At 37.8% G+C, this 71,472-nt stretch overlaps 6 protein-coding genes across 8 annotated transcripts; 2 read left to right on the forward strand and 4 right to left on the reverse strand.

Moving 5' to 3' along the window:
* Positions 1-3,927: 3,927 nt before the first annotated feature.
* On the reverse strand, positions 3,928-13,677 carry LOC149768506 (uncharacterized). Its single transcript, XM_089930447.1, has 2 exons — positions 9,162-13,677; positions 3,928-9,043 (listed from the first exon to the last, which is right to left on the reverse strand). The coding sequence occupies exon 2, from the start codon at positions 5,979-5,981 to the stop codon at positions 4,200-4,202; it is 1,782 nt and encodes a 593-aa protein (XP_089786573.1). The 5' UTR covers positions 5,982-9,043; positions 9,162-13,677; the 3' UTR covers positions 3,928-4,199.
* A 267-nt stretch (positions 13,678-13,944) lies between these two features.
* Positions 13,945-14,980, reverse strand: LOC108511921 (uncharacterized). The gene has a single exon (XM_017846928.3). The coding sequence runs from the start codon at positions 14,748-14,750 to the stop codon at positions 14,007-14,009; it is 744 nt and encodes a 247-aa protein (XP_017702417.1). The 5' UTR covers positions 14,751-14,980; the 3' UTR covers positions 13,945-14,006.
* Positions 14,981-17,861: 2,881 nt separating this feature from the next.
* LOC148714237 (uncharacterized) lies at positions 17,862-22,067 on the reverse strand. Of its 2 annotated transcripts, none has more exons than XR_016404579.1 (6): positions 19,361-22,067; positions 19,078-19,281; positions 18,883-18,975; positions 18,685-18,786; positions 18,243-18,593; positions 17,862-18,139 (listed from the first exon to the last, which is right to left on the reverse strand). XR_016404579.1 is itself a non-coding variant. In XM_089930448.1 (6 exons), the coding sequence occupies exons 2-6, from the start codon at positions 19,400-19,402 to the stop codon at positions 18,567-18,569; spliced, it is 468 nt and encodes a 155-aa protein (XP_089786574.1). In that variant the 5' UTR covers positions 19,403-19,605; positions 19,674-22,067; the 3' UTR covers positions 17,862-18,566. The 2 variants fall into 2 exon arrangements, 1 of the variants encoding a protein (XP_089786574.1); XM_089930448.1 differs by having other exon boundaries at positions 17,862-18,593; positions 19,361-19,605; positions 19,674-22,067.
* Positions 22,068-24,726: 2,659 nt separating this feature from the next.
* Positions 24,727-42,723, reverse strand: LOC103724297 (elongation factor P (EF-P) family protein). 2 transcript variants are annotated; one of them, XM_008815513.5, is made up of 11 exons: positions 42,411-42,723; positions 41,748-41,778; positions 41,629-41,642; positions 41,466-41,516; positions 40,149-40,218; positions 37,267-37,333; positions 37,079-37,146; positions 33,938-34,058; positions 31,695-31,734; positions 26,616-26,683; positions 24,727-25,062 (listed from the first exon to the last, which is right to left on the reverse strand). In XM_008815513.5, the coding sequence occupies exons 1-11, from the start codon at positions 42,609-42,611 to the stop codon at positions 25,056-25,058; spliced, it is 738 nt and encodes a 245-aa protein (XP_008813735.3). In that variant the 5' UTR covers positions 42,612-42,723; the 3' UTR covers positions 24,727-25,055. The 2 variants fall into 2 exon arrangements, with proteins under 2 accessions (XP_008813735.3, XP_008813733.3); XM_008815511.6 differs by having other exon boundaries at positions 33,938-34,061; positions 42,411-42,720.
* Positions 42,724-44,564: 1,841 nt separating this feature from the next.
* On the forward strand, positions 44,565-55,040 carry APRL5 (APR-like 5). Its single transcript, XM_008815510.6, has 4 exons — positions 44,565-45,011; positions 52,626-52,807; positions 52,919-53,043; positions 54,339-55,040. Exons 1-4 carry the CDS (start codon positions 44,838-44,840, stop codon positions 54,764-54,766), a joined length of 909 nt encoding a protein of 302 aa, XP_008813732.3. The 5' UTR covers positions 44,565-44,837; the 3' UTR covers positions 54,767-55,040.
* A 6,344-nt stretch (positions 55,041-61,384) lies between these two features.
* On the forward strand, positions 61,385-63,026 carry LOC103724295 (uncharacterized). The gene is made up of 2 exons (XM_008815509.6): positions 61,385-62,443; positions 62,566-63,026. Exons 1-2 carry the CDS (start codon positions 61,664-61,666, stop codon positions 62,692-62,694), a joined length of 909 nt encoding a protein of 302 aa, XP_008813731.1. The 5' UTR covers positions 61,385-61,663; the 3' UTR covers positions 62,695-63,026.
* The last annotated feature ends 8,446 nt before the right edge of the window (positions 63,027-71,472 follow it).

Consider the following 71,472-nt stretch of genomic DNA (forward strand, 5'->3'; position numbering starts at 1 on the left):
GAGGTGACTGGGGTGGATGTCCTAGAACGGCCGTAAGGGCCTCAACCCTATCCTCAGGGTGTGCGGGAGCCACCCCTGCTAATGGAAGGTGGAGGATGTGGGCAATAAGATCCTCCGTGACACGCAAAGGGACACCGGCTACTGTGCCCTCGATACCTCCATCTCCCCGATGGACGGTACCATAGAACTCTCTAATAAGGCCCGGGTATGTGGGGAGGTCCAGTGTAAGGAAGTACTCTAGGCCCTGGGCCCTAAGTCTATCACCTATGGTGAACCCTTCCCGGGAGAGGAAGTCGAAATCGACATACCTCCCGGTGGAGACGACCTTCCCGGCCAATGGCCTCGCGGGAACCGCCCTAGGCGGGGAACGAGCCGGAGGTGGTTGCCTCGCGGGATCGTGCCGCGCCTTGGAGCGCCGCTCGGGACCGGCCTCAGGTCGGGACCTCTTCCTAACTACGGTCTTACGCGGCATTTTGACCTAAACTGAGAGAAAAAACCTAGAGGACGGTGAAGGACCGACGGAAAAGACTCGGAACCGACCGGAAATGACCTAGGAAGGGAGGAGAACTCAATGTCCGGCGAAGAATCGACGGAAAAATGGCTTGGAGACGATCGGGGACGACCTAGGAGTCGGCTCTAGGGCTTTTTGAACAGTGGCGGCTTGAAAGAAAAGTGTTTTCGAAACGACAAATCTAGGGTTAAAAAGTCGGATCCCGACTGCAAGTCGACTCCACTGAGTCGTGAGTCGACTCGACCTCGAGTCGACTCCAGAATATGCGCGAGTCGACTCTCCTTATGCGCCTGTGGACCTCGAGTCGACTCCCGACAGTATGCGAGTCGACTCCCCCTCTGCTGCCATCTTTGCGAGTCGACTCCCGCCAATGCGCGAGTCGACTCCCCCTTAGGAGCCGGCTCTGAAACTTACTCGAGTCGTCTCTAACTTTGGCACGCACCTAAAACTCATGCTATAATCGTGCCGAATGACGGAAAATCACTTAATTAAGATCTGATTTGATGATCATTGGAAAGAAACTCTATTTTTAACCACATTGTAATCATCAAAATCAATGTATCTAGTGGAACCACTAGGATGGATCAATCACTCCAAATCCCCTCCTAAGCACACTAAACCTTTCTTCACTTAGGGGTTTTGTAAAAATATCTGCTAATTGATTATCAGTACAAACAAATTGGAGTGTCACATCACCATTCAATACATGATCTCTTATGAAGTGATGTCTTATCTCAATGTGTTTAGTTCTTGAATGTTGAATTGGATTTTTAGTTAGGTTTATGGCACTTGTATTATCACAATTAATGGAAATTTTATCTTGTTTAATGCCATAATCTTCTAATTGTTGTTTAATCCATAAGATTTGAGCACAACAACTCCCGGCTGCAACATATTCAGCTTCTGCAGTGGATAATGCAACCGAGTTTTGTTTCTTGCTAAACCATGAGATAAGGTTTTCTCCTAGAAATTGACACGACCCGCTGGTACTTTTTCTATCAAGCTTACATCCAGCGAAGTCTGAATCTGTGTATCCTATTAAGTTTAGGCTAGATTCTTTAGAGTACCATAGCCCTATGTTCTTAGTTCCTATTAGGTATTTAAAAATTCTCTTAACTGCAGCTAGGTGTGATTCTTTAGGATTAGCCTGATATCTAGCACACATGCACACACTAAACATAATATCAGGTCTACTTGCAGTAAGATACAGTAAAGATCCTATCATACCTCTATAAAGTTTTTGATCTACAGATTTACCTGATTCATCTTGGTCTAACTTGCATGATGAGCTCATGGGGGTGCTGATTGATTTGTTTCCCTCCATATCAAACTTCTTGAGCATCTCCCTGATATATTTGGCTTGATTGATGAAGATGCCTCCTTCTGACTGTTTGATTTGTAGCCCGAGGAAGTAATTCAGCTCTCCCATCATGCTCATCTCAAACTCACTCTGCATCAAATCAGCAAACTCTTCGCAGAGGCGATTGTTAGTAGCACCGAAAATGATATCATCAACATAAATCTGTACTAATAACATATCTTTATTTTGCTTTTTCAGAAATAATGTTGTGTCTACATTTTTCCTAGAGAATTCATGTTCTAATAGAAATTTGCTAAGCCTCTCATACCATGCTCTAGGTGCTTGTTTTAAGCCATAAAGTGCTTTGTTTAGTTTATATACATGATTAGGGTATTGATGATTTTCAAAACCAGGAGGTTGTTCTACATATACCTCCTCATTAATATACCCATTTAAAAATGCACTTTTTACATCCATTTGAAATAGTTTGAAGTCCTTAGAGCATGCATATGCTAATAGTAGTCTAATCGCCTCAAGTCTAGCTACGGGAGCAAAGGTTTCATCAAAATCTATACCTTCTTCTTGATTATACCCCTTTGCTACTAGTCTAGCCTTATTCCTTATAACAATTCCATTTTCATCAAGTTTATTTTTATAAATCCATTTAGTACCAATAATTGGATATTCAGAAAGTCTCTCTACTAGATTCCACACTTTGTTTCTAGTAAATTGGTTTAGTTCTTCTTGCATTGCATTTATCCAATTTACATCATTTTCGGCTTCTTCTATATGTTTGGGCTCAAAGTGTGAAACAAAAGCTAGATGGTTATTCAAATTTCTAAGGGATGCTCTAGTCCTAACGGGTTGAGATGGATCATCTAGAATTAGTTCCTTAGGATGCCCATGAGCATACCTCCAAGCTTTAGTTAGCCCATGATCCATAATAGCCTCTTGGCTTGATGATTCTCCTTCAATCAACTTTTGATTATCATCTTGTAATCCCATCTCATCTATCTTTTCTTCAAGTATTTCAACATCATCATCATCAAAATTAACCTTCTTACTAGACGAGATGTCACTAGAGTCATCAAAAACAACATGTATAGATTCTTCTATAACTAAGGTTCTTTTATTAAAGACTCTATAGGCTTTACTAGTTGTAGAATAACCTAAGAATATTCCTTCATCAGATTTAGGGTCAAATTTCCCTAGATTATCTTTCCCATTATTATGCACAAAACACCTATATCCAAAAACATGAAAATAATTAACCTTTGGTTTTCTGTTTTTCCACAGTTCATAAGGTGTTTTCTTTATAATGGGTCTCAATAGAACTCTATTTAGTATGTGACAAGAGGTATTAATGGCTTCTCCCCAAAAGTACTTAGGGAGGTTACTTTCACATAACATAGTTCTAGCCATTTCCTCTAGTGTTCTATTCTTCCTTTCCACCACTTCATTTTGTTGTGGTGTTCTAGGTGCTGAGAAATTATGGGTTATCCCCTTCTTACTACAAAATTCATTAAATGACTGATTTTCGAATTCGGTACCATGGTCACTTCTAATGGCTATGACTGAAGACTCTCTAGCATTTGTTACTTCCTTATGGAACTTCTTAAACATAGAAAATGCTTGATCCTTATGCACTAGGAACATGACCCATGTGTACCTAGAGTAATCATCTACTATAACTAGACCATATTTATTTCCACCTAGGCTTGTTGTTCTAGTTGGACCAAATAGGTCCATGTGTAATAATTCTAGAGGCCTAGAGGTAGAGACACATTTTATGGATTTAAAAGAGTTCCTAGATTGTTTGCCAAATTGACATGCCTCACATATTTTGTTCTTTTCAAATTTTAATTTTGGCAAACCTATCACGGAGTCTCTTTTAACTAGTTTAGTTATTGTGTCTATGCTTGCATGACCTAACTTACGGTGCCATAACCAACTAGCATCATTATCTTTAATTTCATTTACAACTAGACATTGGTTATGTTTTGCAAGATCTTCTAGGTCTACAACATATACATTTCCACGTCTAATCTCTTTAAAAACTAAACTATTATCATTAGGATTTGTTATAATGCATAGTGATGGTTTAAACATTCATATCCTTTATCACATAATTGACTAATGCTTAACAAGTTATGCTTAAGACCATCAACATATCTAACATTATCAATAAAAGTAGAAGGGGTGATTTGAACTTTACCAATACCAATGATGTGACCTTGGTTGTTGTCTCCAAAAGTCACAGCACCTCCCTTCTTAGCTTCAAGGGTGAAAAATTGATCTTTGTCACCCGTCATGTGCCTTGAGCAGCCACTATCCAAGTACCAGCAGTTTTTGTTGACCTTGGCTGCAAGACACTCCTACACAAGCAAATCATGTCATCTTAGGTACCCAAGTTTTCTTGGGTCCTTCATGGTTAGTCAAGTTGGTTCCTTTTGGAACCCATACCCTTTTAATTTTCCTTTTTGTTTTATTTTTCCTAAAATTACACATATTTGCTTTATGACCTATAGTACCACAGCAAAAGCAAGTTATTTTCTTAGTTTTAGTTTCTCCAGCTTTAACAAAGAAGTTACTAAGAAGTTTTTGTTTATTTCTTGGTTTATACCCTAAACCCGCTTTATTAAATACGGCTCGTTGACTATTAAGTATCATGTTTAATTTTTCAGAACTATATGTAAATTTTTCAACTAAGGGTTTGTATTTGTTAAGTTCTTTAGTTAGAGTTTGATTTTCTGCTTTTAGGTCATTAAGTTCTTTTGTGAGATCCTTATTTAAGATTTGTTTATGATTTTTAAGTTCTGAAAGTTCCTTAGTTAGTTTTTCATTATCTTTAGTTAAGGTACTATTCTTTTGAGTTAAAAGTTGGTTGCTTGTCTTAAGTTCTATATTTTCTTTGATGATTAAATCCTTATCCTTAACTAATTTATCGTATTTATGTAGGTATGATTGATTAGCTATTTTTAGTTCTTTATTCTTAAGATTTATGGCCTTATATTCTACCATTAATTCATTAAATGCATCATAAAGTTCATCAAAAGAAAAATCAAGATGCGTATCGGAAGTTACCTCGTTTTCGTTGGCCATGAAGCAGAAATTGGCCTTCTCTTCTTGTTCATCATCTGATGAGGAGGATGATGAGTCGGAGTCGGATAGTGTAGTGACAAGAGCCTTCTTCTTCTTGTACTTACTCCCCTTCTTCAGTAAGGGGCACTCTGCTCTTATGTGACCCGGCTTCTTGCACTCGTAACACCCAATCCCCTCATTTTCCCTTTCCTTACCTTTGTCCTTGCGGTAGGAATTTGAGGGGCCTCTCCTTTGATGATACGCCTTCTTGTGGTTGATAAATTTCTTGAACTTGCGCACAAGAAGTGCCTCACCATCATCTTCCTCATCTTCTTCTTTTTCACTGCTGCTGCTGCAAGATAAGTCCTTGTTAGATGAAGTAGATTTTAGTGCTAATACCTTTTTCTTATGAGAGGACTCTTCCTCGTTGTGTTGCTTCATGGTTAGCTCGTGCGTCATCAAGGATCCAAGGAGCTCCTCGAGTGGTAATTTGTTCAAGTCCTTGGCTTCTTGGATTGCCGTCACTTTAGCTTCCCAAGACCTTGGTAGACACCGAAGGATTTTCCTGACAAGCTCACTGTTAGTATAGTTCTTGCCAAGGCTTTTTAGGCCATTGACAATATCAGTAAACCTAGTGAATATGCATGTAATTGTTTCATTAGAATCCATTTTAAATAGTTCATATTTATGAACCAATATATTAATTTTGGATTCTTTAACTTGATTTGTGCCCTCATGAGTCACTTCAAGTCTATCCCAGATCTCTTTTGCAGAGTTGCAAGTAGAGACCCTATTAAATTTATTTCTATCTAAGGCACAATAAAGTACATTCATAGCTTTAGAATTAAGTTGTGCCTTCCTCATGTCATGTTCATCCCAATCCTTTTCTAGTTTGGGTACCTTGACACCCTCTACATATATGGATGGGATGTATGGGCCATTTACTACAATGGTCCACATCTCATAGTCTTGGGCTTGGATGAATGTTCTCATCCTAGCCTTCCAGTATGAGTAGTCGGATCCATTAAAGAAAGGGGGTCTTTGGGTGGACTGACCCTCAATGTGGGAAGATCCAAATGGGGTTGTCATTTTGATCTTTTAACTCTTGGGTGGAAGAGTTTTAGGCTCTGATACCACTTGTTGCCCAGATAGACAACCCAAGAGAGGGGGGGGGGGGTGAATTGGGTTTTAAAATAATTTGAGTAATTAAAACGATGTGGTTGACTAATTAAAAACTATTGCAAGTTATTTAATTAATGCTAAGTGCTGTGAGTGATGTAAGGGGAAGAAGAAGAGAGACAATCCAACACAAACACAAGGTTTTATAGTGGTTCGGAGCTAACCCTTGCTCCTACGTCCACTCCCCAAGTCTCACTTGGGAATTCACTATAACCCCCTTGGATTACAGCTGGTTGTTTTCCAAGCTCACAACCAAACTTGTTGTTTTACGAGCTCACAACGAACTCGGTCGGTTTTTCCAGGCTCACCGACTAGAACCGCCCCGATTGTTTTCCCGGGATCACAATCAAACCCTTACACACGTTGGTTTTAACTCGGCTCACCAACCAACCTCAATCCCCTTGATTCAATCCCCGATTGAACCAAGTAAATACAAGTTGTAGAAAGAAAACAGAAAATGAGCTTCTCAAAAAGCAGATGAAAACAATATGAACAATAAATGAAGTTAAGAAGCCTCAAACGCTTTTAGATTGGAGATGAGGAATGGCTTCTTAAACTTCTGGTCTCCTCTAGAAAGAGTAGTCGACTTGAATGCAGGAGAAGGAGGCTTTAATTGCTGGGAAGATGTAGTTGGAAGCAGTAAATGCAGATCTTCCTCTTTTTCGTTGAAGAGCACGTTGCAGAGCTTGAATGCTTGATTAGTTGGAGTGGAATGGTTGTTCTCTGCCTTGCTACAGTCCTCTGTGACTATTTAAGCCAACCCCCACGGAAACTAGCCGTTAGAGTGCTTTTTCTGCCCGTTCTGAACACTCTGCGCAGCCTGACAATATGACCGTTGGTGGGTTGGAGTCGACTCGCGCGATCAGGAGTCGACTCGGCTGTAGCGGGAGTCGACTCAAGCTTTTCCGGAGTCGACTCGGCAACTGTTCCAAATTTGAATTAAAGTTGCCTTCACGACTGGGAGTCGACTCGTCTTGACCTGGAGTCGACTCGTCAACTTCTGGAGCTGACTTGGCAATTTTGGAGTCGGCTCATCCACTGAAGTCCGTGGATCCAATTTTGAATTTTGTCCACTCGAGTCGACTCGACTGTCCTGGGAGTCGACTCGAATCTCAGAGCCCGAACTTCCGATCCTCTGTCTTTTAGCTCGTCCAGTCTTGGAGTCGACTCGAATTTCCTCGGAGTCGACTCGGCTCTCAGTTTCCGAAACTTGGTCTTCTGCCTTTTGATGTGAAGCTGTCTTGGAGTCGACTCGAGATGTCTGGAAGTCGACTCGAATCTCAGAGGCAGTAACTTGATCTTCTGTCTGTTGATGATCGCGGAGTCTCGGAGTCGACTCGCGTATTGCGGGAGTCGACTCGAATCTCAGAGTCCCAAAAATGCTCTCTGACTTTTTCTTTGTGTTCCGCTGAGAGTCGACTCATGCTTTCTTTGGAGTCGACTTGCCACCTATCGGAGTCGACTCGCGTTCCACTGGAGTCGACTCGAATCTCAGACCCGAAAACTGTTCTCTGACTTTTCTGCCTGTGACTGCTTGGAGTCGACTCTTACTTCCTTGGAGTCGACTCGCGCACTTCGGGAGTCGACTCGCTGACAGGTTCTGAGTTGAAGCTTTCTGTCCTTCTGTCTGTTCTCAGTTGGAGTCGACTCGTACTTATCTGGAGTCGACTCGAGCTCGTGTCAGTGAACTTGATACGCTTGGAGTCGACTCGTGATACTCGGGAGTCGACTCGAGTCTCAGACATTGGTTCAAACAGACTCCTTAACTTATCCAAAAATTATGAACCAAGTCTTGGGACACTTAGACAGGATTTTTACTGAAACACTCAATTGAATTCATTAGTAATCAAAAGATATACTCAAATGCTTTGAGCTCATCAAAATCAAATGGGGTTTTAATCAATCACTCCACACAATAGACATTTGACAAAGCCAGATGAACAGTCTAGTAGGCGACCCAAGCACTAGGGCAGTTTAAGGCCTCTTTTCAAAAGTCAACTCGAGTTCATTGGTCTGGTCGCAGGACCCAATTTTGGGTTTCTTAGATCTTCTAGAAAGAAAAAGTAAAGAGAAGAGAAAATAGGGAGGAAGAGAGAGAAACACTCTCTTTTCTCTTTACGAACGGGAAGTCATCTTCCCCTTCCCTTTCCCCACGCTTCCACCCACAATCCAAGAGGGGTGGTGGCCATGGCAGCCCGACTCCCACTCGATGGCAGTCATAGGCGATCGCAGCCTCGGTCAAACCGACGGCCGGTAGCGACAAGACTTAAAAGAACACGACCGAAATAGGGGTGCCCTGTTTCAGATGAAATTTCAGCGGTTGCTGACTAAAAACCGTGGGAACGAGAGCCCAAATTATAAAAGAATGAAGAGAAGAAGATGGAGAGCTCGTACCTCGGTCCGGCAGGGCTCTCTAGCAATCTTTCTGAGCAAAAAACAGAGGAAGACTCTCCGAAAGATGGCTTAAGATGGAGAGCAAAATAACCATTGGCTGAATCCCGTGAAACCATTTCATAGAAGTTCATTGATATCTTCTTTTTATAAAGCAAATCGACTGGATCTTAAAGGGGAAGGATAGGGAGTCTTAAATAGGCAAAGATTAAGCTTTTGGTGTTCGATTAGGCTTGGGATTCATCCTTTTCCAATCACGATCGGAAATGGGGAGGAATGGGGAGGAAGGAGACTTCCAGTTGGAGTCTTCGTCTCCTATTCATCGAGCCTAGGCTAGCCTCTTAGGCCTAGCCTATAGGCCCAATTTTGGTGCGGGCCGGTCAGTGGATTAGGCCCTCACACATGTAGCAGTCATTACCATGCGTGTCACACATTAAAAAAAGGCCTGTTAACTCAGTCATTAAATGCTTATATTTGATGCAAGCATACCAGATATATTAATGAACCTCCTTTAGAGGAGGCATACGAACCACCTCCCAGCCACATGATCCCAGAGGCAAAAAGCACATAAAATGTCTCACCTGCATCATGGGGCGGGCAAGTTGAGTGAAATACAACTTACCATTCAAAAACCAGTAAAGAGACAATTAGCAAAACCAATGAGCAGATATTACTGCTTCAAGTGAGAGATGCAGAGACCTTAAGCGAAGATGACAGCATTTTCTTTGACAGCAGCAACAACGAAACTCTTACTTCGTAAAAGGATGCCAGTACATGAAGTGGACTCTGTAATTATACATACCAATTCTCTGAGCTGATTGTACAGCATTTTCGAGTTTCAACAGGTTAATGATTCTTTCCTTATCAAAAAAGAAAAAAAAAAGGGGAAAGAAAAGGTTAATGATTCTAGCATGCTGATTGTGCAAGTCTTCTAGTTATTCATAAGTAAAAATGCAAAAGAAAGCTAAATCGCAATTTTAAACAACTTTGATATAAGGTGAAGAAAAATGCCAATTCTACTACCTGATTGTCACAGATGTTAACAGTAAGATTGCACCATAATTACTAGTATTTCAGTGATACACGCTTTACATTTGACCCAATAGAGGAGATAATTGGCATGCTTACACATCGTCGATACTTTCTATTTATAGTTGGTGAATAATGATACATGGTAATGCAAGACTTGCGACTCTAGTCCTAGCTCCTGTATATGCCAATGAATAATGTATGTAGGAAATCAAAGTGTGAAAATTGCACATGTACTTGATCAAGCAACCTAGTCAAGATAAAGTTCTACCAGAACTTGTACTGCATGGGTATTTAGAAAAGACCTAATTTATCTCAAAATTAAAAGAAGGATATACAAGTACAAGCACCTCAAGAATATTCATGCAGAAAGCATCCCAGGGACTTTTAAAGTTTTTCTACCTGCGAATTGATGGTTTCAGCTCCCACGTCTTGCTTGCAAATCCAGAAACACTTCAATTAATGCTAACAATTCTAGTTGCTTGCCCTGGTTCTTAAATGCTTGACACAAGGAGACAAATTTAACGAAAGATAGACATTGGTTATTGATATGCGGTCATAATAACTAAGTCATTTGCATACCTAATTCAATCAGTATTAAAAAATTCTAGGCAAATCGAACAAACTTAATATTAAAGTGTACTAAGATTATGGACATCAAACATGCTTCTGTCCACAAGTTCAATCGAGGTTTACTCCTCTTATCCTTTATTAGTGCCACCTCCTGAACTCCTCCAAGCGCTTTAGATAAGTACATATTTTTGCAAACCCATATCCTCCAAAAGCATGATACATACTTCTAGCTTTGCATTCAACCGTGCGTGCACAAGTATTTGTTGCACTGTTACAGTAAGTTCATTGATAATGAGTTCGAAGAGCCAAATAGACTATAATATATGATGTTACATGACATAACAAGATGAAACCTCCAACCATTAAAAATATCATCAGCACCCTACCCTCTAGAAGGCCCTGATATTTTGTTTTGGAAGAAACATTTAGCTGCAAATCGGTAATCAGGTTGCCCTCAAAAAGATTAGGAAGCACATAGGACAGAGATGCAAGTGCAAGATTTCGAAGAAATTGCCAAGCAGATTTTGCAACTGCTATTGTATTACAAGTGTTACCGCTCATGCTATTGTCACTAATATGATTGCTGCTCCTGTTGCTCCTGCTAGGGATGCTATCAGGTCAGGTTGGGTGTAGGTACCATCTAACCCAGACCCAGACCCATTAGGCGGTTCAACTCTAGGTTCTAATGCCGGATCTAAGTCTGGATAGCTAAATTGTAAACCCGTCAAGACTATGGGTCAGTTAAGGATCAAGTCCAGATCAGATCCAGAACCACATGCCAAACAGGATCAAGTACAACAAGGAAAAGGAAATAAGAAAGAAAGAGATTATAATGCCTAACGGCTGGAGGTTGGAGGAAAGTGATAGAGGCTTTAGGTGGGAGGTGGCACAAGGGGCCAAGGTCATAGCGGTGGGAGGCAAATTTAAAAGTCATAGATATACTTTACAAGAAAATCTAAAATAAAAGAATTAAAATATACAATTTATATTGCATAAAAAATCAGGTAAATTGTTGGGCCAGAGTCAGGTCTAGGTTGGATCCTATATGTTTCTACTAAACCCAAACCTCGATCCAAAATGTAAGGGGTCTTCCTTTGGAGCCATTCAAGATCCAAAAGCCTAAGGGTTTGGATTGGGTATGGATTAGGTCTAAGCGACAGAACTACCTCCTACTAAAACTGTTGCTGCTGTTAATGCCATTTCTAATGTCGCTAGTATTGTTGCTCGTACTACTACCACTCGTGCGGCTACTGCTGCCATTATGGATTCAAAAACTATCAGAATGGGATGGTATAATCAGTACTGTATTGTTTAAAGCGAAACCACTACTGCTATGGGTGTTGAGATGTCCAAATAGGGTGTACTAGTACGTACTGTCTGTACCTACATACCGATAGTAACATACGGGTGTGTAGTGGTCAATACCCACAGTTTTTTTTTTATTCTTTTTGATGTTTTAGTTTCATTATGTACCTATGGCATACTGATAGAAAATGGTGCGGGTTTTGGTGCCAGTGTTTGAAACCTTCACTACCATTACTATTGCTATTCCTACTACTCTTACTCTTCAATCCTGTTGTTTCTATTGCTACTCATGATATTTGGTCAAGGTTTTCATCTCAGCCGGTATCTCAGCTGAGATATCAATTTGTATCAGTATCAGGCAGTCTCAGATATGATAAAACCTATATTTCAGCCTATACAATATTGACTAATACCGACCAATAACCAATATATTTCAATGAAGCAGAAATTATATCAAAATATCTGTCAAGATTTCCTGATATGCCTTTTTAGAATCATAAACTAATAATTTTGAACTATTTATTAGTATTCAATCATTTTCATACAATAGAAGCTAATCAGGGTTTACTATGTTAACCAAGATCTTGAAAATCTGAATTCCTATAACCCTGACTGAGATACCAGAAGTCTTGCCATTTTCCTATTTTGCCAAATTTCCTGTCCTAGGCAAGGTAAACTAAGATCTCAGCCCATCTTAATATAGGAAACCCTCTAAGATAGTTGAGATCTTGGTAATAATAAACCTTGTTTTGGATTCAACTGACTGCTATCAGGGCCCCTACTGCATCCACTTATTGCTCCTGCTACAGCCATTGATGCTCCTATCACTAATGCTACTATCACCACACCTACTCCAGCAACTACTGTTATTGCTTGAATCATAATTACTATGGAGCTAAAATCTAATTGCAAATTCATTCACTATGGGCAGAGGACAGAACTAGTCCATACATTCATAAGCCAAAATTACTTAACTTGAGAAAATATAAGCAAAATTTCCTAAATGCTAGAAGTCTGCATCGAACATTCCAGCGACTACCACTTCCTATTAAGGGTTTTCCGTACTCCTTGCACATGTAATAACTAGAACCATCTTACCAAGTACTACAACTTCCTAGTAAGGGAATCTCTTTGTTGAGTTCAAAGGTTTCTTACATGTCACTTCAAAGAATACTTAACAAGTTCAGAATGAGAGAAAAATTCAGCTAGCAATAAATTCACTACCTGGACAATTATCCAGAAAATTCAGAAAGAACTTAAAAGATTAAAAACTAACAAAAGTATAACCAAAAGAAGTTATGTTGCATGAATATTTATCAATGTAGCAAAAGATGATGAAGAAGAAGAAGCACCAGCATGGGAGGAACAACAAGAATGTACAATAGCATTAACAACAACAACAACAACATTGACAGCAAACAACATTATTAGTTTTATAAATAATCATGAAGTATCTGTATACATGAAAAATTAATGAAACTAGGATAATGGATGAATGATCTGTTAGGAATTGGTTCAGAAAATCATTCAGTCATGAACTATTTGAAAAATGGCCATTCTCTGAAGCTGATATGGCAGTTTTCTAGGTGAAATTACCATTTCTGTTATTAGAGAAAAAGGTGATAATTGAACTTCTTTTATTCGCAGGAAATCTGAAGGAAACAAAAGAAAACATTGCCAAATATTATTCATTAAGAAACAAATTTGTCTAGAGATATGGATATGGAAGTTGAGTAAAATTATGCACTCAAGAATGGTCAACTACTTTGATGAAGTGGGAAAAATAAGCTTCAAAATGTTGAAGAATTTAGGCTCTCAATGCATCAAAGCATAAACCTCATGGAGTAAAGCATAAGCAATAAACAATTAGCATTATATTGAAAAAGATATAAAACAAGAACAAACATGATTTTGTATATGAGTGTTGCGTTTCCACTTGGGTTACATTGTCTAATTCTGATACAACAGTCCAAATGCAAATCAAGTTCAAGCATAGGAATAAGATGCCTAATTTAATTCCATATCATCATAATGCTTTTGTTAAGCTTTAAGTGAATGATGACAAGCAATCATATCTAAATATGGCAATTCTGTGTACAAACAGCATTATGTAAAATATACACAAGAAAATTTCTTCCACTCCATTAAAGAGTGGAAATCGCAAAGCCTGGAAGGATTAAAAATAAAACACAAGGCAGTACCACACACAAATCTTTCTGTGCAAAGTTATGCCACCCTTTATATAGCACACAATGAGCTTAAGATGCTTTATCGCAAAGCCTCACCTCACGACAAGGCGAGATGTGCCTCAAATAAACCATTTTAAATGATGGATTCCTTCCTCTTGAACATGAGCAAATTCACCAAATTCAGTAAGCACAACTTCTACGTGAACATATATTTTCTTTTTCTCGAGCTCGATGCAATGCTAAAATCATAACAAATGCATGCAAACAGAGCCTATTATCTCCAACACTAAATTGAGCTCAAACTATCCACAGCCAATTATTAACAATTCTACAAATACCAACGAAGAAAAGAAAAGAAAATTCTGTCTCTACCTATCTTGGAAAAATTTTCTCTTGAACAAGCCAAAACCCAAAGCCTACTGATCAACCAAAACCCCTGCCATCAGTATCACTCCAACCTCCCTTCATCAGCAGCATCCAACTGTCTCAGTTCCTCCTCTCCAGCGTCCAGCTGCCCGACCTCCTCGCTCGAATTTACCCTCACCTCCTCGCTCGGGTCCGACCTCAACCGCTCGTTGGCATCCCGGCTCTCCGCCGCCTCACCGGCATCCGCCCTCGCCTCCTCGCTGCCGGCATCCGGCCTGGCGAACTTCCCGTCGACCCGGGGCCTGAGGTCCGCGTACATCTTCCGGGTCTCGTACCTGACCGTCTTATCGAACTTGCGGCTCTTCCGCTTCTCCTTGTACCTCATCACGCTAGCCACCCGCCCGCCGGGCGCAGCCCCGCCCGCCGACCGCCGCCTCCGCTTCCCCCTGCCACCGGCGCCGTCATCAGGATCGACGGATGAAGGGGCCTCCTCGTCGGACGACAGCTGCACGACCTGGTTGGGGTCTCCGCCGGCGTTAGGGTTAGGGTTCAGGTTAGGGTTGGAGACGGGGTAAGGGTAGGCGTAGGTGTAGGGATAAGGGCTGGGATTAGGGCTAGGGTTAGGGTTAGGGTTTGGGGGGACGGCGACGATCCAGTTGTGGCCGTGGACAACGGCGGCGCAGCCGGTGCAGAGGAAGGACCATTCCACGCGGCAGAAGGGGATGCCGGGGGCGGCTCGGCAGGACTCGCACTCCCTCGCTGCGATCCCGCCGCCGAGCTCCGGCCGGATTCCTCCGCCGCCACTGCCGCTGCCGCTGGCCGCCATGAACTTCGCTCCACAGCGGTCTCTTCTTCCGGTTGGCGCAGTGGGATTTAGGCGACGGCAAATGGTAAACCGGGATAGCCCACACGCATACGTGGAGGCTTATTTGGCCACAGAAGGGGCGAGAGGGGAATCGGAGTTTCCTTTTGTGAGTGCAGTGCCTTTGGCCTCCGCAAGGGAGAGGAGACAGCCCTTCGTGGGGAGGAGGACCCACATGGGTTGGGTCATTTCGCTTGTTCGGGTCTAAAACTTTGTTCCCTTCATGGGTGTAATAAGATTTTGTTTTTGTTTTTTTTTAAGAAAGAGAATGCTTTATAGAGATAAAAAAACTAATACAAAAAAACAACCATAGAGAAGCAACCAAGATGCCCGAGCAGCGGTGGAGGGAGACGCATTTACTTCGAAATATTTGGTATGTAGTGAGTGATGACGTAGTTTTCCAGGTCAGACATGAGATCAGAGGGACTCGGTGTCGCTCCGGAGGTATCCTATGAGTCAGAGAGAGAGAGTTGTCCAGGACACTGTGAAATTTATTGTTTTCTGACTTTATTGAACATATCCATACTCGAATTATATGAAATGATTGTGATATAATGGGCATAACCAGATGCAGAGTAACACAGACATTCTTTCTTCAGCCCACCCGTATTGCAGCTAAAATGGCTTCGATGAACCAACAAACAACGCGAAGATATAATGCATGACAGGGATCTGCAATATGAAAGGCATAAGCAGTCAAGATATGAGCTAAATCTGGATGCATCCGGTCACCTGACCTGACACAAAAATCCCTTTTTCAGTGCCCGCACGGCAATATCTTGAAACCAAGGGGAATGCTGCAAACGACCTGCCGAAAAAAGAAGGAAGCCACATGACGACTACAGCAGAGTCTCCTTGCACCCACCCACACTTTCTTGGGGGTTAAAATGAGAGATAAGTGCATAAATCCCCAGCCAAGCACCTACAAGTTCTGCATATGGAATTACAGAAGCAGACAGCGTTTGACCTCCAGCAAATAGCATTGTCCCTTCATGATTTCTAATTATATACCCAGCTCCAGGAAATCATTGGCTTCGAAAGAAAACTCCCTGTTATGAATAAGGTTAACTATATCCTTAACCTTATTCATAACAGGTGTGATAAGGTTTGCTAATGCACCCATGCATTAGGTCGCAGAGATTGAAGACACCCCTATATGTATCTTCTCTACCGGTACACATGCTGCAACTTGTAAGACAATATCCATCTCTAACTTTCTCGAGATCAACTTTGATAGCAATGTAAAGAACTGCTGATCATCCTTGATTGCACTATTTGCTGGGTTGAGAGCTACATGAGAGGAACTGGCATTTGCCATCTCTGTTTTACAGGTGAACAATATAACTTTGGAAGAGGATTCCAAGATAGTAGATTGACTCAAGGAGCACCAGAGCTTTAATCTCCCCTTGCTGGCTGATGTTTAGAGGCTTATATCCAACTGCACCTCATGTATGGTGGTCCGATATATGCACAGGGATGCTAATAATGTGGCTTTTTGGGTAGCATCGATCCTATATGACTGAACACAGTGGTACTGTGGTATGGGAGCCTATCATTATTACCCTAGTGACTCCGAGATATAGTGGCGACTGATTCTAGTGGTTGTATTTACTCGACGACTTTTAAAGCAGCCGCTTCAGAGAAAGAGAGAGAGAGGGAGAGAGAGGCAATGTACGATGTCGCTATATAAGTTGCATGTAAGCTATTTTCTCCCTCCACCTATCATTGATTTACCAAAAGGAAGGCCACAACAACTGGGCCTGGCTCACTCAGTCCAAAAGGAAGCTATATAAGATTCCAACATCAATGAAGAGGGTCTCAAAATTTTCAATAACATTGGGTTGATTTTAAAAAAAATGTATAAAGAAGCACGTCCAAGATATAGAATAATATTTTTGTTCCATTTAGTGTTCCTAACTATGAGGAAAATGTAGTGTGATACAAAGGTAAACCTCCTTCGACTGAAATGCTTTGGAAGGAAATGATATGAATGAAATACAAAGCTTGCACGAACTCGATCCTTAACTGCAAGAGAGTAGATTATGTTAAGTAGATTGAACCACCACCCGCAAAGGATAATGTAAAGTAGTGCGATTGGTCACAAATTAAAAAACATGTCAAATCTCCACTCTCTAGGGTTTGGAAGGATCGGAATAAGCAGCACACCGAGGTTATATTGTTGAGGATGTGATCATTTGCCACCATGCACTTGGTGGTATTTATAGGCATTTTTGTTATATATTTTGCATTAAATGTGAAGTTCTCTTTCCTTGATTTAGAAGAAAATATAACATTTTGTTGTTGGCATGCCTAGCTAGTTTTGAGTTTTCGGTTTGGAGGAAGAATTTTTTCTTACTGAAATATTTTTGTTGAAAACTGATTCCTGAAAATATAATATCTGAAAAAATGGTTTTAGCAAATTTGATTGATATGAAAAAGTGTTACATTCCAAACTAGCCAATGTTTGGTTAACCATCTATTTTCTTAGAAAAGTTGTGTGAAATATCCATCGTATCTTTAATAAAGAAAAAAAAATCTTATTCATAGATTTTGATGGCTTAAAAGTAATTTTTTTAAAAAAAGAAATCTCAATATTCAACCAGTGAGGAAGTAGCTTTTCTTACGACTAATAGATAGCTGTGATGTTTGCTATGACTAATTGCTTACGATCACTACAGGAAAAATGATCTATCCCGGCGCTTTTTTGGACCTTTAGCGACGCTTTTTAGCGTCGGCTAAAGTACCGCCGACGCAACGACAAGCGTCGCCAAAGCGTCGGAGATACTTGAGTGGGAAAAGTTTTTGCCGACGCTAAGTAAAAGCGTCGGCAAAAGTCAACCTTTGCCGACGCTTAGTGAAGCATCGGTGTATGGTTTTTTCCGACGCAAAAAAGCGTCGGCATAAACTACAACAGTCGCTGCCGGTTAGTAGCTGTATTTTGTCCGACGCTTATCGCATGTTTTTACCGACGCTTATTTGCGTCGGTAATTACCGACGCGTTTTCGCGTCGGCGAAAGCGTGCCAGCCTGTACCAAAGGAGGTTTTTAACGACGCTTTAAAGCGTCGGGAGTGGTTTTTTTAATAAAAAAAATTAGAAAAACAAATACACATTAAGAAACATATTATAGCAATATGAACCTGCATTACATTTACATCAAAACAAACATTCAGATCATTCAAAAAATACATATTGTCATATATGATGAAATTTACATAATAAGTTTAGAATTACAATGTATTTTGAAAAATATAAGAAAAATACATATAAAACTTCTTAGATAACTGTCTCAAAAATATCAGGGACCGGATTCAGCACCATCATCATCTCTACGAGCTGTTGAAGTATCAGAAATCTACCAAAAAAAAAAAACTTTAGAAGTTAGGAATATGAAAATCATTAACTAATGAAAATAAGTGATAATTATGTAAAGTCATCAAATATATATAGTTATTTACCTGAGGAGGGAGAAATCGCTGCAACATAGATGAAATATGCTCAAGCTGAGACTGCAAAGTTTGTTGGTTCTGCTTCAGCTCCGCCAACTCTGCCTAATGGCGATCCTTCATATCTTTAATTGTTGCCCGAAGTCTACTAACTTCTGCATTGCTACTATCTTCTCCAGCATTTCTTGTATACATTCCCACTGCAGACAACTGAGTGGGGGTAACTCCAATGCCATAACCTCTCACTCGTCCATAACGCTCTAGGCCTAATAATTCGGCGAGCACCTGAGCTTCGACATGACTGGTCGCGTCGGATGATGATGACTCCCCGACACGCTATGAAATAAGAGTTGTTGCCCTGTCCTATAATGTACAAAAGAAAAAGTCATATTAATGTATGCCAATAATAGAACTAATAATAATATCGTTAAAAAATTCAAAGATTAATACATACAACTATATCTCTTGCCTCTTTCCGAACAAAACTGCCATCTCGGTGAGTGTGAGTCATCTTATAAAACTCCACCTTACCAGGCTCCCTCCCATTATCATCCATCTACAACAAAAAATATATTGACAAGCTAGTTATCGTGATACATGCTATATGATAGAACAATTTAAAATAGTTGTAAAGAGTTTGAAAAAAACTTACGAATTTAGCTCTACGCCTAGCATAACTCATCGAGCCTAAAGTATGAGGAACAGTCTGAGAGGCTCGTGCAGCTCTACCAATGTTGAAATATATCTTTCCAAAAAAAGAATAAACAATATAATATATTTAATGTATAAATTTGTAATCTATATTATTAGTAAATACAATCTAAGGTATTGAAAAAATATACACAACCTGAGCTTTCTCTGAAAACCAGTAGTAGACAAGCTCCCTCCATTGATGAGGGATTACATCAGGAGGACAAACACGAGCCACCTCCTCTTCAGTCATGCCCACGTGCTTCCAGTCCGCATTTAGTTTCGCCTTATATTCTTTCCATTTGCGGTTGACGGACTTCAACACCCAATCATGGCTATTTGCAGGAAGGATAAACTTTTTCTACACCAAAGTCAAGAATGTTATAACAATGATAAATCAAAAAATAAAATTATGATAGTAAGCAAATTCAGTTCTTTACCTCAATAACTTTAAGAAGCTCAACCTTATACGAAGGAAGCATTTCATTCCATTTCGTATAGTTGAGCGGACACAACTGACCCTTCCGTGCAACCGATCCTAGAAAAGTCGATAAAATGCTTGCAGCCCTCTTGATAGGCTGCCCCAGTTCATTGCATTGAACGACGATCTTCTCATCCTCACGTAGACTCCACACGTCCTGTGCTCGAGTGGGTCCTCGTGTCCTCCTCACTCTTCCCAGTCCATCTATAAAAATAAAATAAAATATCCATGGATTGTAAAAAAAATTAATATAAAAATGTAAATCAAATTACCCTAGATGTGCACGTCATCCATGTCTGAACAATCAGTAGGTGGCACGTGCTCAGACTGAGACTCATGCTGATGGGGCTCGTCGGGCTGCTGAGACCGTGGGGACTGATCGGAAGAAGATCCCACGGATGTGTGCTGAAACTCAACATCTCTGAATCGTTTTCCTCGCAGCATGTTGTTACTTAGTATGCACAAAAAGAAGTAATATTAGTTAAATAATAAATAAAATCTAAATAAATTGCTAATTAATTCAATGTATAGAAGTAATTTCTATACATTAAGCAAATGTATTGAAATGCCAGAAATGCTTAGAACCTGCCACCATTCTCCAACTGATGAACAAATAGCCCACGATTTCCTAATGCTCAGCACAGAACACATCTCAAAGGCAAGTTCCAGTTCCTCTTTGTTTGATTCTCCACTGTTAATAGCTTTTTAATCAACAACAGCCTCCCAATATCTCTAAGCTTCTTCAGAATTGCACTCCTCCAAGTAGCATAAAAAATAGGAGGAACAGATCCCTCCGCAGTGGGGAAAAAAAAAAGAATCATAGAAACCTTTCACAAGAAAGATCCCATATCCAAGTCACCCTATCTATGCCCTCATTCAGAAGCACATGCTGTTGGATGCTAACCAAATCAGCAGCCTCATCTTGCTCCTCCTCAACTTGTAGAAGCTTTAGGAAATCAACTGGTTACAGGATTATTCTTAAGCACTGAAAATGAAGGCATATCATTACAGGCTTTTGCTTTCAGAACATGGTTCCAAAACACTTAAATGGTTTCTAAGAGCTCTCAATTTTAAAGTAAGTATTTATAGAATTTTAAAAGTTACATAGTTTCTATAAGAAACAGTTATAAGTTTATAAACTATCAAATTAATGAAGAAATAAGAGAATTATACAACATATTCTATGTTATGTGGATTGCATTATGTTAGATTTAATCTTATGTATCTAATTATGCACTTAGTTTCTATTCCAGCGTTAAATCAACAATAAAATAATTAAAAAATTAAATAGTGATTTAGATGTTTGAGAGAATATTTGTACAGCTAAACATATTATGGCTTCCTAGTGTTTAAACCTTCATGCTTCAATCGAGTTCTGCTTTGGTGTTTAAGTGGCTGTTGTTGACAAATTTGATTGAGTAAATGATCAAGTTGCAGTGGCATGCTAATGTTTCAAGTCAGTCGTTCCTAAGATGAACAATCACTTTATTTATTTGTTGGCTGCTATAAGTCCACATTTCCTTTTGTTGATGAATTCATCTCATGAGTAGTCGTCAAGTTCATGGAACTGTAAAAGTTGAAGTAATCTTTGAAGTTCCTCTTTCCAATTCTTGTATTCATACTTTATAGGAATAGATTCATTTATCTACATAAACAAATAATGTATATTGTAAACAAACTGACAGCCTTACTCTTCTATACAAACTCTAACAATTTCTGATTCCATTCATAATCACAGAAAATAGATTTTAGACAATTAACTAATAATATCTCGTACCATCAAGCTCAACAAGCTGAATTTATGTATGCAATGGTTAAGTTAAAATTTGATAGTAAAAGAAAGAATGAAAAAAAATATCATTATTAAAGAGGCCAACGGTAACACTTCAGAAGTTATACATATTACCCTTGGTCAACCCACAAGCCAGCAATGCATCAACCATTGCAGTATATGCAGTTCTATCAATAACAAGATCAGGCAATGATTTCATCTCCACCACAATCTTCAGAACTAAAACCAGGTCTTTGTTGTTTCCTAAACCCTAAAGCACTTATCAAACACATGGGATACGCACCAAATGCGATGCCGATTAGGATTTTTGAGCCAGTGAACTGTTACACTCTGCTAAAAGTGAATCTAACACCACTCTTTGCAAATCCAAGCTCAAAAAAGAGGAGTCTAGGCATGGAAAAGGAAAGGAATGGAGGGAAAATAGAGAGAAGAAGGTACAAGAAATCTAGTCTAGAAATACTACTAGTCTACCATCCAATATCCTTTTGCTTTCTCATCTGCTGCTCAGCGCTCTCTCTTCCATTGTTCATTGTTTTGCCTAACCTCAATAATAGGAAAATGTGTATGAGGATCAAGATGGAGAGTATGAGGATCACTTACCTCAGACGACGGCGATGTCGATGGCGACGGAGTAGCTAGGGCTCGCTTGGGATGGAGGTGAGCTGTCGGCTCGCAGCTAGGGCATCGACCGGCAGAGGATGAGGAGACGGGGCCGGAAGAGAGTTAAAGACAAGAAGAAAACAAAGAGGAGGAGGAGGAGAAGGAGTAGGAGGCTTACCTCAGACGACGGCAAGGTCGACAGCGGCGGAGAAGCGGAATCTTCGATCGCCGATCGAGGCTAGGGATGGAGGTGAGATTAGTTTGAGGAGGAGGAGGAGGAAGCTTACCTCAGCCGAGGTCGACGGCAGCGGGGAAGTCGATGCGCAAGTAAGGCATCCACCGATAGAAAATGAACTCGAGAGGGGGCCGAGCGAGCGGTCGGAGGTTTTATGTTTTTTAATGACGCTTATAAACGTCGTCTTTTGTAAAAGTTTTAACAACGCTTAATAGCATCGTTGTTTTTTAAGATTTTCCGACGCTAAGTAAAAGCGTCGGCAAAGCTTGGCGCTGAGCCAAACTTTACCTATGCTTTTTCCTAGCGTCGGAAAAAGTGAGTCGGCAAAACCCACATTTGTTGTAGTGGATATACACAAGGAAGAGTTCATTCTCTGTGATACATCAACTTGATTAGCACCAACCAAATGTCCCAGTTAATGACCATGTTCCATCCACGTCGAGGTCACACGTTTTGCCATTTCGTCCACACGTGCCGATAAGATATTCACCCTTTTTTCTCTTAAGGTTCCGTTTAACATCTGCTGAAGTTGTTGGGAAAGAAAAAGAACGCCGAGCAAATTCGTGCGAGGAAAGCTTTTGCAGTGCAGCATCTCCAAGTTTTTAGGATGACTAATTTTGATAAAGCCTAAAATTTAGGGATCATAAATTCCTTAAGGGGCTATTTGGTTGGCGGAAATCTAATATTAAAAAATAAATCCTATATCATATTGTCAAGTTTGGTAGGAAAAGTTTATGAAAAGATATAATAAAATAAATGATGAGTCTCATATCTATTTTTCTATTTTCCTATGCTAGATTACCGGGTGGAGGCAATTTAATATTAATATATTAATTAATAATATGTACAAAATAATAATATATTAATATATTTATTAATAAATATTAATTTTTTTAATAAATAATTAATAAATATTTATTAATTATCAATAAATCTAAAATAATATTTATTAATAATTAATAATTTTTAATATCAAAATATACCAAAATTTATTTATAATAAGAAGTATATTTTCTAATATAAATTTTATTTAAAAATATTTATTGACTCTGTAAGTATGTTTTGATATTCGAAATAAACAACATTGATCGTGTTCATGTAAATGTGTCATAAATAGCCAATAAATAGACTTACTTATTATTTAAATAATTTATTCAAAGGTATCGTTGAAAATTCAACAATATTTTCGTATAAGATTATCTTTAGCCACACATAGTAATTTTTTTCCGATACTATTTTTTCTGGTAATTTTTCTACCAACCAAATATGGTAAAATTTGTTTTCTCCACAATCAATTTTTTAGATAGAAAATTCCTATGAATCGTTAGATTATCTCATAATCTAACATATCCCAGCCAAACGAATCCTAAGCTTCCAAGCATATGAGATGATCTTAAAAGTGGACTCTCTATCTCAGTCTTTATTGATAGTTGTTAGGAAATAATTTACACCTAGCCAAAGAAGTGTCTGGATACTTGAATAACCTGTTCTCTGGATATAGAATAACCTGTTCTCTGGATATAGACACCAAAGAGGGAACAATCATTGAGATAGAAAACTATCCTAAGCACATACTCCTAGAAGATTGGGATATCTTATTCCATCTAAAGAGTGATATCACATCCAACTCATTTAGTAATTATATGGTCCCATGCTTTCTCTATCATCCCGTCGTTACCATCTTCCTAGCACAAAGTATTCAAGGATTACTCATTAAAATAGCCTGAGAAGACCCTTTTTTTTTTTTTTTATGCTAAGGCGAAGAAGGCCTTTTTAGCCAGATGGTATCTTTTGACAAGTTTAATTTTGAAAATACAATAGAGAAGGGAGTGGTTGAAAAAAGGGATTGGGTTAGCCAATCAACACAAATAGTCCCTTACTTTTAGGAATCACTCTTTTCGAGGATGACTTGATTTATCCCTAAAAATTATGGATTAGTCATGTCACAAAGGAAACCAATCTCTACGTAAAACTCTCTCTTTTGGGGATGTGCCTCCAATTCCAGCTCTAGGAGGGGGCCTACACATGGGATCATATCCCAATACCCATTTCCAAGGGATCTCCAACTAATGAAGTGTTTGGTGCTGAATCCTTTGCGCTTTTTAAGTCTTGTAGCTAAAGAAAAATCCTTAGAGCATCATATTCTGGTGTCAACTACTCTTGTGCAAGATGAGGCCAATTAATTTCTGTGATTTTTACGTACCGTTTGAGAAATTGGGTAGACATATGAACTTCCAGATATATTAGACTTTTGGAAGAATCATGATCTACTACACAAATTTCAGATGTGCCTGCCTAGATGCTCGACCATTATATCGATACAATACCTCTCACCTGAAGCAAAGTAGCTATGCATGGATAGTTTATCACATAGGGATCCAACTAAAAGACAATGTCAAACTTCATCACAAATTTCAGGACAATAGAGTTACGCCTCCTGTCAGAAATTTCAGACGGAAAATTTTAGCTCGAGAATAAGTGACTGGTAAGAGCCTGAACAGCCCAGTAGCTGTAATAGTCCAAACTCAATCTATAGTATAAGACCAACCCTAAATATCATCTAGAACGATCACCCAAGGAAATCGACAATAAAGCCCTATAAATTATTAAAACCCAATTAGCTAATACCAACACATCCTAAAAAGCATAATGTTAAGACCATACCCTTTTAAATAAAGTTAGATAAACGTGTATAGCATTAAAGAAAATAAATACATATATATAAAAATATAACATCAATATATGTCCAGTTGAAATGCAATTCCAAAATTTTAACCTTTTAGCTCTTCCCGTAAAAGTCAATTATATGGAAAGCGAGCCTAATTATGAATATTGATACAATAGTATATACAGATTTTCAAAAACTAAAAGTTCATCTCTTGTGCAATAATTTATGGCATTAAAATTGCACAATCTCCTTCCATCTACATAAGATGGAAACTCTATTGGAAACTTGGATCCCCCTGCCGTGGAGTTGCAACAATAGTAAATTTGCAGTGCGGATCTACTATCTCATAGATACTACTTCTAAGCCCTGAAAATGAAAATAAGAAAACTATGTAAAAAAAAGTCACGCAATGATGTAATTAAAAAAAGTAGCATCAAATACTGCAAATAAATAGCTTAGCTTGTTTTAAAAAGAAAGTCGCTCTTATATTTTAACTGTTATGCAGGTTTTTTGCTTATAAAAGGAGCCTGCACGGCTCATCAAAGTTTGGACACGATGCATGCAGGATGTATCGTCAGCTAACAGATCCTTCACTTCTCTAGGATGCTAATCACTGAATACTTTCATAGGTTTATAACTCAGAAGAAGATGTGGGATCTAGGTCTTAGGTGTGAATTTGTCATTTTCTGATTCTAATCTAGTCTATAATAGCCTATATTAGAAAAGAATTTCCATAATATTGACTATTGTTTAGCCACTTAGATCAATCCTTAAATTGAATATATCTCTAGCCAATATAGAAAAGAAGTTAATGCTTGACACAATATGATGGCAAAGTAATCCACTCTTATCCTGCTTTCAACATTGCATAGCAACTGATTCTGTATTATTGTATATTTTTCATCTGTGGATATATATCTTTGCCACCAACAACCAAGAAATAAATGTAAATTAAGTCATTTGTGTTGAAGAAAATGATGTCATGGTATTTTATAGCATGAATATTATGTCAGAATATGTATGTTATAGAAACTAAAAAATTTCAAGGAAAGATAAAGTCAGTTAAACATTATTTCAGCAAAGATAAGAACAAACTTAGATAAGTCGGTGTAGTCTGATCCTAAGTGCCATCCTGCATATGGGGGAGAGGGTTTTGAATGACAGAATAGCAAGCCTGGAAAGTTTGAATCAAGCTTGAGTGGAATTTTGTATTCTTAGCTGTTTTCAAATGCTTTTCTCATTCTGCATATGTAAAGATCAAGATCATCTGTTATTCTAGGTCTGGGCATACCCCATCTAGAGTTTATTTCATCTTATTTCCCACCAACATCCTCGTTTGTCATGACACACACACATACATATACACGTATGCATGTATGTATGTGTGTGTGTATGTATTCATGTGGAAGTATGCATGTATGTATATAGTGCATGTCCCTTCAAGGCTTTCTTTCATCTTATTTGCACATAAAACATTCTAGATTTTATCACATGGTGACAACTAAATCATTTGAGATCATTTGATTTCTCTCTAGGTTTGCTCATCTACTTTCTAGCATCTCTTCTTGTGCGCAGAAAGATTATCAAGGTATGATATGTAAGAGACATGAAATGTGCTAACAACTAAGGAATACCACAATTTAACGAAAATACATCATGTTAAATCACATCTACACATAAAACTATAATATTATACTGCAATAAAGTTGTAATGTCCATAGCCGAACATAGCAGCTATTCTATGACCAGAACAAAATGGTAGTCAACCTATATGCCATATCAATGATAATGGCATGCATAAAAAGTTACTATTGCACTATATATCAAGATACAATAACTGAAAACTTGAGAAAGAGTCAAAGATTAGTGCAACATTGACAGTAACAAAAGAGAGGACTCAGTGATGCAGAATTACTAACCTAGTCATGTATGAGTCATCTGTAGTATTGATCACGATCTTATCACCAGCTTCAACAAATGGAGGTACCTAGGAATTTCAATAGCACATAAGAAAACTACAAAAAGATAATTTCCCCAACCTTTTCGCAACCGCATGAATAAAAATGTTTGTTGCTCTGCACCTACTATCAAGTATTCAAAACCAAAACTAACTCTAATTAACAGTAAGCAACAACCATACACATGATGCAATTTATTAGTATTCAGTAAATGAAGATAAATTGATAACACACAATTTGGAAACCTAAATGTTAGCCCTGCCACCTTACCCATAATGTACATAAGAAATCTGCAGACATGAAATTTTAAAACTCAAGGAACAAGTGTTGAATAAATATAAATAACTCATAATCCACCAATGGGGCAATAACCTAGTATACGCACTAACAGCTACAATCCTAACCATGCATCATATGTAGGACTAAAGTACTTCTAAATATTTTGTACAAGGTGTGTAACTAATTGTAAACCCCCAACCCATAATATGGATACTAGAGAAAGAAAGAAGAAAGATTTTAGATACTTCACAGACTCATAGTAAGAAAGCAAAGCGGTAGCTCATAGCTAGTCAAACAAGTTGGCGAAGTGATGATGTATGTTGATGCCACTATTTAGGTCGTAAAGCATGCTGTGGTTCACCAATGCTTGGCATGCATTGGCACTATATTGTCTCCTAAGCACTGGCATGCAGCTAGTGCCATGTTATTATCATCTGCCAGTCTGAGCCAACCAGCAGAGGCAACATTTTAACCCATGATAGGACTTTAGTCTTCCCATTTTATAACCCATTGGCAAAGGATCCAGCGGGCCTGTGATTGTGTTTGCCACAAGTCTTGCAACCATGGTTGGTCGTACCATCCTGAACTGTTCGATTCAAGGCATAGCAAATCTAACCGAAAGAGTACTAAGACGGTTCGCCCTATCATCTCGGAATATAGGCCGAACTGCTCAGTTTAATCCTGAACCAAGCGATTCAGGCCTAAATAGAGGCAAATCGAGTAGTTCATCTCGATTTGGACATTTTGACCCCATTTTGAGCCAGTTCAGGGCTTTAATAATCGAGGGGACACTGAGAAGGCCTCCCATGACTTCTCAGCATCTCCCTCTTCCTTTTTCTAATTATATGGAAAAAAAAGAGGCTGATTTTTATGGGTAAGGGCACTCTCCCCATTGTTCTTCCTTTTTTTTCTTTTGATGCCAAAAATCGACAAAAAATTAAGAAAGTTAGGAAAGATCATGCCAAAATTTTGAATTTTAATATGATTTTATGATGTGTTGTAGGTCTACAGATGATCTATACAATACAGCTGAAGTCATAATTTTTGGTTAACTGGATGATCTACGGATGATCTAATTTGTCAACTTGTGTAAATTATTGAAAATATCAAATTGACATCATATTCTGTCTTCTCCATAGACAAAATGTTTTGGGAGGGCTCCTACACTTTTGGCAATAAGCAAGCTATGGTGTAAGCAAAGACCGCATGAGTCTCGATATTTTGAGACGTCGACTATAACTGCTCCTTGGATGTTCTATAATTGGTAGTATTTGATAAGTAATTTTCTTGAATGCATATGCAGTCAAATGATAGTTGCACTTCGGCGGGTCATCCAAGAGCTTTAAGCAGCTAATGATTTAGATCCTCTCGTAGACGATCTCCTTCGGTGGTTGTGAGCGCAATTGGTCTACCTTTGCCCTCATCCACAGCGCAATTGGTCTCATGCAGAAGCACCGAAATAATCTTGTATACATCCATTAAAATTTGCGTCTAAGATAGAAGTGCACTGAGAGGAAGTGGAATTAAAGTACAATGATACACTTCACAACAACTTTGTATATGATGATAAGGATCCGATGATTGATTAGCTTGAGGGCTAGCAGAAGCAGTCAGAGCTAGATGAACTAGGATCGCCTCCTCGACCAGCCAGTTTTGTAGCAAGGGAGACTAAGATGGATGTAGAATAGTGGGCAGAGTAACACATGCTATAATTACATCGAGCCAACCAACGATATGAGACAGGGGGGAGCCGATCGTCCCAAGGCTCCATGGTCGAGACATCCTAACAACGATTAGATTAAAAGGTGCTAAGAGGTTATCACGATACTTGGGCTAGTTAGGATGGAGGGTGCAGTCGATCCTCCAAACAAAACCAAACAACGAGGGGTATCCAGAAAAAAAAGGCAGCTACTCAGGCCAGCAAAAAGGGAAAAGGAAAAGCAATTGCACAACCATTGGAGAGTGAAGGAAGAGTCTGTATACTCAGATTCCGAGACCAGATTATCCTACGATAGCAATGTGATGACAGCTCGAGCGATGATACATCTAGTGGCCAGGATGATACGACACTTTATGACTCATAGTCCCAGGATGATCTTTGATTCATCGGTCAGTGCTAGTTCACTCATGTCACATAGTATAGGGACCATAGTGCATAACCTCGTAGAGCCCATGAGGATACTATTGCGTACAAGAGATGGATCCTTTAAGATGGTTCGGGACATAATGATACTGCTGCAAATGACCTCGCACGTGGTGTAAGGTCCCTGGACATATCTAGATCCATGTGATATATCAGATCCTATTCCACATAGGCAAGCTATGGCTCATATGGATATAGTTCATCTAAGGTATTGCATTCAAGTGAGTATTATCCTTCACAAACTCAAGCATCTCATAGGTCGGATTTCACCATGGAGATCTTCGAATGGCTAGCCCAGTATCAAACAGATGATTCCTCTCAAGATACCTATCTAGGATGCATAAATTACTCTTCTCGGGATAACTATCCAACAGACAGATTATGAAAGGATATAGATGCAGGATTATGCCGTAATGCTCTTGAAGTCTTGGTTTTTTGTGTCAGACACGAACAACAATCGCAAGCGTAACAACTACGAGGGACATGGACACTCCACGAGATTTTAGATTCGTATATATTTTGTACTTAAATATAATAAATCAACTCCATTTGTTGTATTGTATGTATATTTACTTATAGGTACATTAACTAGTCTACTTTAATTCTAAAACTAACATCAAAATAAGGATAAAATTACAAATTAGACAACCATAATTATCAAAATTAGAAGTGAAAACAAAAAAATAAAAAATTTAAGAAAATGGCGTACCAATCGGTTGACTAGCATGCCAAGCAGTACTATGTGCCGGTGCAGTACCAAATTGATAATGCACCATACTAGTGGTTGACTAGTACGGGTATCGGTACCGATTCAATGAACATTGGTTGTAACTCCAACGGATACCTAGCTATATGTATCAATAGGATACGTGATGGGCATGCTCAACTTCAATCCTCCTAGGCGTATGGAATCATTGCCTCTTGAAACTACCAAGTTTTGACAACTTTAGTCAGTTTCAACCAAAGTCTTCATGTTTCAATCTAATTTCAGTAGTTTCAACTTGACAGATAAAAGCCTAAAATCGTATTTCTAGTTTTTTTTAATTTTAACTTGAGCTGGTAAATCTACAAAGCATTTTTTGAAGACTAAACTTTCATTTCACAAGCAAATGTGACATGTAGCATTAGCTCACTAAAAGTTTAAACTTTAAAAGGGAATATAAATTCTAATCTAAAGCTTATAGACCTTACATCTTATACACCCTTACAAAAAATTTGAAAATTTTCCAATGAGGATATATATGTTTGTATATAAAGTAAACATCAATGACTGCCAAACCAACTCGAACCGCTTGGTGCGAACCGATGTGGATCTGGGTTTGTTTGCAGGTTTAGTCTGAGACTTAGTGCAAACCGTCCCAAACCGTCCCAAACCGCTGTAAACCAAGCAGAAGCGGTCAATTCTGTTTTGTTCAACTAGCACTAGCTGAACTGATTAGGTTTTATAAAACTCTTATAGTTCCCCATTTAATCCCTGATTCCTAACTTCTCTCTCTTGCTCGCTCGCTTTCTCTCACCACCATGGGGGACTTCATCTTTATCTGCAACCTTTGAGACTGTCATCTCTATCTATCTCGCCCGCTTGTCGTCATGCAAGATCTCACCGATGCCTATGGTGGCCATGGGCTCCACCAGAGCCACCGCCACCACCATCTCCAAGACTAGCTGCCTTTGGTAAGAAGCCAGACCCCCTCTCCCTCTCTCTAAATCTAGGACAAAAACCTAGATTGAGTGAACCAGCATTGATCAACATTAGCATGCATACTACATATCGATATGATACAGTACGTTACCATACTTACCTGATACCTAACCAATACAGGTCACGGTACCGATTTGCGAACCTTGGTAAAAATGTTCTATTATATCAAGATGAATGCATATATTGGTGTTTAAATACTCATCCAATAATATTCATAAAATGATGTCTACTCTATATCTACAATTAGCAATACGTCTCACTTATGGCCTACCATCACCTATATGGTGGTATAAACCATGTCTATTATAAAAGTTGCAATCAAGGTTTGTCGTATTGGACGATACCGTAATATACTAATACCAGACCATACTGACACTCAGTAGCTCGACCTTACTATATACCGTGCCGCGTACCAAGACTGTAATAAGATGGTACTGATACATGGAGTCCGGTACTATGATTGCAAACCTTAGTTGCAAGCTTCCAGTTCTCATGATTTTTGTCTTTGTTGATTAGAAGTCATGAAGTTGCTTGGTTAAGTTATATTGTTCCAGCATCAACCTTGGACTAGAATTCAAGTGTTTTTTGGCAGGTGGAGGGAGTTAAAAGTTCAAGCAATTCTCACATGCATATAAACTAACAAAGCAAGCTCATTTGAAGTTCCTTGGCAATCTGCAGTGATGGATCTTCATCTTCCATATTATTGTAAGTTAAATTAATTCCGGTAAAAACTAAGTTGCTGTGTAGCATTAGTGAATTAGAGGATCCTCCATACAGAGCGATCTTGATAGTAGTACCAATACCTTCCTAGCAATTCTTATTATACATATAAATAAGAGGATCATATCAACATAGAAGCATATGCTTGAAGTACTGGTAGCACAAGTAAAACAGAAAAGTAAAATGATCCACTTACATGCACAGTGAGCCCATTATCTAGTACAACTCTTTTATACCTGCATTGCAAGAAAGGTGCAGTCAAGAAATTCCTCAACAGTCAGAAAAACTTCAACCAATTGAATGAAATGTGTCAACAATTCACATAATATGATTTATTAAATAAACAAAGAATTCAGTAAAACAGCAAAAATATGTCAACAGAAGCACCAGAAAAAGCCGCAGAAGAAAAATATCTTAGTCAAAGATCAACATACGGATACGCACATATTAGGAATCAAAACTTCGTTAAGCAAGCATTTGCCATTGAATTATAATGGACGACCCCTTATTCAATTGCTTATAGGTTCTCATAAGGAAAACTTGACAAGAGTTCGCTAATAGGATTCCTGGTCAGTACAATGCTTTCCTTGAGGACAATAGGACATTCTCGATGACCTCATAACCATGGAAAGCTTTAGCAAAAGGATGTAATATTATTGGAGGCATCTTAGTAGCAGATGAATGTGTATATTTATGACATTAGTCAAAAGAACCACCATAACAGTCTGGAAGTTAAACTTTGGAAAGGCACATGATAAGAGTGTGTTGGCACTTTCACTTTGATGAGAACAAAAATCTTGGTTTACTTGCTCTTTGTCTGAGGAAAAACACTGAATCATGTCGGGCCATATCTGCAACTCTCATCAAAAAAAACATGCCTTTATCGCTGCCACTAACTCAAAAAAGGCTTCACCTAAATAAATATAGCTTATGTAGTTACATGCATGTATAGATATAAAAAGGTTACATATGGTAGAAAACTTAGTAAGGATAAGTGCAAATAAAAAAAATGCATATAATGTACATGCCATAGGAGTTAAGTTGATCCAGAAAGAAAGAAAATCTGCAAACAGAACAGTATTCAAAATTCAATCTCTGTGATGCAATGTGTTTCTGAATTGTCATTCTACTATAAGATGTAGGGACAAAAGAACAGCTGTTGAATGTCCTGTTCTATACAATAGGCCTTGGAAACATAGAAGTAAGTTCCCCAAAACTAGAGCTGCAACAAAACGTGAACTGTGTCGAATAATGCTTAGTAAAGGTATGACTTGCTTAGACTAAATTGAAATTGATAGTTAAGACCATTGATGAAAGAATGTAAAGACAAAGTTCTGAAATGGACAGAACATGGGGCAAGACCTTGACAAAAATCAGTCTGTAAAACTTCAGGAACTAAGCTTGTCTCCCTAGTGAGTGGAAAAGGAGATTCAGTTTGTCCCAATTGACAACCAGAACTAATATAATACCATAAAGCTTTATTATAGGTTGCAGTCTTGTTGAGACACTAAATTTTTAAAACTGCCATAAGCATGTCTAAGACAAAAAAATGCTATATAAATTAATCTGATAATCAGAATTAGAGAGGTAATACAGATATTTTTAACCAAGATGACAGATGATTAGCCAGATATCCTAAACATAACATAGCACTAGAACTGTCAGAGAATTGGTCAGTTTGATTCATTCAAAAAATCAAAGCAGACATTTGATAAATATCAAATCTATATAGAAAAGGTTCTTTACTGAAAAAAATATAACGAGTCCTTATAAAAAATTAATGGTGACAGGTTCTGTATGTTGGAAATATGACTTATTACAACATCTATCATTCAATAAGTGATATATCATCGAGACCACAGACAATGCGCAACACAAAGTGCAATTAGCTTATTCTGTGCAAAGGCCTCCAACGGATCAATAATTACAGGAAAAAACAGTGACTATTTAATGAACTTATGCATCATGGTATTAGAAGCGTGATGAGAGATCTTTACTTGATATTGGAAGAAAACGGATCAAGCATGCTGCTTGAAAAAATCTCAGTGGTATAAGATAATGCAGTCTAGAAATTTCTAGCATGCACACATCTTGGAAGAATACATTCTACTTCACTTCCATAAAAATGCTTTTAGTCAATCAGCCGACTTCCATAAACATTCGAGAAAGATGCTTGACCAACCATGACGGCATGAAACAGTCAGATGCCTTACCAATGTTAGGCAGTTACTAGCACATCATCAATTAGCAATATATATAACTGTAGTGGAGAAAATAAACAGAAGTTCATGTTACCAGAATATATAGCCGCAATAGATCAAGGATTCAGGATAATAAGAAATCTACAAGGTATCTTTGAGAAACAAGTTTGCACTAATTGGTGCATATGACGGAAAAGGGAAAGTACAGTGAAATACTTCAACAAGACTCATAACTTACTGAGGAGCAGCCGTTAGCCCTTTGGTATAAGGCTGTGCTTCAACCACAGTGCATGTTACACGTTGAGGAACTGATGCAGACATTGGTTTACCATCATAATACTGTAATGTCACTGTCAAGTCTTCTGTTCATCATGATGAACAGAGCTTCAGCCTCAAAAGTGCTAAAAAATTATGCCACTGAATGAAACTTATATCATGTGGAAAAGATTGTAAATACTTAAACAGCTTGCATATTTGCTGCCAAAAAATTCAATAAATAATAGAAACCTATATGTATGGAGTACTAGAAGTAAACTGGTCAAAACAGTTCTTTTAAATGATAGAAAATTATGAGTTTCATGAGAAGAAAAAGTAAAGAACAAAGCCATAGTCTAAAGCTTCTGTGTTTAGCAAGAAATAAATCATAAACAAAGATATAATGAAACTAGCTGTCTCAAAATTTACAGCTGATTCCGAAGGTATAAACTTTCTTCATAGGATATATTGACTGAACTATGGGAGAAACTATGAAAAAGGAAACGAGTTTAAAGAACACCCTCCAGCTCTTTATGTTATACATTACATATCAACAAATTCTCATAGCTGGAAGTTAAAGGAGGGTTGCATCCTCATAACTGGATGTTGAAAGGTGCTACTTGACTAGATAAGGTATACATGAGCTTATTGAATTGTTGTGAGAAAAGAGTTGACAATGTTATGACAATCACATAGCAAGATGATGAAGGATTGCCAATTGTGCTCAATAACACGAACTTATTATTTTTCAATAATCAAAACACAGAGATCAAATCAGAAATCTAACTGGTAAGCTTCAGATTTTGTCAGATTCAACGCAATATCCCAGTCAGATTTATGTATTATATAATATTGTATATAAACCAGTACCACATTATATATCATTTTTAGTTTATTTCAGAATCTTTTAAAAATTAAGTGGATTTAATATTGTATATAAACCAGTAGCACGTTATATATCATTTTTATTTTATTTCAGAATCTTTTAAAAATTTAAGTGGATTTAGTGCAACACAGGTCTCAACTGTTGTCCAAAGTTTTAAATTCATGTTTGCAGGCTACCATTTCAAGCTTATTGACAAAATATCAAGCTGCACATACTAACATCACAGAATTACTAAATGCTTTTTACTCACATGAAAAGATAATGTCATTTCAAATAACATTTAAACTGTGCAAATATGTCAATTGTACATTCATACTTCTCAATTGATTATCTTATCTATGGTTAGGAATTCCATAATGTTGTACCTACACATCTCACAAACCATGGAATGCAAAAAACAGGGCCACAGCAAATTTTTTTCTAATCAAAGAAGGTAAATTGTTCTGTTTGTTTCCAGTGCATCTTCCTTGCCATATAAATAAATTAAAAGAATATCTCATTGCATCGGTTCATCTGCCTGGTGTGAAAATATGTGATCCGGTATCAATATTATGTTTATCAGGCTCCAGTCATAGTGCTAGAGTTGATGCCCTAATGAAAATGGTTTCGTATGTGAGAGAATTTCTGTTGTACCATATAAAAGTGTATTGTATCAGATAGTTTATTTCTAACACTTTCTGATTTATTATATAAAATAAGGTTTTAAATACCACAGGACAGGGCTATTCCAGTGTGGTTTGGGATGCCCCATGTCCCAACACTTGGGACGGTGAATGTCCCATCCATTTCTTGACATTCTGTCCCGACACTTAGGACAGTAGAACGCTCAGCCGTTCCACAGGTATATAAAACCTTGATATAAAAGTACACTATATGAGATAGTTTATTTCTTTATCCATGTGTTTTAGGTTTGTCTAGATATTAGCACGAGATTCTTGATGTGGTATAAAGTACCTAAGATCCATATGACATATTTCAAAAAAATGATTGTTAAGTGCAAATATGACAGAGCAAAAGCTCCAGCTCCTCTATAAAATCTGACAGCTAAGGGTAAGTTTGAGAAAGGCGCTCAAATGGCTGCTCATGGTATAAATGACCATAAAATGATAATGAGTGTTCAAAATTCAGAGACTCCACATGGACACATAGGTATATTGTTACACGTTAGCAGGCTGGCTTTAGAAAGGATTAGACTAAAACAACAATATAAAGATAGCATGCTCTCATATGATAAACGTATATCCCCAAAACTAAAGGACCACATACACTAATTTAAGTCATTAACAATTTTGATAGCCAGGCTGTGTTTCCAAGAAAGGATATTACCTCAGTGGTCAATCAGAGTTTCATGATTTTCACTAAGCAAATCAACTACAAATTACAAGAAAACATCTAGATTAAACTTAGAGAAATGGTTAGATTACAAAATTCGGCATTACCGGTATTATCAGAGCATGGACCAAGTGCCAGACGGCATACAAGGTACAGCATGATACACATGTGCTAGTTGCTTACCAGCTCCAGCATTGAAACAATATCAGTTGGATGCCACTACTTGGCATACTGCCATGCCAATGCCTACCAAGCATTAACATGGCACATCCTGGTACATACAATGCTAGTGCCAGAAAATGATGCAATACTTCAATTATTGTCTCAAATAACTTTGCACAAAACAATTCTAGAAGGAAAAAAAAAAGTTCATTATGGAAGTTTTTCCCGGAGGTTGAATTTCTCCAGTGTATAAGATCAAATTACAAGACCCAATGATAACAATACATATTGGTAATGAGTGAGGCAATCAATGCAGCATACTTTCCAATGACCAAAATGGGATATTGTTACAGTGGAAGGACTTGAATGCCAAGTGGAGAGAATATCTATCTCATAATATTCTGAATACTTTTATTGGATCCAAGGAGTTAATTGTGGAACCATTTTCCCTTGTCACAGTTTACGTACAAGTGATCAGACAAGAACTATCTACCATTTCATTGGATCATATATTGGTACTTGTAGCAAATTGGACAATTTTCGGTATATATCTGTATGATATATGAACCACAGAAAGTTGCTTATTGGACATATGTTACACAATTATGCATGATAGGAGTGCAATATTATGGAATACCACAAAAACCCTCTGCTGCAGTACATGCATGACAGGATCAACTTGATTTTGACTCAAAGCTGGTTTCAATGTGCAGCAGAATTTGCAATAATTTGCACAAGTATTACCTTTTAGATAACCAGCAGCCTTGCCAAACAATTCCTTGGGCACTTCCAGTTGTTCAAATGTGCTGGGCCTGATAAAACAAGAAACTACGATTAAATTCAGCCTAACATTTCTGTACATAAATAACATTAAGGATGACTATATTAATAAACTGTGATAAGTTTAAATAAATGCCACTGAGATTACTCACTCCATTAATGCTATGGAGTCACCTTCCTGGTACAGATATGTGAATGACTTCTCCTCAACAAAAACCCCTGTATGACATGGAAAAAGATTGAGTAACCCTATCGTCCTTTCCATCGCGCATCATGGATTTTTCTTTCATTTTTTTTAAACCTCTTCCAAAAAATGGTAAGCCTCTAAACAATTTTTCAAAGATCATGAATATTTAATTCATTCGGTCTTCCAGATATCAATAAACGTAGTCCTAAAAATCACTAGTGCAGCCTAACAATAAGCACATCTATGTTAGTTTATACCAATTTGTAAGAGGACCAGCTCCAACTGCAGCAGCCATCAAATTTGGAAAACTCTTGAAGTGGAACAATCCTAAACATCATAACGGTTAGAACATTGGAAGGTTCCAGTTCTGAGGTTTTTCTTCTTTTTTTCCCCGTCAATGAGGAGTTATCTACGACTCCTTTAACCAAGGATTTAATTCCGGTACCAAGGCTCATCTGCTCATGCCAGTGTAGGGTCAGGTAGATATACTATGGGGATAGTATGGGACCAGGATGGACAGGAATAATCATTAAAAAAAAAGAACGAAGAGAAATTAAAAGACAAAAAAATAAAGAAATTAGTGTCCCAAGATGCTAAGTTGTTCCAAGTATCAAGATAGAACTGCCCTAGCCCATTCTAACCAGGATGGGTCGGAAGAAGCCAATCTGCAAAGACCCAAGGTCTTGGATGCATCCCAGAACCAAGTCTTTCTCCTGCCTAGTACGTTACTGCCAAGGGTGACCATGTCCTTAGGCTGTGTTTATATGCTCAATAGCTAACCCACCCCTTAAATAGCTTTAACCATTGGTATTCACCCCCTAACCAGCTAACTAGCGAATAATTCTATTCATTATTTGGTTGGTACTTCCATGGTTAGTGGGATAAAGTTGTGCGGAAAGTAAAAAAGTAGAGGGGGAGTGAGAGCTTTGGATGGTCAAAGTTATTTCACCCTTCCACCTGAAATAAACTTACCTAGGTTAAGTACCTTTTTGCCTTGACCAAATAAGTTTATCCACCACTTTTTGAATGGAATTTGGATGATTAACTCGATAACTTTATGTTATCTACCCAATTTAGTTTAACTAAAGTAGGTAGGGCTGGGCGAGAAACAATCCCTTGTTGCCTATTAGTAAGCAAACCTTCGATTCCACCTAGGTTTTCTGGTCTCTAAGAGGGGGGAGAACTACCTAACAAAAGAAGAATAGCATTGTTTTGTTCTTCACAGTCATTTGAGCAGAATCAACCACCGCCGCTTTCAAAAGGACAACTGTTGCTATGGAGATTCTGTTCCATCTCTATGCATGATGTTTCGAGATACGAAAGACAACTTTTGAGAGTTGGATATACGATAAAAAAAGTCAGAAAAGACCTTCCAAACACAGCTTAAGGCTTGGTTTTAACTATTAAATAATAGGCTATAAGTGTAAAATCAATTGCAATGATATGTTGTAATAGTTGGCTAGGAGTTACACAACCAACTTTTTCTTTTTCTAAAGACCATAGAAGAATAATTAAAAGAACAAAGATCTATACTACCTTGCTGAACTTCCCCCACCAATAACAGAGCAACATGCCAATATGCCTTTTATAGGTTAGTTCTCACAAACAAAGATGGCATACTTGCTCCCATCATGAAGACCTCGAGTTGATTTATATGTAATACACCACACAATAGTTAAGCTTTCCAATAGATTAATAGCAAACATATTAAACATTTTAAGTCATGAATAGGGACATTACAATAGCCAGCTTTGCACTGAATTGACTGAACAAAGAATTTGCTTACTGTGCTGTTCCAATGTAATGAACAGACAGTGTATTAGAGCATTCAACAAAACCTTTCGAAAATCTATCTTGAGTCATTTTAAAACCAAGCTCATAAAAAAGGCAAGATTTAAGATCATCTTAATAACCATTCCAAACCTCATCTCCTTCACTAGGAGGGAAGTTAGATTTTACAGACCCTTAACAGCAAAGAACCAGAGGTGTGACTTGAATTGGGATCAGCAGAATACAGAAAGAGGAAGACTAGAAAGAGTCTTCAAGCTTAACTTATCCTTTGGCATATCTTTTAATAGTGCCATGTCTTACCATTCTAGTTCATAGTAAAAGTCAGCACAGTCATGTAAATGTTCAGCACAATTGCAATGCAGGATACTTTAGTCCTTGGCCAAAGTTACAAGTCCTAAATTCACAAGTCAAATTGAACTCCTCTGAAAAGCCACAGTTTGTGGTTAACTTATATGAAGAAAAAAGCAAGAAATCCAAGATAAGTTCGGACAGGTAGATAAAATAACCTCAACATCCTAAACTCCAGATAATAACAAATTATATCTAATATCGAAAAAAAGAAAGTAGAAGCTGCCAATTTACTAGAAATAGTCTTTGAGAAAACAACATTTACCATCACCAAGGATCACACAGCTCAAAAGGTCTAACCTTGCATCCAATCAACAGCTTTTGGACAGCAAATGTATTGGACAAACAAAATTTTCTTCTTGTTATGGTTTAGATGGTATTTATCTTGTTTTGTTCAATATCTATAAGCTTCTAGTCTAAGATGAGGGGAATTAAGTTGATTATTATGGTATAGCTAGCAATTGTAAACCACTTATCTTCTAGTGAATACAGTGGAACTCATTGTAATTGAAAAAGTATGAAATATTTATTCATCATACAGTAAACAGTTCAAGATTCTGCAGTACCATCAAGTAGACAGAACATCAAGAGTATGTAACCTCAACATCCACCACCAAGTAGATAGAACATTAACATAAGTATTTAACTAGTAATTAGATGGTAAATTGGAGATCTAGTATTCAGAAGAAGATTATCCTTGGTACATACTTTCAATAGCCTCATCGGTACGAAATCTTTCAGTTACTTTGTTACCATTATCAACATCCCGAAGTTCCACCTGTCACAGCCAATAAAATGAGGTTACAGGTTCAGTTGAATTAAAGTAATAACTAGTTCATAAAAATGTGGGATTTGGTTTAGAAAGTCAAATGAATTTCATGCTGAGAATGATGAAATAAGTTAAACCAATCTTTCCATGATGTATCGATTCAAAGAAGTAAATATTAGTCAACAATTTTACCATGTGATGCAATAACTCCTTGAGATACTACATATCCCAACCTTCAGAGCATCAATTATTACAAAAAACCAACTCAGTCTTCAATATATACTAAGGCTGTGAGGGCTAGGTCTACCTTGTCAGCCAAAAACCAGCGCCAAAGTTTGAGGATGAAGTTCTGCTTGCTAATGAACCAACATTAGCTCCTTTGGCTTTGCCATATAAAAGCAAAATAACAACTATCCCAGCACTTTATTACCACCATCATCCCTTATCATGTTTGATCTACTTGCATCATGAATTGACACTACTGCATTAATTACTAACAATTCATCTTCATAGCCAGTCAAACACTCACCAGATACCAACCCTTATCAATGGTGTGAATGCTGAAAAGCACGTTGAATGTGGAAATCTCTCACTTAAAGCAAATTAAAAAATCAAGTGGAACTACAATATGTATGTTGGACAAGTATTGGGGGCATATGATTATCTTTTATAGTATGACAAAGAAAATCATCCCAGGTGATAAAAATTAGTTGGGAGCATATTACACTTATTCACAAAACCTTCATTTGCCTCAAATAGTCAAGTCATTAAAGCTCATTAGAAGTCCACAAAAGTGTTATGTGAGAAAGGACAAGAAGATTTGAAGAATGGAACGATACCATCATCACTAGCATATAATTAATATAAGAAATAATGTTCCTATAATAGGGATGAATTACCTGAAAGATATTTAGGAACCAGGTCTTGATACCATTTACCAAATACTCAATTTGACCACAAAAATTAAAAAGAAACAAGTACATGAAATTTTTAAAAATACAATTATAAACAAATCAACTAGATTAAAGAACAAAGAGAACAGAAATTAGATACAGAAAAGCAATTGGCTAAGAAATTATTGCATCACTAAGCAAGAAAAACAATTAAATGACTTTAGAAAATGATGAAAACTACACGCACTACAAGAGTAACATCAGCATTTAAACAGTTTGCACAGCAAATACTGAATAAGTGGAAAACACGTTGTCAGCGGCATCAACTTTTAAAGATGATGAAGTAAATGGATGATGACTAACCTGTATGGTGGCTCCTCCCCTTCCATGCTGCGTGTGTTGTGCCTTAAGTACCTATACAAGTCAAAATAAACCAAAATGGAGGCAACAATCAATTGCAAGAGAAACAAACGAAACAGCTCCTACAAATTTATGATTGCACAAACTTAGCCTTTGATGATGATACCTGATAAATACGCCCTTTGTCAACAGAGTCCACCCAAACCGGTCAGTAACAAACTTTATTAGTGAATTCAAAACTGAAAATTTCGAAGCATGATAAAAGATGTGAATCTCATTGCAGACCTTTTCTTTGTATTACATTTCCAAGTCTCACCTACATCATGAGAAGCTAATGTTATAAAGCAGTACAGCTATAGTAAGGCACATTTAAAAATATACTAGTGTTTGCACGATATGTCAAAAATATTTTTATAAAAAACATATATACAGACATTTAAAATATTTTAATTTCCATACACAGAGAGAGAGAGAGAGAGATTTAGAAATACACTAACGTTTGCACGTTATATAAAAGAAAATAAGAATAATATATTAACTTATATTTTAAATCCAAGAATGTCTTTGATCATAGAAACTTAGTTCTAATCAAAAAGAGTTTTAGATAAGTGGAACTTCAAATTAAAGAAGGAATAGAAAACTTTTATTTCGATAGAGTTCTAGAAAAATATATTTTTCTGAAGAAGAGTGGCATGCTCGATTTTTTTACGATTTTTCTAGAGCTTGTGCTCTCGCATATCCGTTTAATATGTATATATAGAGACAGTATCCAGCACTGTTTTCATCCAGGAAAATAAAAAGAACAGAGTGATCATGAATTTAAAAAAGAACGCGAGATAGAGACCCTGACCAAGAATTCGTCAAGAATGAGGGCCCTTATCTCTATACTAATCATCAAGAACAAAAAAAAAAAAAAATCCATGGAAGAACTCAAGACGGAAGCATTACATCGGAACCGAGTACTTTAGCGCCTCGGGTTTGGATGGCCGCCCACGGCGCGCCGAGGGTGGCACGGGGAAGGGACCCATCAAGTGCTCGATTAAAAGGCTTCGAGGCTCCGCGAGCGAGGGTCGTTATCGGTGAAGAAGAGGAAGGAGGAGGGCGGGGGAAGAGGAGAGCCCGCAGCAGTCGCCTTCTTGCGGTCTGCATCGGAGCGTGGGCGGCGTCCGAACTCCAACACCCCCAGTCTTGGCCCCAGACCCCTCTCTTTTGCGCCTTTCGCCGCGGCTCTCTCCCAGGCCTCGCCTGGCTCGGAACCTGGCGTGGACGCGAGGTACCGTTGGATTGACGGTTGTGATCTTCCCATTTAGACAAGATTAGTCAAAGAAAACGGTTACCGTTGGATTTCACCTGTCAATGAGGTTTGGTAAAATGTCGGTACCTTTGGGTTTGGGAGTGTCAATTTTTTTAATGAACTTGTATTTTTTTATTTATATGACAATTAGACATGCAAGCAGTAATTATTATGAAGTATTTTGCCATGTGAGTATGGATTGTGTGCATCAGGGTAATGACTATGATGATCAGGATTGAGAAAGAGAAGCTTGAGAAAATAAGGTTATAAAAAATGTGATTTTAAACATACTCTTAGTAATTTTAGAGTTGTGAAATTTATCATTGATAATTTGATACAGTTTTAAAAAGAGAACCTAATACATGAATAAAAAGAAAAAAGTCATGCCGTTGATGTATTGTTCTTTTTTTTTGATACATTGTAGACGAAGCAATGGTAAAGATCTGCACGGATCAATTGCCATCTTACAAGATTTAGCATAATAGCACCATTTGACAAGGTTTCCATCACAAAAATGTATTTACTTGATTACATTCTATCTACATCAGTACATGATTAATTACTCCTTTTATCTTTTTTTATTAAATTTTTTTATCTAATATTACCATTTCATGTTAATAGACTTTCGAAATTAATGGAAATCAAATGTTGGTGATTTTTTTATATGGAGATGAATCTCCCAACAAAGGAGTCTTTTTTCTTCCTTATTGCCTTGCAACATAAGTAAAATGATATATATTTTGATATGCTCATTATTTTGCAAAATAAAATCTCATTATAACTACATTGCTAGTTAGAAATTTTAGTTGAATTAATATTTACTTGTTTTATTCCTATAAATTATACCAAATGTTAGCGCAAACAATTCAGAGTAACTCCTTTAGAAAAATAATTTTACCAAGGCTTTATGCCCTGGAAAGCTTGCTCATCAACACCCTCTTAATTATGTGACTTGTTGAATCTAGACACTAAGGGTTGTATCTATACAATAGATATGTAAGTTTGCTACCTTACTTAAAAATAAAAAATAAAAATAGTTTTATTTAATATTGCTCTATGCTTTTATAAATCCTAAATTAACTACTTACTTTCTCAGCAATTTCTTAATTTCCTTGTTGGGTTTGTTAGTAGTGCCTTTCCATAACATAGTTTTTGGTCAAGACTCACTTATAATATCGATATAAGTCCGAGATATACATTTTGCTTGATGTATTATTTCTTATTGCTTTAAAAGTCAATCTTATTGCATGTTTTCTTTCTTTCTAGAACCATTTATAGCCCTCTTATAAAATTTCGATGTCGTAATTAAAAGATTCCTGCTTTTGATTACTATGTATAGGGCTAAACCAACTATACTGCGAATTACAATTTTGTATTTACTCTGCATACGAGGGACGTCTTCGGTGTTCAACTACATCGGACTCTTAGGTATGCGTAGCAGGGCATTTGTTGCTGAGTAAAAAAATTAAAGAAATATAGTTGAAATAGGAAAATTATTGAAATTGAACAGTTTCATTATAATAGTAGAGTAGTAAATATTCTTTACTTATCGACCCTTCATTTTTCATCAATTGACAATGAGCGAAAAATAAGATGCACGATGAAAAAGAAACATCTAAAACATTTAAAAGTTATAGAAGAAAAAAAGCAAATGGCAAAGTATGAGTTGAAGGGATGCCAACTTAAGGCTGATGTGAAGAAGAATTATCTATAAAATATTTTATGCTCTTTCAGTGCCAAAGATACATATAAATTATTTCTGGCAAGATATAACACCATATTTATACCAAGAACTTGTATGTAATTATGAGAAAGTTAGGGGCTTATCTATGTACACTTGCCTGACCTACAACAAAAATGGCAGGAGGGCGTTTGGTGGGAGGTCCGGATTGGCGAAGTAGAGAGAGAATTAAACTGCGGTAGGAGAAGGGACGACCCATAATAAAACCGGAGCAATCCATCCGCGAAACGGAGGAGAGGCGAGGCCAGAGAAAAGAGAGAGAAAAAGATCCCACCTTTCCCCCACTTGGCCTCTTGTCTCCACCCCATCCCTTCGCCTTCTCCCTTGTTCCCTTCGTTCCATGGCCGTCTCCCCTCTCCCTCTCCTCCTCGTTCTATCCATCGCCTCCTTCTCCTTTTCCCGATCCTTCGCCGCCGCCGCGGCGACGCCTATCTGCCCTCGATCGGACATCGCCTTCCTCGATGTCGTCAAATCGCAATGCCCTCTCTGGATCGAGCCGTTGCCGCCTCTGGAGGTAGGGTTTTGTTTTCCTCCCTCGTACATGCTTCTATGGATGCGCATAATCCGTGTTGTTCGTGGATCTCTTTCGATTCTCTCTACGTGGGATTTCGTTTTGTCCTAAAAATCGCGTCTTGGTCGTGCTGTTTTGGTTTCATCGTTGGGAGCCGTTGCAAGGTGGGAGCTTTTTGAAGATTCTCTGGGTTTGCCCATATGGTTTTGGGGCTTCTAGTAATTTTTCGTTATGAGATTTCTTGGATTGAGGTTTTGATTTTCTCACGGTCAGATTCTATAGGTTCTAACTTTATTGGAGTGAAATGGTGAAAGAATCCGAATCCTGGCTTGTGCGTGCATGTGATTTTGTTGTCTTCACATTTTTCAGGGCTGAAAGTTTTGAATATGTGGAAAATTTTGGAGTCGTTCAGCGGGCAACGTGAAAACTTGCTTGTTTGCCTGAAAAATATGATAGGCATGCATTGCTTTAGGTATAGCTGTTAGAGAAGCGCCAAGATTGCTGGTGGACTCATGAAGGCCTTTTTAATTCCCATCACTATAAAAGAGTTTATCTGATTTCTCTTTGAGTTGCTTTTTTTGGGGAAATAACTCTCTCAATAACCCTTGTTTTATGGATTATCTGACTGAATTCTGATTGTCTTTTTGCACCCGTATTCTTTAGTACGTGTTATTCCCATGCATGCAAAGAAAAAAATTGAACATCTTGCATGCAGTGTCATGCTTGATGCTGTCCTTTGAAGAATGTGTGGTTAAGAAATTTAAGGGGTTTGGATGCCAGTACTTGATATAAGGATAAGTGCTAAAACATTTAATATTAAAGTGGAAAATAACTGGCAACATGTTCTAGTACAATTGAGAAACGAAGACCGAGGAAGGAAAATAAAAAGTCCTGGAGATGAAAATAGCAATCTAGATTTCATGTCTCACAATTATTGAGGTACAAGCAACCAGAGATGTCTTAGCATCTAACTGGAACATACTGTAGTGCCGTCCTTTTAAAACTATCCTTATATAGCAAGTCGCAATGCCCGAACTCCTCCAAATAGTCAAGATGCATATGCTGCTGCTAAATTGATTGAAAGTTTCTTAGAGCTTTTCCAAAACGTATGCTGATATATATATATATATATATATATATATATATATATATATATATATATATTATTTTTTTTGCTGTTGTAATTAAGCTGCTCATGCACCACGTGCATGTGTAGTTTGCCACTAGCCGACCAAATTCAAATTCATCATTATTAATAGTGATATCCTACTTTCATACATGCATGACTTTATTTCTTTTCAGTTTTTCTGGAAAACATCTCTCAGTAAATGAAAGCCCTGAGGAGGATTCAAGTACAGGGCTTAAGCCTCATACGATATGATTCTAAGGAAGAAGCATTGGAGGGTTCTCCAAACCACCAATTGCTTCTGCAGAGGGCTATCGAGCTGGAGTCCTCAAGCTTAGGGTCAAAGTATTTGAACATCAAACTCTTAAGAGCATAGAGAAAAAAGAGAGGAATTTCATTGGTCAATATCTTTAAATAATACATATTTTCCATTTTTCAATGCTTAATTAGTTAGTAGTGATTATTTCTTAGCTTTTTTAGTGAAACTATACACTACCATATAAGGCTAATGGTGTGTCAGAAATCAATACGAGGTTTGCATTTGCTTTACAAAAAGTCTTAAACACTATGAAAGGCTTGTGAAAGATACTGAGATTGTTTAAATGATTGTTTTGGTAAATTTATCTCTTTGTATTATGCATGCATTTTTCTCTATCATATTACTTTATAATACACTTCCCATGCATGAAAGAGAGAGAATCCATATATTCCTATTGCATATTTTATGCCATGTTTGAAATATTATTATATATATACTTTCGTAGTAGACATACAAGTGATTTTCATGAATTCCCTGATTCAGATAAGGTTAACGTGCTAGGACGTTCAATCCTCAATTGGAAACAATTGGCAATATGTTCGTCTAGGTGGATAGCAGATTCGGACATAAAGTAGTATTTGTGTATCTCATAAATATCATACTACCATTTTATTTGCCCTCTTTATTTTTCGTTTTTGGAGAGGAGTTTACTTTGCCTTCTTTAATATGTAAAGTTGCGGAATTCAATTCCATATAAGTTACTACCATCCCCCAACAACCAAGTTTTTCCCCTTAAAGTCTAAACGGGAGTTGCAACAGGTCTTTCCTTGTGTATCAAAGCCTGAAATCTAAGCACCCCTAGATGGTCATAACACTTCATGTCACATTGACTTAAAGATGCTTGGTATCCACCAAAATTTATTGGCAGCGTGATCATTAGCGTATTTTGACATTGTGTTAGAAATCGGTGTAATGACCCAAGATCTTATGCAAAAGACTAGCTAGAAGGTATTATTTAAGTTCTCTCTCTTGTATAAGTAACTAAGATCTCTCCAGCACATAACTAATGTCATACTAAACATACACCCAAAGAGTCCAAATGGAATCAAATCCAATGACAAATACTATAATTGTCCCATGGTTAGTCCCACGTAGGCTTGCGTTGCAGTGCTCTTTGTCCAAATGGGCCATGCTGCTATGATACTATTTGTAAGGACTCAGGGTGTAACAACTTAAGACTTTATCCAAAAGGCTAGCTAGAAGTTACTATTTGGGTTTTCTAGCTCTGTATAAGTATCCAAGCTCTGTATAATCGATATGAGATTAAATACACGCTCGTATGGGCTCTCACATACTCTTATTCTCTTCCCATTTAAGCTATGGTCTCCTCAATATGCTAAAGGTTTAAATCTCTTCAAATCCAATCATAAATACCATGATCACTAGCAGTCCGAGCATGGTACGCCATATCGGTATGAACCGGGTGGTACAGGGTGTACTGAATCGGGTGGTACGGTGTGTACTGTATCGGTTTGGTACCAGTACCCGATACAGATGGCGTACTGATACTAGGTACGCCAAAAAATTTTCGTATCATACCGACACGATGCTAGTGTGGCACCGGTACGGGGTCCGGTACCGAGACGGCGAACCTTGAGTATGGGTTTGTTACAGTGAAATATTTACGATGGATCATGTTAGAGCTTATAATGATTCTTTTCTAGCTAATAAATAGTAAGGATATTCTTGCTTTGTATGTACATGGGTTTCCATTTTTTAAGTTTTGTGCAAGATATTTTTATAGTATTCTTGCACCTTGGCCATTCTCATATAGTATTTAGGTGTTATATATATATATATATATATGTATTTATGTATGTATGTTTTGATGCAGTTTTCTTTCAATAAGGAAAATGTGAGTTACTTGGTAGTACATGTTTTGATCGATAGTTATTATCACACATAGGGATGCAAACGAGCTGAGCCGAGTTGTAGGTTCCTCAAGCTTGGCCCACTATATACATGAGCTGCTCAAACTCAGCTCACTATATACATGAGCTGCATGAAGTCGGCTTACTATATACATGGGCTGCACGAACTCGGCTTACTATATGCATGGGCTGCACGAACTCGGCTTACTATATGCATGGGCTGCACGAACTCGGCTTACTATATACATGGGCTGCACGAACTCGGCTTGTGCTTGAGCTGAGCTTGACTTCAGCTGTTCAAGCCTAGCACATTTAAGCTTTCAACTTAGCTTTTACTGAGCCGTGCTGAGCTTACACATTATTTCTCCAACTGGCTTATGTTCAAGCTCTACTCATTTATAAGTCAAACTTCAAAAACTGTTTGAACTTGACTCATTTTCTTGTTGACCCGAGCCTGAATTGAGCCTGGGTCGATCCAATCCCAAGCTGCTCATAAATTCCTGCGAACAGACATTTGACCAGAACGTAAGATTGTTGTCGTAGTTGCTCAAATTGATGGGATGGCTCTTGATATGTTAAGGTTTATAATATCACTACCGAAGCATTATATATTCAGTGATACTGTTTTCCATAAATTCTTAGTTTAAACTATTTTTTTTGGCTTATTCTAGCTAATACCTTTACTGTTGCTATTGCTTGTTGAGGTTTTCAGTCTTGATGGGTCTAAGTGTAAACTAGATGGTTAGCCACTACAGTTTTACTTCTTGAATCCATTACCGTCATGGGATTCCAGTGCTGTTTGATGCCTTGACCTGTATTTAGATGTTTGTTGCAATTTGCTACTCGTTTATTTGGAGATGCTTTTTGTACATGGAACTTATCATCTTTTTCTGTGTGCTAGTTTCTTGTAATTTTGTTTATTTTCATTTTATTTTCCTTCTATTAGTAATCTTGTCTGTTTTTGTGACAACAAATCTTATGATTTGAGACACATTTGGGTTGACCAACTACCTGCTGCATATAATGGGTTAGGTCAAGTGTAAACCTGCTATTCATAGAAACCCATCCATTGTTCACATTGCCTGGGTCAAAGGTTGGATGGCCCGCAGGCGAACCAGTTCTATAGTTAAATTAAAAGGTATAAACTATTTTTTGCCCTATCCCATAGATTTCCTCAAATGGAAAGCCATAGCTCTCCTTTGTTCAGCCGCCTGATCCTTGAATTCATTGCCGGACGTTGGAAGAAGAAAATGTGAGGAGGGCGGCGGGGGGAGATCACCAGCAAGATCTCATCAAATAGTGGTCACCAGGAAGAGTTTGCAAGGCACCAATCTTTTCATCTGCATAATTGGCAGTTGTGCTCGGCCACCAGCTGATGGCCCTTTGGCTAAAATTCGGGCCAATTGGGAAAATATTTTTCCTGTCATCATCTGCCAACAATCCCTTTGCATTGAATTTGTCCCCTTATGAACATGATAATAATCATGAAACTGCTTGGCCCTCGTGCTTGTTCGTGTAAGTAGAGATTCATTGATGGAGGTTCTATGAGGAAATAGCTTGGGATTTTGGAGTCCTATTCAAACTTCTTTTTAATAAAAAGACGTGCTAATTTTATCCATAGGAGTGAATATGGTCCTATTTGACCAGATATGTGGACTTGCATTGGCGCTTATTTTGTGATCTTGTTATCTGGTTGTCTCGTGATCATGTTGCTGACTATTTGGTCCAGTAATTTACTAATTTCTAATGTTGTAAATTTTTACTGATGATTCCTGAAGTGGAAAGTATCATGCTCTTGTTTATTATCTGGGAACTAAAACCACCAATGGCTTGACTTTGCACTACAGTGCATATATCCAAGTATTAAGGGATCCAAATCAGTTGTAATATAGAGATGTCTGATCAGAAACTAAATTGATAAATATGATGGCACGAGTATTTATCTATTTTTATAATCTTTTTTTAAATATTTCTTGTTTTTGATAATTTATTATTCCAAGTATCTATAATTTTTAGGGTTGATATCACAGGTCAACTAGACAGTTCATGGGTGGACTGCCCATTACCCAGATGTCAAAATGGATTGCGCGGGGTCAATAGTTTCAGAACACTTTTCATCAACCCATAACCTTGATCTTAGTTTCCTGGCATAGTTGGCTTTTCCTATTACAGTATGAAAAAAGATGATGAATTTACATCCTGGAAACATTTCACCAAAGAAAAATGTGCTGTGAAACAAGAAAGGCAGTTTGACAGGAGTGTAGGTTATGTAATTTAAACTCGTATGCTACCAAGGAGCAACTAACTCATTAATATCTTGTAGACTTGGAATAGATTTAGGAAAGAGGGAAAAATGAAGATTCAAATTGTGGTGGTAATTAGATGTGCGCCCAATTGGTCATTTAATAGCATCTATGAAGTTCATTGTCAAGCATAGATCATTTTCAACCTAGTAATGTTTAACTGTGCAATGCCTTGCTTTTCTTTCTCTTGAATTGTTTATTAGGTTGGATTTCAAGCAATTGCACCTGTCATTCAATTAATAGTGGAGGATTTTAACCAACTTAGTTAAACAAAAAAACCAAGGGTTTCAATCATGTTCTGTTTTTTATCGTGCTGAGAAGTGGCCTTTTATGGTCAAAAATGCTAAGATAGTAACTTTGTAGAAAGTTTGGCTCTCACGGGTCCTTGATTAAATCTGCATTAAATCATAGATCGGATTAACTATTTGTGCACCAGTATTATGACAAATTCATGCATATTGCATGCACATATGCAAAAGGTTTTCGTTTTACAAGCTAGAGAAAACATATTAAATGTAAGTTGTCAAGGATTTAACTCATCACTTTAAAGATTGAAGTCAAATTTGAGAGAATTGCCAATGCTAGGCCTAGGTCCCAGTAGTTTAAAGAGCTATTATAAGAGTGAAGCTTGATGATTGGATTTATCTACATCAAAGGGAAAGGCTTTGTGTTTCACCAGTTCTCTGAGTCCATGGAGGCTAGCATGCTTTACCTTTTCTCCTCTTTTTATTCAGCTCTCGTTCTTCCTTTTTTCCTCCAATTTTACCATTTTTAATGGTACGGGCTAGTAAAATGAGTTCATATTTATTACCAATCTATTTTATTCATGATTTGACTGGAGAGTTGGACTAAGTGTTAATCTAATTAAATCATCGTAGAAGCCCATCATTTGATTGCAGTCATTGATAATTCACCCTAAAATAAGAAACCTCATGCACTGGCATCTCGGCCATAGAAAATATCATGTGACATTGTTCACATAAATAAAAGGAAATGGAATCTTGAAATTTCCCAATCATGTTGCTGTGGTTGGATGTGTAAAAAGTCCTGTCTACATCTACCTGATGGAGTGAGGATGTGTGAGGATGTTGAGAAAATCTGACCCATCCGACCACAGTAACATTCTTGGGAAATCCAACCTCCTTGCAAGATGTTTTCTATTTATTTATAGTGAATTTTGTTATAGCTTGCAGATTTTCTGTTGTCTCTGTGGTAGCATTGCAATTGTTCCCTTTATTATTGTCTTAAGAGATACTCACTTTTGAAGCTAGTTATCTCTGAAGTTGTAACTGTAGCCTAATTGGAGGTATAGAATGTAATTGGTTGCAGTGCATTCAGAAAGTTCAGGTTATCTGTTGGGAGAATGTTTCGACTTCCCAACTATCCAAGAAACACCTGAAAAGCATGTTAAAGATACTTCTACATCCATATTGTAGGCATATGGTTTGCTTTTTGTCTTGTTTAATTGTTCCAGAGAGAACCGCTCCACCTGTCCTGGGAGAATTTACTATTCTTTTGACATGGTTTGCCTGACTTGATTAAAAATGAGACTATGGTTGTTTTTGAAGTGGTTTCTCTGAGTTCATGTTGAATGCTTGCTTTCCAGGGTGAGATCAACAATCAGCAGACTCATCTCTAAGGTTTTTTTTTTTTTAATGTCATGTTGTTAGATATTTCAAATATATAAAATATCTTTATTTCGATACTTATTATGTTCATTAATCACTTAAATTTTCCTTTCTTTTGAGAAATCACGTTTATATCTGATGTCATAATGCAAACAAAAATGTAGTTGGCCTACAATCCATTCTTTCTCCTTCTTTTTCCCTTTCAGATATTATTTTGTTGGTTTTGCAAAGCACCATTACCATGGTGTCTTTGTCGACTTTAAGCCACACTTTCCATATTAATGATAATGAGTTTATGTGCAAGGTTAATGTGAAAACCCTCTTGTTGGTTATGGTGGAGAGAAAGATCTAATGTTATTCTTTTTTGAAGGTGAGTGGCAAGACACTTGAGCAAGAGTTGAGTCGCAGCCAGAAAAGTGCATATTACTCTATTTTCTTTTTTGCCTCATGGTGTCCATTCTCCAGCAATACTCGACCCATTTTTAATGCCCTCAGCTCTATGTTTCCTCAGATAAAGCACTTAGCAGTTGAAGAATCTTCTTCCATGCCAAGGTATGTGAAAATTTATGGTACCCATAGCCTTTGTTGCATTAAGGTATACATGATCTGTTTTCTGAGCATGAAAATAGGCTTCTGTTTAATATCTTCTCACATGCCAAGCAGTGTTTTCTCAAGATATGGGATTCACAGTTTTCCAGCTATACTATTAGCCAATGGAACAATGATGGTTCGATACCGTGGCTCAAAAGATATCAACTCCCTCGTGAATTTCTACAAGAAAACTACAGGTGGCTCCCTTTAGCTTTTTTAATTTTCTTCCAATTGTTTTTACTTAATCCACATAATGCACATCTGGTGTCTCCAACTCTTATGTCTTAAAAAGTTAGCTTGAAGATAAAATTCTTGAGGGTGCCAACTGCCTCAGTTGGTAAAGTCACTTGGGGTAGGTACATGGTTTGAATCCTGCTCTCGCTTGATTTCGGCTGGGTTTTCTCATGGCCTGATTATTAAACTTGCAGCAGCAGGAGCAGAACAAGCAAATTTTTGCACCTAGACAGGGTTTTTGTTGTCTTGTTTGACTTAGGGTTCAAGAGTGATTTGATTGGCCTGACACTAATGTTGTCCTGGTTGTAGTTGAAATATTTGGCGAAGCTTTACAAAATGCGCAAATAATTTGTAAAAGGAAACTGGCTGAAGTGCTCGTGAATTATTGCAAAACTTCACACCACTGAATCATTCGTCAGTAGATTGCAAGCCCAACTTTCTTTTTCCTGTACTCTAAATGCAAGAGTGCTGCGAAAAGGAGGCCACACTGCATTCATTAATTAGTTTCCATTAAAAGCTGGACTCTTGAACCTTTCAAAAAAGGAATTGCATTTATGAAAACAATAATAAAGAATTTAAGAGCCATCTTCTCTGTTCCTTGCAAGTTTTCATTTCAGCTGAGATCGTGGTTTCTATTGGTATCATATATGTAAAAATCTCAGTTCTATTATCTCGGCCACATATATTGATAAAATCCAAGATATTGTTCGATATGATATTTCCAATCACTTTTTACATCCTTAAACAGGTTGTTAATTAATAAATCTTGAAATTAATGTTAAAGATAGTTCTTTTTTACCATATTGGGGAAGATTTTGGTATCTTGGTCCAAAAATATTGGTCGAGATCTTGGAAAATTTCAGTTCTGTCGAAATTTTACCATTTATCATATTGGCTCGGTTTATCTCAGTCTCAACCACAGATCGAGATAACTGATATATCCAGAATTAAAAACCTTCCATCCTTGCTTTCCAATATTCTACTTTGTGTACTCCCTCCTTTTTTTAATCATCACTTCTGAGGATGTGCACCCTATCATCTTTTCTCAAGAAATTGTTTGAGTTTAAATATATAAATTTTACCTCATTTAGATTTTAGCATCTGAGTTTAACTGTCTGTTCTTTGTGCTGTACTGATAGTCTGTACTCATATGCATTGCAACCATCTGCTGATAGAAGAGAGGTCATCAGATACTGTAGAAACAGATGTTAAAAAACAGCTCAGTTCTTATATACACTATCCTGCTTCTGTGATGCAGGTTTTGATCCAGTTTCATATTTTGCGGTCGATCAGCCCAGCAATTCAAGAAATGTGGGATCCCTTCGGCCATGGAATGGATCTCTGAAGGAACTGATAGCCCATGAACCTTACATAGCGATTAGTTTACTTTTTGTCTGTCTAAAGGCAATGGTGCGTTTCTTCCCTGTGATCTTTGCTCACCTCAGAGCCTTCTGGGTTTCACTTGCCTGGCAGCTGAACTTGGGGATCTTGGGCGAATGGAGCCAGCTTTTGGAGCAAGCACAACATGTATTCGATATCAAGAAGCTGTGGAGCAAGCTTAGGCTCTGCAATAAGACGAGGAACTTTCGGAAGGGGGCGAACAATGCTCGGGCCTGGGCTTCCTCCCTTGCTTCTGTCTCACTGGGCGAGTCATCTGCCTCCAGAGCGGCCCCTCTAGGCTCATGATTTTATCCTTCTTTAATCCATTTCTGACCATGGTAAGGAAACCAGTGGGTGGACAGGGTCTTCATGTTCTCAGGGAGCAAGTCCATCTATCTATTTCCTCATCGTCATGTATCTATGTACTTTTTCTGGTATGGGATTTGGGACATGGGAAGCATCTAGCATGTAAATTTTTGAGAACCTGATCTTTTTTGTATATTAGTTTTATGGTAGTCTGCATTGCTACTGCAATGCCCAATCCACAATGGGTTTTCATTATAAATTACCTTTCAGTCAAGGAATCTTCTTGATACATGGTTTTATTCTTGAGTTTAATTATCACCATACTATTATTGCCGTCAGTTTCTGTGCAATCATCAGAAAGTTCTACACCTACATGTATTAGAGATGTTCCTTTGAAATTCATGTTGTATCTGTTGACGACAGGCTCGATGCACCATTGCAATGCCTTGTAATCTTGTTGGCCATGTTTTATTCAGATCTAATTAGAAGGTTGATGCAATCTTAGATGAAAGGATTCCAAGCTGGCCAACAGACAACACACTGGTTATGCTGCTTAAATTCGGGTTGTGCGAGTTGGTGATCTCAGCTTTAGCTATCTATCTGTGAAGTCTCGCCAACAGAGCATGACTCAATATAAACCTGAAGACAATGCTACCTTCGTCTGGTCCTTCCAGTAGCTTTCCGCACCGCATTATAAAGGTTATCTTAAAGCAGGCTTCCATGAGCTTTCTCACTAAACTCAACCATTTGGATGCAGAGAGAGGCAGTGATAGGAGGTTTCTTTTGGTTGAAAAGATAGTTCAGAGGACAAATGCTGCATGGAGTTCTGGAGAGGGTTGTATCTCCTACGAGGAGATCCACGTAAAGAACCTATGTTCGAGACTAGCTGGAGGCTCGTCCAAAATTCTAGGATTTAGGAGGGAGGATGTTTGTGGAGGAACTCAGACAATAATATAAAATTTTTTGATATTGCTTACAATATCCATTGTGAAGATTCTTCTCCCTTGAATTGTTAAAGAGCCATGTTTCTTGTAATCAGAAATGGAAAACTACGTCTATATCGCATCATTAGTCAGTGTTCTAATGCTCAACTCGAAGCTAATGGGAGGTAAGCAAATCAACAATAAGCGGTGATAAGTCTAAGCAAAATCGCGCATCGCATTAAGGTAAACAAGCAGTACTGAAGAGATTAGGATTGCATAACATAGTCTCTCGACGATCAAAAAAAATTGCTAGTCTTTTTTTTTATTATTATTATTGTGCGAAAAAGTATCTGAATGCTTGAAGGGATAGATAAGTATCTTTGTGGGGAGTTGGAAGGGCCGGCGTCAATGAAAGGGCTGGTGGTAGGAATCTCGCGTGCCCCATTTGCTACGTTCACCACACCACATGCATGCCGTCACGGCGCTCTCATGATGGAGAACGCATCCAAGGGGATAAATAAAACTAGTTTCTCTTATGGGATATCTACGTTATGTCCTGCGTATCACTACGAGTCATCGTGTTCTGCACGTAGTTAGGACTCCGTTGGATGATCAACCATACAATGCGCAATGCATAAACCCTAGACCTGAGATTTGTATGCTAGATTGGCAGTTGGATATCTTTGTTAGAACAACAATTTGTTTTGCCAAGAATGCAATTCGTTGCTCGTTTTCTTTTTCTTTATTATTATTATTTGCAAATACTACTACTACTATTACTATTACTGCTGTTTTTTTAAGAACTAGAAGTCGAGAAAGTTCGGCACGATGAGGGCAGGATAGAACCCAATGTACCGATATCCAACATTTAATTATTTTATCGATTCTACCAATTGGTATGCTCTCCCGTTTGCCATCTCATTTAATCAGCTATTTTGAAGGTTAAGCATATGATCTAGCTGAAATAAAGCTTGAGATTGGCAATTTATGTATTGTGTCACAAATTTCTGTGGTAGCATCTCTCTATGTTAAAAATTTTTGAAGAACAACTTACGAGAGATCAAAATCCTATACGTCCTTGCAATAAGGAAGGCTACGACAGGTATTACATCACTTAACAAATTGAAAGCTTTGCCTAGAACTAGATTACAAGACTTGTTTACATGGTCAGTTGTCCAAAATAATGAACATCCTTTACATGGTAACAATAAAAATCATCCATTTTCTCATCCCTATTATTACAATCCAAATAGCATCTTGGACTGGATAGGCGATTTTTTTTATTATTCTTTTAGATTGGAGGGGTTGATTCCACATTCTTTTTTATATTTACCTCATGCTTCGGCCGGAATTGAACCACAATCTCCTTTTTCTAAGTGAAAAGGGATGATACTAACCAAACAAGTGCTCAACGGTGGATAGATAACTACTTCCACTCTTACATGTTCGCACAAAATTTTTTTTTTTTTGATTTAATTCTTATTCTTTTTTAAAAGATACGGTAAAGATAAATATCAAACTCATGTAGGTATATTGGTTCACCATCAACAAAGTTGAGAGAAAAATAGCATTCTATCAACTCGGAGATCGTATATCCATATTTTTTCTCAGATGCATCTTACTTGCTTAACAATAATTATTTATAAATCAATCTTGCTCCTAATGTTATCATACATAAAATTCTATAATCTATCACACATGCTCTAAATTGTGTTTGCATCTTCTCAAGTTTCCTTTCAATTCCTTTAGTTGGGAGAGTGGTGATAATCCCAAATTGGATAATGAAAAGACCTTATTGGTACTCAATATACTTGTCGACCCATCCACCTACAACCTTAAGTTTTTCGATTGGATTGTGACATCCTTTTCCAAATCTGTTTAGATAAATCCCATCCTGCTTTGTGATGACAAATAATCTAACCTATTGCATTTCCACATTGAATCTCTTCTTCTTTTTTTTTGATCGGGCGGATGGATCATACAAACCTAGTATGATCGCATCAAAAAAAAATCAAAAAATAAAATGTCACGATGCGCAATTGGGGAAGCTGATGATCTGCTGTACTATTTGCCTTGCGGTAAGCATGCTTGCCTACACAGATGGATATCTTTCATTTTCATATCATGACAGTTGACTGTTTTTTAGTCTCAGCTAACAATCAATCTGACAACTGTTTTGCATTCTTTTTCCAAACCTGGTATTTAAATTATTCTTCTTGTTATCAGACCCGATTTGATTTCTCTAACGCCAATCCTTAACTTTTATGCCCCTCCTTGAGACATCAATCCATCAATCAATCATAAACTTCCTTTTCCATAAAAAAAAATCATAAACTTCTTCTTCAAATCTAGACTTCACAGCCAATATGATCTATTAATTTAGCGCCTCATGATTACCTTTCAACTTGATCGTTCTTCCATGAGCTTCTCTAGATGAGAATACTAGTCAAGCCTCCTTATAATTATAAACCAGGAGGCATGCGCTCACTTGCACTCAGACTAGTTAGTTTTTCCGGTGAGATGTTTGATTCCATAATTTTACGAAGTCAGTGGTTCAGATGTCTGGCAGATTCTACTCAGAAAATCCAGGCTTCTAATTGAAGTTAATACCAAAGAATGATTGATCTTCTTTCGCGATGTTGACCGTTGTATCCACCCTGCACAGATCTCAAAATACTTCAAACTCCTCAATTCATCCACCTATATAGATCTCGAAGTATCCAACAGTGCTTCGTGTGAAGGCAGGTGAGTCGTTCTGTCACGCGAAAGATGCAACCCGTCCCTTAATAACTATGATATAAATGATACCTAACCTTTGTATGACACAAAGCATCAGGAGCAATCTCCAATCTTTATTTAGATGTCCATTTATTGAACAGCATAAATGAGGCTTACCAATTACTGTAGCCCTGCATGCAGGGCAAGCCCTGAAATTTGCATGCAATATTGTGGGGGAATTCTCGTTCAATGGACTAGATTAAGATAAACTTTGATGGATTGAACTATCATTAGGGATGAGGTCTTTTTGTTATATGTATGATAAATGAGTCAAAAGCTTGTGACACACAAAACATTGTTTTCTCAAGAATACGGTTTCCTTCATATATCATCAAATTATATGTCTGTGAGCTTCTCATATGAAAGCCGAGCCTAACATGAAGGTTAATTGCTTGCTTTACCTAGTGATTATCAATCATTTTCTTTTTCAATTTGAACTGTTTACTGAGCAGAATTGCTGATTGTCGTTAGGTATTTTAAGTTATAATTTGAAAGCCTACTCTTGTTCCTTGAGGAAGAAAGGCTTCCATGAATCCTGGCCTTCATAAGATCATGAAATGCAGATTTCTGGTATAGCATTTGAAAGAATAGAAAATGCAAGTGGATTTTACTTATATAATGTTCTTTGTATGCAGCCTGTTCAAATTTCTGCCAAGCCAGCAACTTGAGTCGCATTTTTGGTTTTTTTTTCCTCAAAAAAGAGAAATGTTAAGGCCTTATATATCTTACTCACAATACTTAATAATTTGTCTCATCCAATAAGAAGTAGAAAAATAGAATCCTTTAGGAAGAAAGAATGGGGAATTGTGGATTTGCAGTTTTTGGAGTTCCCTTATATTTTCGTTGCGAAATTGCAACAAATGTTCATGTTTTATAAGAATTCTCCAAATAGAACTTTTCCTAACAGTAATAAAATAAAGGTCAAATTAGTTTTGCACCTGCGTTTTCTTTGATGAGGATGAGTTCTCTCATTATGATGGTTGTAACCTTATGAATGAAGTGGAGAAGGAATATTACAAATAGATAGTGATGGAAAGTGCTTTCAATGCCAAAAATTTGTTTAACCATAATTTTTTTGGTGTCCTCATTATCGTCGAATCATGGTAATATTACCAGACGAATCTTTATGGCAACTTTTGGTTACTCGAAAAGCATAGGTTTAGGTTAAATGAAAAACAAACCTGGAGAGGCTTTTAATCGATGACCGACAGCAATCTTAGCTATCGCATTAGCTGATCGCTTAATTCCAAAGCTTGAATTGGTAAGGAATGGCATAACAAGATATATGATGTGAGAACTTGTACGAATATGTGTTTAGTCCCACATCAGTTATTCGTTGGATAGATTTTGGGTACTTATACAGGATCAAAAAACTTAAATAACACCTTCCAGCTAACCCGCCCATATATGGAATAGGGGACATTACAATACGGATCCATTGAAGTTAACCATGGGCCGATTTGCATTTGTGATTAGGTTTGAATGGATTTAAATTCTTAGCCTGACGTAGATCCTGGATACTTATACAGGATCAAGAAACTCAAATAATATTTTCTGACTAGCCATGTTGGATAAGGTCCTGAATTGTTACATATGAGGCTTAACACATATAATGACATTTACAATCAAGCAACCAGCATCATTACAAGCTCTTTCCACCAGCTCTTGATGAAAGAGCAAGTGTTAGTAACTTTTTGAAGAGATTGTGATTCTAATAGTTTGAACCTTTCGTTGAAGATTTTTCTCTCCCCCTCTGCAAACTTACAAGCGTCTCAAACAAGCTGTGTGGATCACTAGATTCTCTGTACTCATCTTCAGGTATTCGTCCTGCCACTCTCCACTTCTGTTCCTTATCCTATCTCCATCAAACCTGATTCTAACCCAAATCTCAAGCAACTCCACACTCTTCTTCCCCTAGGAAGAGATTCTCTTTGCAGGATAAAGCCAAATTAGTGTATGCATATTTGTCGCAAGCCTATATATTGAATCAACCAACTCAACCTTTCGCTATTTTACAAACTGTTCTAAGATTAAAAATAGACAAACTACCACAAACTCATGCACTCCTTGTGATCTGAATGGTAGGTGGCTAACCTACATCAAAGGTCATACGCATGGCCAAGATGGCACCACATTTCTAAAGAAAGCAGCTCTGCAACTCCCTTCCATTCATCTAATCTCATGAATTCCTGATAGATCAATAGAAGCAGTGATGCAAATCATTGATGAAAGGCAAAGGCGGAGTGACCATTTCATCGACCACATAAATCTTGAAGATTTTTTTCATGCAACTTTTAATTTAGAAAAAAATAAATCAGATGTTAAGAAGAATTTTTATTTAAGCAAGAAGATTTGTTTTCGTTTATCCAATGTGGAACTAAAGAGCGAAGTATTTTAAAGCTTTTGGGGACAAAATTGGTTTTACGTTTAAAATTTTATTTTTTTTAATAATTAAAACTCTAATAATAGGTGGGGTCGGCTCCTCCAATCTCATAAATTTTTGATAGATCAACCGAAGCAGTGAGACAAATTATTGATGAAAGGCAAAGCAGGGTGACCATTTCATGGACCACATAAATCTAGAAGATTTTTTTTTTGTGACTTTTAATTTAAAAGAAGCAAACTAGATATTAAAACAAATTTAGAAGACTTGCTTTCATATATCAGATATGAAGCTAAAAAAAAAAAAAACTTTTGGGACGAGACTGGTTTTACTTTTAAAATTTAATTTTTTAATAAATTAAAACTCCAACAATAGGTGGCGTGGGCTCATGCAAACGATACCCTCGAATGATTTAAAAAGGGGAATAATTATGAACTCCAAGCAGAGCAAAGCTAATTTGGTACACGGTAAGTGTTTGTGAAGCTACGTCTTATCTTGTTTATTAAATATAGTGACGCTCATCAGAAAAAGGTCGAGATAAATAAAATAATTCAAGTGGTGGGCCCCAATGACACCTTACCTCATTTGTCGCTAGTTGGAAGGATAAGCCCCCGTCAACCTCTTTCCCTCCCCCCCCCACGGCAAGAAGACACGCCATGGGCTGCCACTGCTTCCCCAGAAATATCCCATAGCCCCCAAACACATCATGGAAAGTTCCCTTCTTTGATCACCCACTGATTCCATAGCACCCTCTCTCTCTCTTCTAAGCCTTCCTCTTTGTATCGATCGCTATAACCCCTTCTTTCCTTCCCCATGGAGAAAACTTCCATAGACATGGATCTGGAGGAGTGGGAGTTCCTCCCTGACGGCAAGAGTTTCCTGGATTTTGGCCATGAGGGTGGCAAGGAGTTATCCTCCAAGGAGATCTGTTTTGATACCAAAGGAATCGTCGACATGAATTACTTCATCTGCCCGTCACCCACCTCTCGCTTCACCCATGCAGAGGAGGAGAATTCGAACCCTGCAAGCGAAACCAAACAAGCTCTACGTCCAACTGGTCCGGACCCAATAGTAGAGAAGAAGAAGGAGGAGGAGGAGCAAGATGATGAGCTAGCCAAAGAGTTCAAGGACATCGGCGTCATCCCTCCGGCGATCATAGCCAACCATGACGCGGTGTCTCAAGTCTTCTTCAAGGTGAAGGAGAATGAATTCAAGATGAACTCTCCCAAGTCCAACACCAGGGGGCTCATCCCTCATATCGAACCCGACCCAATTCGATTCGAGGAGGAGAAGGAGGAGGAGGACTGCAAGGTTGAGGAAACGAAGGAGCACACGAAGTCAAAGAATTCAGCATTTGAGAAAGAGGCGGAGAAAGACGAGGACCATCTGGAGTCTGAGGTCAAAGGCAAGCCTTGCTGGGAGAGCTTTGGTTGTGATATGTGGAGGTGGAGATTGACCGGTATTGGAGCTCTCTGCTCCACTGGAGTGGCTGCTGCCGCCACCCTATGTATGCTTCTTTTGGGCGGCCGGCAGCGGCAGAAGCAGCAGCACCAGAACCAGAGGATCCAGTTCCAGATCTATGGCGATGACAAGGTCTCGTGTTCCCCTACTAAAGATTCATTTAACTCCTTTCAAATCCTCCGAATAATTCGCATCGAATGCTTTAAAAACTCGATTTCAGTTCGCTGATTGATTTGGTTTGGGAATTTTTGCAGAGGATCACGCAGATGGTGCAGCAGGCCACAAGGCTGAACCAGGCGCTTTCAGCAGTGAGGGGGGCTCCCATGGCAAGGCATCAAAACGTGGCACACATATCATTTCGTGGATACTACGATGGGCTCTGATCCATTGCTCTCGTTCCAGAAGATCTCATCAAATGGTATGTACCTGGTGCACTTCCGAGCTCTGCACCCAGGAAGAATGGTGGAAGGGGAATAGTATACTGGAGGAGAACAGTTTCTAAAAGACTAGTTATTTAATGATTAGTTATGAATACTTTAATAGTTTCAGGGGCAGGATTGCTTCGTTCTTGTGAGCACTGGTCCCAAAAAAAAGAAAAAAAGAAAAAAAGAAAAGATATCCTTGGTGTGTACCACAATTATTATTCCACTTTGATGAAGTAGGATGGTGCGGAATAGATGAATAATTGCAGTGATATCAGCTTTCTTTTCAGAAATTAATGCGTTACTTAACCGTATTCAGTATAAAAACTTATACCATTATAGAATTTCTAAAATATCTTTCCAGCGTCCAAATCAGAGCAGAAATGAATTTGGTTCCATCCCACAAGTTACTTTCTTCCTATTATTAAAAAAAAAACAATTAACAAAAGAATGGTCACTTCTATGGGAGATAAAATATCTGTAGCCTTTTTAACATCACTGCCCTTCCTGCATAAACGCTTCACTTCAAACAACTTGAATAGTCATCGGAGAAGATTGTCACATACTTGGAATGGACTAATAATGTCCTGAAATAAATATACCTTCCTTGGTCAATATGTTGGAACTAAGTAGCATTCAACTTTGAATTTTGATGTGGCCCTGGAGAAGGAACAAAGAGATGGATGGTTCGTTGCTTGTCGCATACCCTCATGAGGTAGCTGTGCATTGATTCTGACCGTGAGAGGGAGGCTTTTGAGTCGGAGTGCAGAGGCGGCACTGTGAAGGCCACATTCGCTGCGTTTCGTGCTTCTTTATCCATCATTCATCGTGGGATCGGTTTCCACGTCCCTTTCGCCCTCACTTTTCTCCTCGTGCCCTTCAAACGCAAGCAAAGCTAGTGCTTTATCATTAAACTATAGCTGGTGTCGGTAACCGCACGAAACTTCAGAAGTATTTGTTTCATTAGGGACATTGTGGCAACTTACTTTGCGTCTTTTTCAACTTCCTCTACATCTCTTTTGCAGGCCAGTTGATATTCTTTTAGAGTTTTGAGTTTTTTTTTTTTTTTTCTTCTAGGATAAGTGATTCATATCTGACGAATACGAATACATCCAATAAAGTCAGAAAACAGAATATCTCGAAGTGTCCAAGATAGCTCCTCATCTCCAGCCCATACTGTACTAGTCGTATGATTGATCATATAGGCGTCCATCCAATCCGCAGCCCCATTAGCTTCACGGAAGACATGCTTAGCCTAAAAGGCCACTTCATCTCTCGTCATGGCTCAGATGTCACGAAGTAGAGGGTGGTCGTCACCTGCACCCCTTGGACCTTCCTGAATCCAGAGTTCTTAGAAGCTTTTCTCCAGCTCAAGTTTTTGATTCATTTAAAATTCTAAAAATTCTTTTAAAATTTACATTTATTATGCTTGCATTCAATACTTCGTAAAACCTACGCTTACCACCAATGAAATTAACAGTATTAGTAAAATTATTTATTTTATACAAAAAAATTGAAATTATCCTTAGATGGGGAGGATGATGCACACGCTTTCTTATATCTTTGAATGATTGTTATATCACTTAAGATTATTTTATTTTTTTTAATTTTTTTAATATAGTATTTAGATTCTATTTAAGATTAACCATTTTACTGATGTTCTGTTAAGTTATAAATTAAAATATTAAATAATAATAAACAACTATTAGAGATGAATATAATTTATTTTAATTTTAAAAAAATTATAATTTACTTTAAAATATGATAGGATGTTTAAGAACGGCATATTTTTCTCTCTCTTAGGGGCAGCGCACTTGAACATCAAAGAAGGGCCCAGAAGTGACTCATAGTCCACTTAACCCACGCTGGTTGGCACCGGCACCCTATTATTCCCCCAAACGGCTTGAAAATACTGAAAATGGCTCAGCCATTTACGGAACAAATTGGTTAACTCCGTCGGTATCCCACAGAGAACAGTAAAATGACAAGACATATTCCCGCTGTCCTTTTTTCGGAAATCAGTCGGCTAGGATTGCCAGCTGTTTTCTTACCTTTTTAAATAAAAATTTTATTGTAATGGAGAGTCGATCCGGCAACTGGTGCATAAATGATGTAACTATGTATAACCATTAGAAAGTTAAAACATATTAAATTATGGGGCGCTCTAGGTAACTTTCTTTTTTTCAACCTATAAAACTTTTTTATATACGAGACTACCTAATCCACCGCATCGTTAGCCACTCTATAAACATGCTTGGTCTAAAAAACCATCCCGCCACTAATTATGATGTGAATATTTCGAAGAAAGAGGTGGCACCCACTCATGTTGCTGGTGTCCTCTGAATCCAGCCAATTATCATGGTCAAATCATCCTCAAGCATGACTATTCTAGCCCACTCTCTTTTTTTACACTCTCCCAGGACTTCCTTCTATTCGTAAATAGGAGGCAAAGAGTGACTATCCTTTTTTATTTTTTATTTTTATTTTATATTATTGATTTATTTTAATGTTTCTAAATTAGACCTATTTCAGCCTATTCCATAAGGGAGCCTTGGGTTTAAATCCAGGTGATGGCATTGCAATTATATTCCTCAGAGGGAGATTAATTTCTATTATCTGTCCAAAAACTTTGGAATGGTTGTTGCAGCTGTCCATGTACTTGATCACTCTTAACTTTCAGAGGTTGAAAATCTGATTTCAGAGTCCAGTTTCTTTGTAACTTTTGAATCAGTAAATTGTTGATAGGCGTTTAGTACTTGCTGAGATAGAGATGCATTTCTTACTCTAACTTGGTCAGCCTGATGGTTGGACAACAAACTAATAATATGAGCTTCTCTCTGCTCTCTTATTTATTTTTCTCTGTTGTTCTATCATATTTCTGCTAACTGAATATATTTTATTACAATTCCTTCACATCAATTGATGAATCTTGCAAGGCGATGATTGAAAACAGAGGGACCACTCTGCTCTATGGGGTCCCACTGCATTCATGTACTCTTACTTGGATTTGAAATCTTGGAATGAACTGCTGCACAGTTGCATGGATACCATTGATTTAGCTGTCTTCTTCTATTTGATGGCTCCATAAGACAAATCATCTAGTTTTCCTTGTGCTTCAGTGGAAAGTTGATGGCTGCTGAACTAATTTGTTATTTCCTGCTGCCCTTGGAACTATATCTTTTCCTCCCTCCTATTATTCCGAATTGGCTGACTGCCCTTGGAGCTATATTACCTAATTTCCAATGACAGACTGGCTAATGCTAACATAGAGTTTGGAAACTTGGAATTGAGGAGAAAGGAATGGAATGGAAGGAGAAGTTAAAAATTTTGATGTTTGGAAGTTTTTTAGTAGAGGGAAAGAAAAAGAATAGGAGAGAATAGAAGGAAAAATTTTGGCTCTAATTCTCTCATTTCTTTCCTTCCATAAGTTAGAAAATTTGGAGAGAAAAAAATTGGAACTTAATAAATTTTTTATAATACCTATTTTACCCTTAAATTAAAGAAGTACCAAATTAGAAGGATAAATATATCCTAGCCTTGACCCCAACCCGACCCGATCTGATTTTCTAGTTGGTTGGGTCTGGGTCTAAAATTAGGACCTGAACAAGGATCCAGATTGGGTCGGGGTCATTTATGACCCGATCCGACCCGATCCATTTGCACATCTACTCATAAGCATGCCCCTTTTATAATAAGGGTATTTTAGTAAAAGCATTAAAAAGATATGTTTTTTTTCTTTTCTCTTCAAACTCGCAAACAAGAGAAAGGAAAGTACTTTCTCTTCTCTTCTCAAACTCCCAAACAAGAGGAGAGAAAAGTCTATTCTATTTCTTTCTTTTCTTTTTCCTCCTCATTAAAATTTTCTTTTCTTTTCTTTTCTCCCCAAAACTCCTAAACGGAGGGTTAATCAATTATGGTTGGTTAGCCTCCTTATATCTACAAATTTGATGGCTTACAATTTTCATAAGCATCTTCCATTATAGTATCTTAAATTCTATATGGCAGTATAGATTAATCTATATGACTGCATGCCGAATAGAAATTTATAAGTTTCTTATTTACGAGCTTCCTGGATTCTATAAAATTGGCCCAGAATAAATTTACTTATTCGTTTGTGGATTCGGATATTATCTATCAAATGATTAAAAGTTAGATGACCCTGTAGAGAGTCTAATATGGATGATCCAAGCTATTTAATATGATCTAGACTAGCCTATGATAAAAATTTCCATAATCGAAAAATCCCAAATATCAAAGGGTTAAAATGATGATTTAAGTAACACGATATAATACTCACTTGATGCATTCTTCAATTAACATGATTTTTGGTCAGTAAGTAATTTAAATAGTAAATCCAATGATTCAAACCATCAGTTTCAGATCCTTGCTTCCCAATTTCATCTAGTTGTTCAATTGGGCAGACCCAACTTGGAAGCTCCTAACCAAAAAGTTTCACCATAAAATCAATCAACCAAATTATGTAAAGCTATCTTTTCCTCAAAAATCAAAAGGATTGGGGCCGCTGTGAGCCTTGCTCGAGCCGGACGCAAGCCACCGCTTTCCCACTACAAGCGAGACTCTGCTCCTTTCTTTGAAAAGGAAAATTAGGTATAAAACCAAACTAAAACATAGCAAACCCATAACCTTTTTTTTTTTAAAAAAAAAAAATAGAGTTAGAATCTTAGATCTAAACCAAAAATAGAATTAAATAAAACAAGAACTTTTTTTCACCAAAAAACTGGAAGATTATGTCTAAGGCTGCTTGGAGGACAGCATATGGGAATGGAAATGGAGCCACCTCAAAAGGACATGAGATGATATGATTTTTGAGATGCCAAACAGCTTCCAGAGATAAGAGACTCCTTCTCCAGTAATCCAGCTAGATCCAATAAATATTTTAAATTTTGCAAAAAAAATAAAATTCATTTTCCCAATAGGATGCCACTTTTTCTTTTTCAAAAACTATTTATTTGGATTTTATTGGAATACTGATCATTTAATTAGTGTGTCCTATGTGTAGTATTTGTTACCGACTTGTATGCTATAAGAACCTACATCCAAAATACTAGCCGAAAGATATTATTTGGATTTTTTGATCCTGTATAAGTACTAAAAATCTATCCAGCAAATAACTGATGTGGGACTAAACACACGTCCGTACGGGTCCTCACAAATGCCATTATATATATTAATTGTGAGTTCATTTGAGACTAACGGCATAGTGATTTAAAAAAATTCTTTACACAAAACAAATGTAATATGTTTCTGTATTTCTAGAAACAAGACATTTTTCTATGAACTTCCCCTCCAAAATAGCTTCATTTCTTAGTTTCAAAATAACGAAGCCTAAATCTATTCTCTTAGCAGCATAAAATTTTGCTTAGCAGTCCAAAGTTAGACCCGTCTATAACGAATAGTCCCTGTTGACTATTGTTTTAATAAGCGGTCCAAAGTTAGACCCGTCTATAACGAATAGTTCCTATTGACTATTGTTTTAATAAGCGGTCCATTGACATTTGAAATGCCAAAAGGAGACCAAAATACCCCTGACCCTTCTCCTCTTCCGTCCTTCGTCGTATGCTTCTCTGTTCATTTGAACGAGCCCTATTCAAACTTCACCGATTCCAGCCCTCCTTTCGTCCCCAATGTTCGTATCCTAATCCTCTCTTCGAACGAAAAAAAATCCATAAAAATCTCGTCCGATTCCGTTTGATTTTTACACCCCGGTTTCAAACCATAGAACTGCAAACCACGTCCCAACGGTATTCGATCTTCCTCTTTTCCCCTGTTAAGCCGTTCGCCTTTTCGAAAAGTAGAACCCTTCCGACCCGATTTTGAGGAGCAAGGAGATATTTTTCGTCCGGCCTCGGAGTCGACTTTTGAACCGACTTCGCCCTGTTCGTTTGTAGCGGAAGCTTAGGTGGACATTGGTCTCTCCAACCTTCCCTGAGGCATCTCTGCATTCCTTCAACAGGTTTGTCACCGCATACTTTCTCCAATAATTTATTTGAATACGGATGTGATATGCAGTATTGTACGACATTTGAGATATTTATGGGAATGGATAGGATTTGCCGAATTAATGGACAGAGAGGTTGTGGTAGCATATTTGAGATATTTATTGTGGAAAAATATGTTTATTCTGTGCTAATTGTGTCTTTGTTTTAGTTTCAGGATGATTTATTTTGCGTTGATATTATTAAAAATATAATTTGTAACTATATTTGTGATGCAGAAATCTAAGATGGCCCCAAAGCAGAGTACCGGCAAAAAATTCTCTGTTGGCCCGAGTAATATGGTGAATGGAAGGTGTTATTTCACCCACTTTGTAAATTTTATGGTCACCCTAATCCCATATATGTCTCATGAACAGAAGGATAGAATACGTGGCACTTCATTTGGGCACATGCTAGGTCTACCATATATAAAACAGAGTAGGCCTGTGTTGGACACATTGCTCTCCCTTTGGGATAATGTTGAGGAGGGTTTTTAGTTTGGTAGGGTTATAGTGCCTTTTATGGGGACTGATTTAGCACTAATCCTTGGTTTGAATGCCACAGGTGATGAGGTGCAACTGCATAGGAAGGGGAGGGTTACGTTTGACCTCATCACCCGGTTTTTTGATGGTGACCACCAGAAAGCCAATAGAGATGTAATTAAAAATAGATTACAAGTCCTTGTCGGTAAGAGCAGGCGACAAGATGTGGAGGATTTTACAAAATTATGGGTTCTTTATCTCTTTGGGACTATCCTCTTTCCAACCGCACACTACTATGTTCCTAAGACATTATGTTCATATGTTGATAATTTAGACCGCTTAGGTTCGTATAGTTGGGGTCTTGCCGTTTTCTCTTTTCTTCGGCAGCAAATACCTAGTCTAGCCGATAGTATGAAGATTAGAAATATCACAGCCCAAGGATATGCTAGATATATGGATGGTTGCACGGTCGCTCTGGTGGTGAGCATCAAAAGATGTTTTTTTTAAATTTCATTGTTACGATATATATATTTAGTTGTAATTTGATGTTTATAATGCATTTTGCCAGGTATGGGTTATTGAGCATGCTAACAGCATTGTTGGAAGCCACCGGTCACCGTTCATGTATCCACATCTCGTACGTTGGAACAACACCCCATTCCCTCGCAGGGTGGACGTGATTGCGGATGTTATGAAGAATTTAAAACGATTTGAGGTTTGAATATTGATTTCTTACATTGGAAATATTTTAACTTGTTCGTAAAATTAACTGTTCGCTCGCTTTAGGTTATTGAGAATCTACAACCAAGAGAGGAGGAGTTGCACCTTCTCTCGCAAGGAAGGCCACAATTAGTACGGCCTGTTGAGATGCGTACGGATGAAGAACAACAACAATCCAAGCATGTCGGAACTCAGGTATTACTAGCTTACTGTGACATAGCATTTCCGAACACAGTTAGAAGCACTTTTGATTTGGCATGCACTTTTTACTTGCCGGCACATAGTTTAAGTCTGCACACATGGCTGTATGCCTACAGTTTGTTCAATTCATATACCACATTCATTATTGTGTTGTTTTAAGTTTCGTCATCCAGCCAAAGTGATCAACATCCACTGCGGGGCATTCACACACGTATCACAGTGCTTGAGACGTGTTTGCTACAACATGGCTTTAGTTTACCAAACCCTCATCCTATTGGGGATGTCGAGAATACCCGTATAGAACAACTCGATAAGAGGATGTCGAGAATAGGAAAGGTCCTATATGATAAGGGCCTTCTGGTTGATGATAAACCTGGGGAGCATGCTACAGTTCCCGCTGAGGTAAGCATGCTTCCTCTGCATAAGGTCTGACAAGTTAACTATCAGTTCTAGTATGAATCGACTAGCTTGATTTAAATATGATCTTCCTTGGTTATGTGAAGGAGCATACTACAGTTGCTGCACCTATTCACGATGATGCTCTTTAGAAAGATCATATGCAGCATAGTGCTGATTCGGTGGAGGTATGTAATTATTTGGTACGTAGTGTATATGATTTTAGAATGGTAGTATAAATTGTCTTCAAATGCATTTTCCTATCAGGTTATTTGGTCCACCGATGCTGAAGCTAAGAAGAAAGCTGGAGCTCCGAGCTCATATGTGTCCTCCTTATGCAAGCGCGTGAAGCTGGAAGCACGCGAGCGGAAGCCATCGGAGAAAGCGAAGGCCATATCACAGCTTCCAAAGGCTTATAAAAGGGCTAAAAAAAAAGGTGAAAGTTGCCCAAATAGGTGAGGTTTGTACGGAAATTACTATTCAAACCGAGGATTTGCCCGCTCGGTCAACCAACATATTCGACCCACCGACAAGTTCATTAATGAAGCTCTAAAAATTTGCTCCAACATGGGAGGAAACCTCCCCCCTGGGAGCGGTATAGAAATGTTGTCTCGTCCTTATGTGTTTATGTATCCATATTGAATTTGCTAAGTCTATAAAGTTAATTTTCGTAATCAAAATTTCTGTTTTCACTAAATATGTGTTAGAATATAGTGTTGTCCACTAAAGTGGTAGATCTTGAGAGAGTGGCACTGAAATGTAGCTATTATGGGAAGGGGGAAGGTATACTCCCTATTTACTATGAAGAAGCTATTAATTTCTTTCTTGAAGAACATGAGTTTGGGTAAGTTAATTATATTAACTTACCGTTTTTCACAATTATCGCATTGAAAATTGCTTAAACATTTGAATTATGTAGGGATATAATATGGGAGGACGAAGAT

Source organism: Phoenix dactylifera, chromosome 1, assembly GCF_051530095.1.
Source record: "Phoenix dactylifera cultivar Ajwa chromosome 1, Ajwa_hap1_PhDact_Kaust_v1.1, whole genome shotgun sequence".
In the NCBI taxonomy this organism is placed as follows: Eukaryota; Viridiplantae; Streptophyta; class Magnoliopsida; order Arecales; family Arecaceae; genus Phoenix; species Phoenix dactylifera.

What these genes read in the sequence shown, in the direction of transcription:
- LOC149768506 (XM_089930447.1), bottom strand. Translation starts at nt 5,981, where the DNA reads ATGACAACCCCATTTGGATCTTCCCACATTGAGGGTCAGTCCACCCAA.
- LOC108511921 (XM_017846928.3), bottom strand. Translation starts at nt 14,750, where the DNA reads ATGGCGGCCAGCGGCAGCGGCAGTGGCGGCGGAGGAATCCGGCCGGAG.
- LOC148714237 (XM_089930448.1), bottom strand. Translation starts at nt 19,402, where the DNA reads ATGCTTCCTTCGTATAAGGTTGAGCTTCTTAAAGTTATTGAG. An exon ending in AGCTTCTTAAAGTTATTGAG is followed by an intron (nt 19,282 to 19,360) that starts GTAAAGAACTGA and finishes ACTTTGGTGTAG; the next exon opens with AAAAAGTTTATCCTTCCTGC. An exon ending in CTAGGCGTAGAGCTAAATTC is followed by an intron (nt 18,787 to 18,882) that starts GTAAGTTTTTTT and finishes TTTTTGTTGTAG; the next exon opens with ATGGATGATAATGGGAGGGA.
- LOC103724297 (XM_008815511.6), bottom strand. Translation starts at nt 42,611, where the DNA reads ATGCAGACCGCAAGAAGGCGACTGCTGCGGGCTCTCCTCTTCCCCCGC. An exon ending in TACCGATGAGGCTATTGAAA is followed by an intron (nt 37,334 to 40,148) that starts GTATGTACCAAG and finishes CATGTCATACAG; the next exon opens with GGGTTTTTGTTGAGGAGAAG. An exon ending in ATAATGGGCTCACTGTGCAT is followed by an intron (nt 26,684 to 31,694) that starts GTAAGTGGATCA and finishes TGAAATTCCTAG; the next exon opens with GTACCTCCATTTGTTGAAGC.
- APRL5 (XM_008815510.6), top strand. Translation starts at nt 44,838, where the DNA reads ATGGCCGTCTCCCCTCTCCCTCTCCTCCTCGTTCTATCCATCGCCTCC. An exon ending in AGCCGTTGCCGCCTCTGGAG is followed by an intron (nt 45,012 to 52,625) that starts GTAGGGTTTTGT and finishes TCTTTTTTGAAG; the next exon opens with GTGAGTGGCAAGACACTTGA. An exon ending in GAATCTTCTTCCATGCCAAG is followed by an intron (nt 52,808 to 52,918) that starts GTATGTGAAAAT and finishes CATGCCAAGCAG; the next exon opens with TGTTTTCTCAAGATATGGGA.
- LOC103724295 (XM_008815509.6), top strand. Translation starts at nt 61,664, where the DNA reads ATGGAGAAAACTTCCATAGACATGGATCTGGAGGAGTGGGAGTTCCTC. An exon ending in AGATCTATGGCGATGACAAG is followed by an intron (nt 62,444 to 62,565) that starts GTCTCGTGTTCC and finishes GAATTTTTGCAG; the next exon opens with AGGATCACGCAGATGGTGCA.